Below are 72,089 nucleotides of genomic sequence, written 5' to 3'. Positions count from 1 at the left end.
TTTATAAAAAAAAAATTGTATAAAAAATATTTACTGTCGGATCTGCATGGGTCCATAATCAAAACACAGCTGAAACTCGAGTCCAAAAGTAAAAGCCCTACATTATTTTCTCCTTTCTATTAACCACTAAATAAATATTCCAACGGGTACGTACAGCCCGATGGATCTGATTGGGCTTTAAGGGAACAAAATGTAGATCCAATTAATAGCTGACCAGCTCAGAGAGTAACTAATAATGTTATTGGACTAGACCGGGCCTATCCGGACCTAATGGACCCATTACCCCCCCAACTGCCATACTTGTTGGGTTTCAAACTTTCAAATTGGCTGCTTCTACTCTTCTTATCTTCGGTGAGTACTTAATTTACTTGTGATCATCCAAAGCCATACCAAATATTAAAGGAAATTTGATTCGTAAATAATTAAAAAAATACAATCATTATTATTAAAATTTTATGAAAATATTATAATTAAAAAGATCATTATTATTAAATCCTTCGTTTTGAAATATTATATATTCTATGGCAGTAGTACTTTTCATGACGACTTTTATGGTCGTCTCAGTAGGAAAACATGCATGAGCCATTGAGCATTATATTGTCTAAACCACTTTAACCTTAAGATGGACTGAAAAGTCAACATGGTTTCAGAATATAATAATTACTTTTTCTCTCCATCAGTCACGCATGATGAATACACACACAAACATGAAACACAAACGCATGATCAAACTCCTGCATGGGCCCCTCTTTGCTTAGGCAAAAAAGGAATAATCGTATTAATTCCAGACCCCTTTTTTTCTGTTATTACTTATAATGTAATCAAGACTTAATTAATTATAAATATGTGCTAATTAACGACATGAATTAATTAATCATTCCTTGGTTCAACTTTAATATATAAAATATTAAAATTACATGAGGCCGGAGTCATGAGCGATGGCCCCAACATTCAATGCGGTACTTAGCTAGCTTTTGAATTATAGACAAACAGATGATCATGACGTTAATTATTGAATATCAGTAATCATCAACGTCACGCGCTTTGAATTCTGATCTAATTAGTGCATGCTGGTCATGATTTAAACATTAAATATTGTAGATGATGATCAACACTGCATTAATCCTATTTAGAAGCATTTCTTCAAAGTTACCAAAAAAACAATTATTATTTGCAGTAATAATTGGGATGTTTTATCTATATTAATTGCAGATAATATATATATATATATATACACACATAAATACCTTATATAAAAATAAAAGAAGTCATAATTCTCATGCAAAATAATAAAACTAGAACTTAAAATTGCATGTCAACTACGTCTTAAATATTGCTTATTAATGTTTCTATATACAGTAATATTATTTTAATTTATCTAATTAAGTTTTATCATCTTTATTTACATTAATTAATTTACGTACCAAAAGTAATCTTGTTTAATTGACTTTGGAGGTCTTGTGAGTCAGTTTTCGTACATAAATGAATCAATGATGAGGTCCGGGAGGTTGAGATCAAGATTCCAATCGTGTCACCCGGTTGATTGACTTCATATTTATCCATGCAACACGCTATATAACACGTGGAATAGTACTTGTGCTGGCTTGCTCCCTCCTACGCTCAAATAATTTAGATGCTGACGGGTGTTTTAGCTAACTAGCAAGCTAGGCCTATAGTCATGATGCATTTTCTCCTTTTTTTTATAGTCATTATTAGTTCCTTAAATCAACTAGTTTATCCGATAGTTTACTTGATATTTGTCCGTTTAGATTTGAATCGAACTCGATTCATAAAAAAAATTAGATTGTGAAAGAAAATATTTACTCAATTAATAAATAATATATATCCGATTAAACTCAACTCGACTCGACTCGATTAAGACTCGTTAAGACTAATTTATTTATGCTCGAGTCGACTCGTTAGCTCGACTTGATTAAAGTCCGTTCATATATTAATAAATATATATATATATACATATATATGTATTAACTAATAATATAAACATAACACTTTTATAATTAAATATATAATGTCACCTAACAATTACTTATGTTTATATATAGAATATGTTTCATAACTATATTTTATCATTTGTATAATAATTAGTTGATAAGATTTAATAATTACATCTAGTAGTATGTATGAACCATATATGAAATAGATATATGTTATCATATTATGTGGATGTATTAATAATTTATGTAGACATATAATATATTGTTATTATGGATAATTATCAACTAGCTACATATTAATTATTTATAAATTTTTTAAATCTTATAATTCAATAGATGTTCTACTTGTTAGTTGTATAAACTTAATATTAGATTCTTTTATTTATCTAATTTATTAATTATTAAATCTTATTAATAAATAAATAACTCTAACCGAGTTTTTGGGACAAACTCGAGTTCGAGCTTGAGTTGGGAGTTTAGCTTACCGAGTCGAGCTCGAATTTTTTTAGTCGAGCTAAGCTCAACAAGCCAAATACTGATTCAGTTTGGCTCGATTACAATCCTAGTCATGATGTATTTTCTCCTTTCTTTATAGTTTAATAATGATAGATATAGATTTACCTAATGTTTTTTAATAGGTGAAATTTTCATAATATAAGATTGCAAAAATATCATTTTATTTTAGATCTGCTAGATACTGCCTAAAAAAATATGTCAGATACGTGATCATGATTGTAGATATTTTTTTTTAAGAGAAGAGGACGGTATACATATTTTATTGATAGTCCTCACTTATAGCGAAAAAAAATCGTGGTTACAACGGGACACCTGTGAGCTACATATCATCATAAAATCCAAACCCAGCCATCAAAAGAAACTATAAAAAAAAAACCAACCACTATACTTTTTTGATTAGCAAGCTCCTCTAACATATAAAAAATAGCGTGGTTACGAAGAATCCCAAAAACCAACCAAGAAAACCATAAGTCTAAAGCATAACAAACCGAAGAAAAAAACCAACATCTAACACATCACAAGACTAAGAAACTCTCAAATAAGCTAAACCAATCTTATCAGTTCTAATCAAACCCCTTAAAATTTCTGTTGTAGTGAACTCCGATCTCTAGTAACGTTTTGAGTTCCCTGCTTGGCTAAAAAATCCCCTGGAGCATCACCCTCTCTATAATTTATAAATATGCAAATTGTAGATATCTATTAATTGCAATGAGAAATGCTTGATTGCTACATGGTACCGCTAAGATTTTTTATTTTTTATTTTTATTTAGTAATTATAAGTATATTGATATATTTTTTTATTTTTTTAAAAATATTTAAATATATTAAAAATTATAAATAAAAAAAAATAATTGACGATATAAACAAGCGGAACTACTTTGGCGGTAAAGTAGCGGTTCTCAATTGCAACACTCCAATCGTAAGTAAAAGCTGTATTTAAAACAGTAGTATTTATTATTATTATTATTATTGCTAAAACGGTAGTAGTACTCGCTCCGACGGTTCGTTTGTGGACCATAGATTGAATTTACAAATGATATATTGCAATACAAATTTAAAATGTCACAAATGGATCGGTTTCTTGGTGAAATATATATATATATATATATATATATATATATATATATATGCATGCATGTTACTTGGTTTTAAATTAGGTAAATATCAAGGGTTCGACGTTTATCGCGTGGATCAAGCGAATGATTAATCGTGTATGGTGGCCCAGAAAAGCTGGAGAATTAATCCAAATTCAAAAGAATATGACTTATATCGTGGCGTGCGTTCATGTTATTGTTCTTCACAAAGCTTCAATTATTGCATAGGTAGAAGAGTAGTGATCTTTAATTAATTGACAATATCGATCCTCATCTCATGGGCCACAAAGTCGCAATGCTAGACTTTATGAGTAGAAACTAAGCAGGAAAAGATCGAGAAGAAAATAAGGGTTGGTTTGGTTATACAAAAATAAATTATTTCATCTCATATAATTATTGTAATCTTTCCAAACTTCTATATAAAATATAATAAAAATTTAACTTTTTCAAATTTTATAATAAAAATTATATTATAATAATATTTTATTCAACTTTCAACAAAACATCTAATCTGAACTGTATAACCAAATGAGACAAAAGTCTTAGATCATCAGAGTCATCCTCTATTAATCAAACATGCACGATTAGTTTGTGTTGCCTTTCCGGGAATTGGGACTATATTACACATGTGTGAGTATTGTGGTTGTAACTTTGGTTATGGATAACGGAATTGGGAATATGATCCCAATTCGAAAAGCTCTTTTTGGCGCGCATTTGGTCACCACACCATGCCTGACAGTCTTCGTTTCAATCCTGAAATCAGCCATTTTATCTTCTGAATCGTCAATTTAAGTTATTTTTTTTATTGTAATATTCCGCTACTAGTTTTAGAGATGATCCTTATTTCAATTTAGGACATATTTTTTGCGAGAATCTTATTTTATTACGTGTTTTATTTTTTTGGCAATAATTGAGATTTTGCCTTTTAGGCAAATTTATCTAAATCTCGATTTTCTTTAGTTGTTTGAGCCCGACCTGTAGGTTTTAGAATCAATTTTTCGACTTCTAGAATAAAGCATATTCTTAGAGTTTTCTCTTTGTATTTTGTCTTTTCTCAGTCTCAATCCATAATTTAAATTGATTAACTAGTCGTTAGAATATATAATTCTTATTCTACTAGCCCGTGTTATTGAACCAAAAAACTTGAAGTCATATTAAAAGATATATAGATAAAAGTGAATCCCACATTATTAATTCACAAAGATCAGGGCTTTATACGTACAGTACATGTCCAAATAAACCAAAATTAACAAGTGAGAACTATATACATACATATATATATATATATATATATATATTTAAGGGCAAAACCAAAAAGAAAAGAAAAATCCGTCTTGGCGCAATTTAAAGGGGCCGGAGCCCTTGCACGACTTAATAATTATTATCCATTTGCAATTTGCTTCTAAATTGTTGCACTTAATTAGAAGATTAATTAGTTGGTTTCTGTTCATGACTATGGGGGCCGGGAGCTAGCTAGGGATATTCAGCAAATTATTAATTTGCTTAATTATTAATTTGTGATAAAAAAAAAAAAAAAAGAACATTTTGGATCTTTCAAAACATGCAGTAGTAATAGATAGCACTATATATGGGATTAATTCGTTCAAATTAAGTGTATATCTTATTATTAACGACGAGCTTCCCCATGCAGTAGTACGTACGTAACCGCATACTTTTCTACTTATGACTACCGAACAAGCAAACTAAAGTTTCGTTTGGAAGTTGAGCTCATTTCAACTCATTTCAATTTATCTCAACTCATCATTATAATTTTTTCAAATCTCAACATAAAATATAATAAACAATTCAACTTTTTCAAATCCTAAAATAATAATAATAATAAATAATAATATTCTAATAATATTTTATCATCTCAACTTAACTCACTTCAACATCCAAACTCACCCTTAAACAAACATTCTTTGGTTCAAAAGTTGAAACCGATCGAATAATTAAGGATTCTTCAACCCGACTTTTTATTTTAACAAGCAATATATATTATGAATTTTGCTGTTCATCATTCTCATACAACACATAATATATATTTTTTTAATTTTTTAAGTTTTTAATTTTTATTTTATTATTTTATTATTTTATTATTCCTAAACTAATTGAATTCTTCTACTCATTCATATACCACACATTTGGTAAAAGAAGAGAAGAAAAATAAAAAGTAAGATGATGAATATAATTTTTCATATATTATATACTGTTTGGATTACCTGTAGGCCAGTGAGTGTTGTAGCTATATATAACCATGACTAAAACAAAAAATCGTTTTGGGGACAATCGATTTTTATTTGGGACGATATGAAAATCTTCCCAAAAAATGAGTTGTAGGAACGTTCCTAAAAAATGACAGAAGGCATGTTCGAACGGTATATGTAGGGATGAAAGTTCTCGTCCCGAATAAAATAACCATTCTAACATCAACAAAAAACATTCGAACAAAATAAAATAAACATTTAAACGGATATTATATATGTTCGAACGAGAATTGGGAGCATTAAGTGACAAAATTTAGCGGAACATTAACTTACCATTCGAACAACATACAACAATGTTCAAATATCAAAGTTAATCAATGTTCGAATAGATTAATATATGATCAAATGGAAAATTGGCTGGTTAAGTCAATAAATTTAGTAGGACATTGACTTACCATTCGAACAAATTATTATACTGTTCGAACGAATTCGTTAATTACTGTTCAAACGTAAAATAAATAATTCAAATGGACATTTATTGCAGAAATATCTAGAGGGAATGGAGAAACGTTTGAACGTGATATATTCCATTTGAATGGTTACAGAATTCTTACAATTATTGATGGCAACAAAATACCTTACTTAATTATGGATAAATATTAAATTTATATAAAAATTAGAAATTAAATAATAAGAATAATATAAATCAATAATTAATTTTAAAAAGATAAAAACGATTTAATTCATAATTAAATTAAATTTACAAAACACAAATTAAATATTGTTCATACCAAAAATAAAAAAATATATATAAAAGATATAAACTACTAAGCTCTCAACTCTCTGCATACATTCTCAACTATAGCTAGGCATGTCTCTAGCTATGTCAATCGAATACTGATCATGACCTGAGTCGTAGACATGACGTCAATCTCTGTATGTAAGTCAGAGATACTAGCATTAATCTATGTACGTAAGTCAGACATGCCAATACGGATCTCCGTATGCACTGCATCAATCACCGCGGATGTCTGTCTGTTGATCTCTCTGCATGCACTATATCTGGCATCTCCTCACGAGTAGTTGTGTGTGATGCCTCGACCTGCGTGGATGTCTCATCGACTGATACTCCACGATCTCCTATGTGTGCATTTCTCAGAATATCGACTAGGTCTGGAATAGGACCACGAAGACGAGGTCTCGAGTGTCCTGTGCTTGTGCTGCCGAGAGTCAATGTTGTTAGCAATGATCAAGTTCATGATCTTGAAGAAATCAGATAGATCTACATGTTTGATGATTTTCGTTCCATCATAAGGAAGAGCATCTGGACCAACAACCAACTGTCTCACCTCATGATCAGAGAGGCCATTGAGTTCATCTGTATAAGATCCCTCATCCTCAGCCGTCTCCCAATCACCCGAAGCTGGATACTCTCTGGGCACCACATTCGGATATGCGGTGCACAATCAAATAATACTAATAAAATTAGCGAGTCTGTCCACTAAAAATATAACTGAAGCTCGAGATCGTGTATGCCCCTACATCATCTGGGCTTGCTCCACCGAACTCTTTATAGAACTCACAGACGATGTCAATATTAGAAACAAGATCCCATACTTCGTCCTTCTAGTTGAGGATTGGTGTCCAACCACGATCAATGAAGACTTATGTCAAGGAATGACCCTCCGAAATAAGATTCAGAAAGTCAAAAATTGTCACATGACGCTTTAATAAAATAATCATCTCTCGAACTGTTTTGACATTATAGATCTAAAATTTAAAAAATAAAAATATATATGCAACATTTGTTATACAATATAATACATGAATATTCACAAAATTATATACTAACTAAAACAATGAGAAACAATTTTCTGTTATACCATTCAATTGAATCCCTAACCGTTTGAACGTTATAATTGTTATAGTACCGTTCAAGCATGAAACATATATGTTCGAATGCTAAAATTAAATTCAGTTCGAGTGTATGGTGGACCGATAAACCGTTTGAAGTTTGAGTTTCTACCGTTCGAACGCATACAAACTCATTCGAACAGTATATGGATCGAACTCAGCCATGACTGAGTCAACTAAGTGGCCATGAAAATGAAAGCAATCCACCGATTCCTTTCGTTTTTCCATAAATAACAAGTACACAACACTCATTTAACAACCTACGGTGGATTCCTGGCCACCTATGGTGGCCATCGACAGAAAAAGTAAGTTTTCCTATTACTTTACAAATAATCTAACAAAAGATATATAAATCAACCATTATTCGAAAGGATTGTACCTCTTGAAAGTAATAAGTCATCGACGGTGGCGGCGACGACGGCTTTCGACTAAGTTGCGTTACGTTCAAAATTTTGAATGGTTGTTATGGGGCCGATGACGATGTTCAAAAGCCTCCCCCGATACCTTATATGTACAGATTCGTTTGAACACTGTTATATGTTCAAACGATTTTGAGACTATCTTACTGTGCAAACAATAGTATATACCGTTTGAACTATGTTTATTTCAAATTTAGTAAATTCATTGATTTTTTATATTTAATATATCATATAGTATATATCATTATATATCATATTATATGTATGATGTATCGTATAGTGATTTCATATATAAATACTATAATATGTAGTATTAGTATATGCTAATTATAATATCATATTCAATATATTGATTGTTTAATGAAAAATTCTATAACATCACACCACCATCTCACTTTCATATCACTATATATGATATGACACATTTATCACAATTAAATGATCATTTATTAGATATTTTTTTATCATCCAATGGTAATAAATATGCCACATCTTACATAGTGGGATGAAAGTAGGATAATGGTGTGGTGTATAGCATTACTCTTGCTATTATATTAAACAAACAATATATCGGACGAACTGTATGCATTGGCGCGTGGCCCCTCGAGACGTGCTGCTCGATATTCTGCATGTATTTATCGAAAAAGTAGGTATCACACAATATATTGAGATGAATAAAACATTGAGTTCTATGAGGTTATTGTCGATATAATTGGAATGAGATATTTAGGGGAGCTTGTGGTGCATCTGGCTAAGTGTGATTGGTCGGATTTAAGCAATCCTCGAAGGGGACTGCTCGATGATGAATATTTTTTTAGTATTAATACATTAAAAAATGGTATGAAGATGATGATTTTATTTTGACTTCCCAAACATCTCAAGTATTCTACTTAGATGATCCTGAGTTAGAAAATCAATAACGAGTAGTATAAAAGTTTTTTTCAAGAAATATATATGATGTTATCCCTGAGACGGATGAACAACATGAAGAAGAAGATGATCCATCTGCTCAAGAAGCATACCAAGAGAGTCAACCCGTCTTTAACTTGTTTGTGGATTTTAGCCAGTATGAGATGATTCCTTTACATAGGGAAGATATTGAGGCTGAAATTGTTAATGCGACAGTTAAACAAAATGTTAAGTCAACTGAAATATTTATAAATGATGAGGGCGAATGGTCAAATGAAATTGATAAAGATGATTGACCAGTTTTGTGTTCATATTACACTTTATGACAAATCTTTTAGACAATGAATATATCAATATTTTTGAATTATGTTATCGAAGATGAAGGAAATTCACATATCATCTCTACCTGTTCCTAACTCTCCGTCTGACTCACCATGAGAAATTGACTCTACAGAATAAGGTAAAAATATAATAGTCATTTTGTTTCAATTAAGGTCATTCATACATATTACATTGTTTTTAACCATCATTTACTTCTTTCTACAACGAATATTATATTTTATAGAGCTAACAATATAATCTCATCAAGATCGAGACACTACTAGAGGCGTGACGTTGAAAATTCTTTGTAAAATGGGTAAGATTAGGGTTAACATTCTTGACGAACATACTGGAGGTCAGGACAACCAACAGCTTGACTTGCATCGCATATGGGTGCTCTTACACGAACTTATGCACATTTGGCTACTAGTTTATGACACAAAGTCTCATAATATGTGAAAGAGCTTAGAAAGAAGTGTTGTTTGGTAACGTTTAAATAATTGATTTATATTAATATTATTTAATATGTATGCAAAATTTAGAATATTCTGGATGGTAATATCTTTGTATATATATTTTTTCAATGATGACTTTGAACTAAATTTTAGTCGAAGAAATGAGCGTAAGCTTATGTGCAATGCATTCTGTAAATATAAGGCGATATGTCATGAGCATTATAATAAGCTCAAGAATAAGGAAAATACACGCTAACATCCTTTTTAGGATGCCCAACCTTCCGATTGGGAAAAACTTTGTGACATATTTGATGATTTATCATATAAGGTAAATTAAATGAATTTTTTAACATGTCTTGTTTATAATTCTTTCTTCCTAATATTTACAACTTCTATGCAGGAGCGAAGTTCTATAAACAAAACAAATAGGTCGAAATTAAAAATTTATCATCATGCAGGCTCAAGATCTTTCCATCGTCTCTTTAAGAAATTGATAATGTTATTTTTTTTTTATTGCATATAGTTTTTTATTTAGAGGTATTCTAATGATTTTATATCTCAACAAATGTCTCTTGTAGTAAGAGTCAGCAAGAGTTGGATATCAATTATGATCTGACAAAATTATATGTTGCATCACATATTGATCGTAATGAAGAGTGGACTCATCTCGATGTCCATGAAAATTATGTACATATTATAATTTGTTTTAATTAACCATATTTGAATATTTATGACGATATTAATTCTTTCTCTTGTATGTAGGATAAAATAGTTGTCTTATATACTGAATCTTCATTAAATCAAAATTTCTCAACAAGTGATGTTAAAATTTTTATACAAATTTTGAATCGACGTTCAGGATATTTGAGGGGTTTAGTATGATACCCCATATGATAAGGATAAGGGTAGGTGGTGTATGAGATCTCACATTATTTGGGAATGAGAAGTTCTTGCTCTTTATAAGGTTCACATGGGGCTCCAATTGTATAATTGACTAGTCCTTTTGAAGTAGAAGTCATATGGTTTAGGCCTTTCATTGAGGCATTACAAATGGCATCAGAGCCTATCCCAACCAGAAATGTGGGACTTAAGCCGTGTAATTTGCGATGGATTGGCCCGACGAGGACGTCGAGAATTTAAAGGGGGTAGATTGTGATACCCCATATGATAAGGATAAGGGTAGGTGGTGTATGAGATCTCACATTGGTTGGAAATGAGAAATTCTTGCTCTTTATAACATTCCAATGGGGTTTCAATTGTATCATTAACTAGTCATTTTAAAGTATAGGTCATGTGGTTTAAGCCTTCCATTGAAGCGTTACACATTGCTTGGAAAATAGAAGTTCTTACTTTTTATAAGGTTCCAATGGAACTCCAATTTGTAACACCTCAGTGGAAGGCCCAAATCACATGGCCTATATTCTAAAAGGACTAGTAAATGAGAATTCTTGTGCCATTATGGTATTCTTGGAGGAATTTTTGAACTATATAAAATGTGTTGACAGTGCTGGGTGGTTTGGAATCGTTGTGTCTGGTTGGAGTTTTTGTGGCGGAGTGTATGGAGTTATTATGCTTGGCTGTTTTGAGTTAAAATGTTGTTTGTTAAAGAGGATTAATGGTTGTTGGTGGTGCTGAATATGGAGATTATTTCAGTGTACTGATGAGTTGTTTGGGTGAACTAGAGGAGTGGTTTTACGTACGTTATGGGCTGTCCGGGTTAATAAGTGGTATTTGAGTTGCATTAATTTGCTGAAATATAGGTTGGAATTATGGTTTTTAATTTTTTTAGATTTGGTTCGTGTTGTTGGTCATTCATTAATGCTTAGTGTATATTTTACGAATAAGTGGCAAGACTAATATAGTTCGGACTCAAGAATTTGGCAATACACTACGAGAGTCAGGTAAGAGGGATTCCTATGCTAGGCTTTACAAGAATTGTTTAGACTGAGGTTGACTTTTTAAAAATTTTGCATGTTTTATTTTGAAATGAGAACTTGGGAAAAAAACATCAGTCATTTATTTGCATTACTCATGTAATCTATATGAAAGAGCGAAAATGTTTTTTGGCATGCATTGTATAGACATGAGCTTTATTTTGTCATGTTGTCTCTGAAATGTGAAAAAGAGCAATATTGAAAATCTGAAAAATTGTGCATTTATTAGAAAGATGCTCTGACTTTTGTTTTCAGTATGTGAGAATGATCTAAATATGTTTTGATACTCTGTTTTGTTTTGATATGGCATATGGAAACCTTTGGCACGGTGTACTGATTTTGTAACTGACTCTGTCTCTGCTCTGTTCTTCTCTACTCTGTTTGGATTGGTACTAACTTTTCTGTCTTTAAGTGCACCCACTTTGGCAACAAAGTGGTTTTATGTGGTATTTCTTGTGTGCACACTCAGGCTCCGAGAATAATAAGAGAAAAATTGACTTTTGTCTTTGCCCGGTTTGGCCATTGGGAATAGCACAACTCTACCACGGGGGTTAAACATGGTCTCTGATTTGTGAGATGCTCTGTTTTAATGTGATGATGATACTCAGTTTTGTTATGTCAAAGTACTTTGAGTTTTATGTATTTTAAAACCTTCACTCTGTTAAGTTTGAAAACATGTTTGGTTTTGCATGCTAATTTTAAAAGATATTTTTATTCTGCATACTGTACTCTGTAAATGCTCATGTTTGCACACTGGTATATGTCCTATGCCTACTGAGTTGTTGATAACTCACCCTTTATCTTCATAATATTTTTCAGATGATTTAGACAATACGCTTAGTGATCAGGAATAGAAGTTTGGGCAAGATTGGCTGGTTGTGGGAAGTTGAGTACCTGTGGATACTTTCATTATTAAAGAGTTATCGTATGAATAGTTGGGTTATGATTAATTAAGGAAGACCTTGTGAATTTCTAATTTTTATGTTATGATTAATTAAGGAAGACCTTGTAGAGGAATTTATGTGGTTGAACTTAATGGATAAGTTTATGTGTTGTGTGAGAACAGGTGGTGATGTGAGTTGCATTATAAGAGATGGATTAAATTTTATATTTATGGAGTATTTAGAAATATCACTTGTATTGTGAAGATATGATTGTATGTGATAAAAAGTAACTTTCTGACCCATGCGGGACCGGGGCATTACATTTGGGTCACTGTGTAAAGCTTTCTAGTTCTTCCTCATCATTCAGGTTTGTCTCTAACACCTCTATAGCATTAGAAAAAGCGAATTCTAAGATCGAAGAAATGGAAACAAGGCAATATGAGTAAAAGACTCAATTGAAGAAATAAGCAGACATGGAGATACGCATGAAATAAAAAGACAACAGCAAGAAGAGTTCAGGAGAGAGGTGCAACTCCAAATGCAGATGCTTATGCAACAGTTCCAGTCTCTAAGCAACTGATTTACATTATACGTATAGATTTTTGGATCTATTTCTGTAAGAAAAACGCTAGTAAAACTGTTTTATTTATTTAGCTCGCACTTATTAGACTACTTTTATGAGTATTAAACAAATTGTAATGTATTTTTTTAAATATTATGTATGTCTATTTGGTTTTTTATTATTGGGTAAAATAAAATAGTTACCGTTCAAACGACCAAAAACGGTTCGAACAAGATAAGTAAAACCATTCGAACATTGATACAGAACATTTGAATGTAATCGGAATTAAATGTTCGAACATTACTTGAAAACGTTCGAACGAAATCATCGAATGTGAAATAAATGTTCGAACGTTATCTCATAAGAAATTGTTCAATCCTATCATGGTCCGATCGAATGTCTTACTCATTACGTTCAAATATATTTTACTATTTGACAATCAAATTATTTATTCGAACGTTTCCTCATGCCTATTTGGTCGAACATACTGGTATCAATCGACCACTCACAAAGGATGCGTTCAAACATATATGGCGTTCGAACGTCGAACATAAATATTTCAATGACGAAATTCAATTGTCCCAAAAATAAATATTTCGTTTGAACGCGATCGAATGGTTTTGCTCAAGTTCGTCCCAAAAGATATTTTCTTGGATGAAATTGATATTTTCGTCCTAAAATATCTTTTGGACACTGTTGTTAGAACGACCTTGGGATGATCTTTTTTGGTCCCAAGCAATATTTTGGGACGGAATTGTAGTTAAACCACTTGATCTGTTGTAGTGCATGAAGTTAAGGACCCCAAAACTACATATATATATATATATATATATATATATATGTATGTGTGTGTGTGTATATATGCCTAGCTATAATTTTAGCAATAAAAAGGCATACTAGGTTTCTTCACCATCAATGCCCAAAGTGATTTTAATTTAGCGCAAGCATGAAATTAAATACAAAAGTTTCGCTTTTGGCTTAATTTGCTAGTGTTTTGACAGTACTACTATTGGTTGAAAACTTATAATCAACGATGCCCATAGGCAATTTTGCTTTAGCTAGGCAGAAGATCGATCGATCGATCTTAAAGCTTCCCTAGCTAGCTGGGTGGATAAGTTAACTTTCAGGCACTACAAGCAGAGGGAAGAAGAGGAAGAAATAAGATTATGGGCTTATTAATCTTGCCCACTGCTTTCACTCCAGTTCTTAATAGCTTCCAGCACTGCTTGCTTCACCACTTGAGCATCCAAGCCATGAAGGTGTTCTGGATTATTCTGCAAAATCAAAGAGCATCTCGTTCATCAATTTAATGTTACAAACGAAGGGGTACCTCATAAGATTATCATATATATATATATATATATATATATATATATGTGTGTGTGTGTGTGTACGTGTGTGTGTGGGGTTTTCTAGCAGTCATCTATTTACAAAAATCAGCGAAAAGGAAAATAAGAAAAAGAAAAAACCTATGCCAACCACTCATTGTTATGTCAGTTGTACATATATGCAGAAAACCTGAAATGTGTGGCTCAAATTAACCATTTTTGTCCAATCCACACGTGATGTTCCCTGTTCTTTTTTTTTTACCTTTCCAGACTGAAATAAATTGATTACAAACTACAAAACCTCAGCAGTTATCAGACACATGATACTGATATGTGTATGTCCCTAGCTACAGCTAGGTTGATATGTAGAAAATAAAAAAAGTACGAGTCATGAGTTCATTCTGTTTATATATTATCGACCCACATAGATCAATCACTTGGAAAAACAAATTCTTAATTCCTTACTTCTCCTCCAACTGCCTCAAGCTGGAAAACGTCTGAACAAGAAACCCTAGCATCGTGCACATCAAGACCCAGCTTCTCGAAGGCTTCTAATATCGAAACGAGCAAACCAGGACAATTTTTTCCCGAGAACACATTAATAAGGAAGCCCCTTTCTAGGGTTTCCACTGTAACTTGCTGAAAGTACAATAAAGTAGTTAGCAGAGGTTATTTTTATTAATTTGGAAGAACACTAGAATTCAGGAAAGATGATAGAATTGAATTGAATATGCACCGCAGGCAATGGAGTTTGCGCACTCGAACTTTGTGAAGTTCCAGCATCTTTATTCAGTCTTTTGACTTTTCTCTTCAACTCCTTTATATATTTGGATGCATCTACTATAATTGAAGCTTTGTTCCGCTGCCAAAGAGTAAAATTTCAGTCGAGAACACAAACACATACACACACAAAATGGGGAATAATCATAGATCATAAGGTGGGTTATCGGATCCGATCGCGAGGAGGCCGTGACAACCATATGGGCCGGGGAGAGGTTTTGAGACTTTGAAAAAAGATTAGATATTACAAACCAAAGGAAAACTTCTAGTAAATAGCAATTGGTAAATGCTAATTACAGCACTAGAGTTGGTGGCAGAACGAAGCTGTTGCAACTTGTCATTCAACGCTGCTCTTTTATGCTCCCTAGAACCCATGCTTTCTTCTGCGCGCTGGCCTTTTATATTGATCACCTCTAATATGTTCTGTTTCTCTTCCTTATTGATCTTCTCTGTGCGCCTCTTATGTTTGCTGTGTGCTTTGGGTGCCTTTTAAAGAGGGGATGAGCTCTCAAACCTATACGATTCTTTGTTTGTTTCCTAGCTGCATGAGTACCTGATCCATTTCCCCACCAAAAAAAAAAAAAACAAGAGAAATTATACTTTTCTCGAAGTGATATACGAAATTGACCTCTGTTTCTTCAAAATTTTCTTTTTTAAAAAAGAATCACATAATATTCGGACGATTATTATAGTTGACAAAAAAAAAAAAACATCTGTGACACAAACGTGAAACTCGATTTTATACATGATTAATGAGGAATAATATAAGGAAAATGAGGAAACAAAAACCAAATTATAAATTAAGAGTGGAATAATATAAGGTCATGAAACTCATTTTAAACAAGTCTCTCTCTCTTTAAGGCTCTGTTTGGATAGTGAAGTACTGAGAACATTATTAATTATTTTATCATTAATTTTTATCTATTTTTTATTATTTTTTATTATTATTCACTTCTATTCAATATTTTATTATTAATATTCATAAAATATTTAAAATCACATCATTATTCAAACGCAACAAAATAAAACTTTGAATCTCAAGAATGTTGGGATGATCCGGCCAGATCTCCATCTTCAAAAGATCTAGCCATCGACAACCACTAGTCTAGCTAGTTTATACGGCCTAATGATTGGTCATACAACTTTTTTCCTCTTTCTTGTACATGAGAAAACACGAAATTGCTCTTCCGTTCACATTTTGATCAGTCATGATAAAGTTGACCTTGATGATCTGTACCAATATATAGTGACCGTATGATATATATATATATATATATATATGTGTGTGTGTGTGTGTGTATGAAGAGCCTATATATTTATATATAATAAAATTGAAAATTTCAAGTACACCAATTAAGAATATTCGCTGAAAGATCTTGTAAAAAATACACTAGGTAATTAAGAATATTATATATATGTCACATTATACAATATTAATATTATGTCCCCAGATTAAATTAAAGCCGATCGCGAGAACAGATGCGAATCTAACTTGATATTAATATTGATAATGCTGCATGGGTATAATGTACGTTGAGATATTACTTCTATGACCTATTCTAAAAATGAAAATGCTTGTATGGAATACAATATAGGGGCCGGCCAATATTATTTAGGAGCTCATCGAAAAATTTCAGCATTTTTTGGTTCTTTTTTTCAATATATAGTTGAAAATTACTTGAAGTTGATTGTGTGCACACATTATTTTCCAGCTTTGAGCTTTGGTATACGTTAAATCAAAGCTGTACCCGATCTCCGATAGGGATCGATCTTACATTCTCCTGGAAAGCCAACATTAATTATTACATTCATGTATATAATCAACCCACACAATCATTTTTTAAAATTTCAAGCTAGCTAGCTAGAAGAACTAGCTTCTTCCGGCATAAAATTAAGGCTGATCATTATCATCATGATCATCCCCATATATATTTGCATAATCATCTTATATATATATATATATATATATATATATATATAACTACGTAATATAAATATATGCATGCTTTGGGGGCATTTCAGCGAAACGGTAGGCATGGTAGGTGAGATATATAATATTGAATTTGCAATATTAGAGAGAGGGACAAAACGGTGACGGCGAGAGAGAGAGAGAGAGATAGAGTGCGTGTGCAAGATCAGCCCCGTGAGAAGTGTTTTGGAGGGATTGACAGCTAAACTACCTTTGACGCTTCCTTCGCTGCTTTCGATGCCTCTTCTCTTCTGAACCCCAGAACTCCCATGTCTCCTCACGTGCAGATTCCTTCCCCTTAAAAACGCGTTTATTTAACCCTGCAGCAACAGATATTAATTCCCACCCCCCAACCCTCTTTCTGAACGTCGACCCTCGACACAAGTATCGATTAAGAGAAGGCAGCAATATTGCAACCAACCCTAGCGACGGTTCCAACTGTGCAGTAACATTTTGGCATTTGTTTTATAGATAGGAATGACACTCGGTTCCATTGAAGTTTTGTTTTGATTTTTGAAAGCAAGGCGACAAAGTTGACTGTACTTGGATGTGATATCGATAGATAGTAATATAGCTAGTGAGCTGTACGTACGTGTGGCTTAAAACTATTCAATAGAATATATAAAAATCAATCATGCATCATTTTTCAAAAAAAAAAATATGTGGGAAAAGTGGCAAAATTGAAGATGTTGATCAGTGGCTCTGTGCAGGTTATATATATGTATATATAATATAATATATATATATAGGAGAAAGAAAGATATCTGAATGTGCTACGTACCATGCAACCCGAATATATATATGTTGGTGATAATCATTAGGAGAAGAAATTAAATACAGTCAAAAAAAAAAAAAGGAGAAGAAATTAAATATGCATGCATGGGGATTATATCCAGCATTCCAAAAATAATTTAACCCAGATGGATTCATGATAAAGAGCTAGCTAGCATTTAATATGTCAATTGCATCCCTCAAACATCATCTCCATTGTATAAAAACAAACCACAGTGTACCCACCTATTCACATGTGTACCCATTAATCATCACAACAAAACAATCCACCGGAAACAAACCAGCTCTGAGCTGCTTGTCTGCTGCATGCCCTAGTTTCAATTTTATTCTTCCTAGCTAGGTTATATATATTAGAGTTCCTGGTGCTCTGTTGCCTTTATTCCCTTTATAATTATGCATAAGACAAGGAAATATTAGAAATTCCGTTGTTTGAATATATGTTTCCTACAGAAAGATATTGACGAAGAATTCCATTATTAAACTCAACTTTTATACAACGCACTGAACTATAATTCTATGCTCATTCATAACAGAAGTTGTACTACCTCTGCATCTTAATTAGCTAGCTAGGTTTGTATCGAATTCTTAATGGCGAAAGTGCCGCTAGCTCTCCCTAAATAAGCCACCATACCTTCTCTCCTAGCCTGATATTATTAGGCTTGAAATCAACAAGATCAGTACTAGTACTATATCTCTACATTAATATATTATCCCCTGCCAATCGGCCACTTCCAATCAAAACCATGATCTATACATACACAATGTCATCGACCAGCTTCGTGTGTATGCCAAAATCCATGCCTCGCACTTCATCTTTGCTAATTAACTTTCTAGACTACTAATATAAGGTTTATCTTCCTTCGGTCACCCTTATACAATATGCTTGATTAATTTCACCTTAATTATCATAATTAATCAGTTTAAGGAGTTTCTTCCAAATCCAAGCAATTAGAATCACCCTGTTTTTTAAACTTGATCTATGCAAACATCTCATGTTCTTTACTAGATATGCCAAATGGATTGGCCCTAGTGGTCGGTACAAATATGCCATATATGATGCTGATTGCCGAGAATTTTGCTATCTCGCTCCAGCACTCCACGACTCCACCTTCATTAAATGGCCACCCTCCTCCTTCCATCCTCCCAATTAAGTCACTTTTGCACCATCATATGCTTAAGACCACTAGTACCCTTCCATAATAAAGACCTTATATGGTCTGTTCAACCAGTACCTTTTTATGATCTTATGAAGGATAATCATGGATCGATCGAGGACCAAAACGATTGGACGCCGGCATAAAAAAGATAAGTTACAAGTCCAAGTACGTAGTACTCTTGGAACGAGAGATAATCATTTCCATCAAATCTATAAAATCTGATTGTTTTTTATTCTTTTTTAATCCTCGAGGAATATCCCTCGGTCATGTGTACGCGTTTTACACATCAATGAACTCACTGAATTACCCAAGAAATGTTTAATTTTCCACCTAACTTTTGCATTAACAACCCATTACACACACACACACACACACACACACAAACACACACGCATACACTCCATGTACGTCTATATAATAATTAACTTATATACCAGTTACAATGCATGTACTTATAGATATTACAGCTAATTAATCATTCTTGTGTTGAAATGAATGGACATAGCAAAATTCTATACCGAACCAAGAACTAATTGCTTCCCACTTTTACAAACGAGTGAGATGGCCCCATGTCTGATGCATTATGCGTTTGGATCATGCAGAAGGAGCTATTATTTGAGGAATAATCAGCAACACGTGCTTTACTTTTCCCCTTGACTAGATGTAATGATTAAGTGCCTGGGATGTTTGTAGCAACCTTGATTTAGCTTGTAGCTTTGCAAAAAGAAATTCCTATATATATCTTGCAATCCTCGATGTAGAACTCTATAATTGGACAACAACATTGGTCTAGCTAGGAACCTCGCGTACAGTTAGAACTGAGGGTGACATCTTGGTGCTTAATTATCAGTTTGATCATGTACTGCAGTAAATGTATTAGGTAATTAAACAACCAAATTAGAAAGTTACTGGTATGCAACAAGAAAACCTAAGAACATTTTTTAATATATTAATGATTTATTACTTCACTCGGCACCTTAAGAGGAAATGTTTTTTTGTTTGGTTCTTTTGAAAAAGAAACAGTAGTACTGTCTGCGAGAAAGTGGAGAAATAGTGCAAAAGTATAGCCATGCATAAGCTGTAAGTTAATCAAACTATTTCACTGAAAATACAACTTATTGAGAAAGACAAAGTGTAAGCATGAAGTTGTGATAACGTTCACCTACTTCCTTAATATTTATTAATAATCCTCACCCATTCCTCGATAGAGATTGAGGTTTTCAGCCCCATTTCAAATTAGTTGATCTTGCTTTTAATAAGTAACGTACACAAATCAAGGGATTCTCTATTCATATAAACAATTTCGGGAATGTGAAAAGATATTTATAATTGTGAATTGTATAAGTTTCATGTAATTATTTTTAAAAAAATAAATAAAATATAAAATCTACATCATAAAAAAATTAATTTCTTAATAACAAACTCCATTTTATTTCAAAATAATTTTTATAATTATATATAAAATTACTACGTAACTTTCCTATTATTCTTTCTACGATTTGATTGTTCTCCAGCTGATCACGACTCGAAAGTCTAAACTGATCAGAATGCCATTCATCTGTAAACCGGATACAAGCTAGTTTGTCCACTAATATTAAATATTTAATCGGGAAAATGAAGAATGTCTGTCGCCAGCTAGGGTTAGGGGGAAATATATTATTGTAGAGACTAGAGAGCATGATTAAATGTCCAATCAGACAATACGTACGGATATTAATACAAATAGTGCCAGATTTGGAAATGTGTCTCGTGACAACCTTATATTTAAAATATAAATAAATTCTTTGATATGCTTTTCCTGCATATATGAGATCCAATGCTTCGCAATTAGATAAAGGGGCATTAATATTCCATAGCATGTAAAATGAAGAGTAATTTATTTATATATGCACTAATTAAATAACTTTTATAAACATGTCATCACCAACTTCAGATAGCTAGGTTAGTTTTGAATTCTAAACCTTGACCAGATATCGTCTATAAAAAACGATATCATATTGATGCATGGTTTGAAGTAGTCTAATACATATCTATAATATATTTAGATATAAGCTCAAGAGAAAGTACATGATCTACTTTCTTCTTACGAGTCATACATGTGACTGATGGCGGATCATTTTCACTGATATATATATATATATATATATATATATAAACACTTTTGCCTTAGAGATGAAGATATATATACATTATAGGTCGGGACTAAATATATATAAACACTGAAAGAATAGTAGTGCCGATCAAAGGGGATACGTTCACATATTGTTTTCTCGGTACTGTTGCAGATCAGAATACTAGAAAGACTGTTGCAGAGACGACGTTGGGGGAAAGATCAGAGTAACAAGGGATAGACGACAATACTGTAGTAAAAAGGGTCACAAATTATTTTAAGTACGTCCCCTAAAGTTCCCATCAACTGGCCAAGCTTTTCGAAACAATCACTCGTAGTATATATGCAGACAAGATCAGGCCGCGGCAAGGTGGCAAACCATGCTCGCAAACCGAGCCTTACAATCTCTCTGACAGCTAGATTTTTTTTCCCCCTCAAACGTCTATATGTTCAGTCCACTTATGATCATGAATTGACGCTCAGAATTAATTGCCAATATTAAATTTATGGGATAGGGCAGTACTGCTAGCTAGGACCGTAATATTCTAATCCTAGCTAATTTAAGTGGGAATCACCCACAGTGAAACTTTAATTAAATCCCAGATATATATATATATATGTATAGCTCGTACCATCAAGAAATAGCGCATCTCAGATTTCATTTTTTTTTTATCGCGTTTATGAGTCAGCCCTACCCCACGAACAAAGTGAATCCAACTTTTTGGTATTAGTGGCCAAATTCCTGAGTAATAATAATTATTAAGGTAGGCAGTACTCTTCTGTTATTTGATCAGGACAATATTATTGGAATAGTGGGGTCTCTAGCTAGTCTGTGACAACTGATGTTTAAGTCACTGGGGGTCCAGGCAGACATGCCACTCCTCTGTTGTGACCTGAGACTAGTGACATTTAAGGTTCACGGGCTAAGGTTCAAATTACGAAACACAACAATTGCATCTAAAATTGTGTAAAGAGAAAGGGAGAAAATTTATATATATATATATATATATATATATATATATATGATAGGAAAAACTCATTAATGGAGCAGATTGTACAATGTGCATGGCGCTCTTTGTCCCTTTTCCTCACATGTTGGATAGCCAGCAACATGCAGATCAGACGAAAACAACCTGCAAAGTACTGCATGCAGATAGCACAAGGATATCGAAGTAATCCGGTCCTTTAATCAAAGAGCATTTCGCACAAGACATTTTCGACATGGGGCCGTCGGACAGCTAAGATTTTAACTTTGGACTTGCTAGATGTTCAATTGCCCCACAAAATATATAGGAGCTAGCCTTGAGCTAGATCAGATCCTCTCTCTGTGTTGAAAGGAAGAAAGTGACATCAGCTCTTGATCTGGCCATGCATGATGACCCAATATGTTACCTATGGAAGTTGTCCATCATTCTATCAAACAGTAGTTTACAAAACGATAGGCCAAAACTCCTAGAAAATTGGCAGCAATATTTGGCCGGGTCCTTTCCTCGATCGAGGCCTTTCTTTTCTTTTATATTATTAGTTTTCAGTTTAATTAACATGAATAGTTGTCAAATAAACGAATTATGATCATGAAGACCTTGACCAGAACTGTATATATATATATATATATATATATAAGTGAATGCATTTTTCATGAGGAGTGAATAATTAGCTCTTTGATCACTCTAGAAATTAGAATCTGGTTTCTAGTGGGATCCACTCTGAATAAGTTGAACACCTATTCTATTACATTATTAATATGTCCACATCGATTATATCCTGATCATTCGCATTGAGACACATAAAAAGCCCAAAATTTCATAAATAAATTTTCTATTTGTAAGCCAATACTTATGTGTAGAATATATCCTGATCCATGCCATTAACATGGTCAAACTTTATTTGCAATAAAATTTTATAATTCAATTCCTTTACAAATTAAATCATGTCATGTCAACGTTGTAATTAAAGAGTATTGACACATTAGCATACTTGTAGCAATTAGTTAGTTACTAATTTGTAATTAAGATAGTTTACAATTTTTACTGCACGTGTACGCAACATTTATTTCCTTGTATATATATAAACTCTATACACGTTTTGGCCAGTTCTCAATACACAAAATATAGCAATCTTGATTTCCAGAATATTCTAATTGCGAGCTCTCTCATTCTTGTTTCTTGAATATTGTTGTGTTATCCTACATGGTATCAGATGAAATTTGGTCATTGTTGATGGCTTCCTCTTCTGCGTCACTTGCTATCAATCTCATGGATGATTCTTCAAATCCATATATATTTTCTCCACAATGGAGACAATCCTGGGATTTGTTTCTTAGTTGTTGGATGGAGATAACTATCATTCTTGGAGTCTATATATGAGGAAGGCTCTAAGAGCAAAGAATAAACTGGTTTTTATTTACGGTAATCTCGGTTTGCCTTCAGATCCTTCTAATCCTGCGCACGATGCTTGGCTTTGATGTAATGATATGAGTATTCTAATGGATACTCAATTCAATCTCGAAGAAAATAGCAGCAAGTTGCATTTATATAGATACAACGGCCGCACTTTGGGCTGATCTCAAGAAACATTTTTCACAATAGAATGGGCCACGGATTTTTCAACAACAAAACGATAGTTCATCCTTAGTTCAAGAAGATATGTCTGTAAGTGATTACTATACTCAATTAAAGACTGTGGGATGAATTGATCAACTTTAAAACTTTTTTGAATTGTGGATGTGGACCAATTTGCAATTGTGGAGTGTTGAAAGGAATGATCGAATCTCAGCAACAAAAGGATGTGATGAAATTTTGATATGGGCTTAATGAGACTCATTCTCATGTTAGAGTCCAAATACTCTTAATAGAGCCCATGCCACCTATAAATAGGTTTTTCTTTTTCTTTTTTTTCTTTTGGCAAAAAGAACGTCATCATAGCATTAACCCTTGTAAAGTTCCTAATTTGGAGTTTGCTGCTTTGATTTCTACAAGACAATCATCTAATTGCCAAAAATCTACACCAAGATTGATCCAAATTAATTATCTTCACAAAAATCAAAGCCTATTTGTAGTCATTGTGGAATGACGGAACACACGAAAGAGAAATGCTACAAATTACATGAGTATTCTTCTGGTTACAAGAACACAAAGCCTAGAGTCAATTATGTTGATGGTAATTCATCAGATATAATTTCACAGGATATACAAGTTAGTGAGATGCCTAAACTACCTTTTACTCAAGTCCAATGCCAGCAGTTACTTTCTTTTCTTGAGATACATAATTCTACTAAAAAACCTTTCTCAGCTCATTTAGTAGGTGTAACACCCCATATTCGGAAGGGGTCGGAGGATTACTACCTGTCACTTACAAATATGTTTCCCAAAACATCTAAAAACTCCAAAGATTTTATAAATAGTACACGAACTCATATTTTCCAAATAACTATAATCAAACCTCATAAGTCATCATTACAAAATTATTTAAACCAAGGGGGGTACGCAATCTCCCAATAATCTCAACGTAATAAAACGATACATATTTAAGTCTCAATAGGTCCAAACAACATAAAGTATTTCAAATACTTCAGTTAAATCATTTTACTGACAATGGTACTCTTAGGTACTCGACCTTCTATCCATATTTAGTCAAGCTCCAATTTCTATTCTTGACCCCCAGCTGGGTCATCAATATCATCTGAACAATAATGAAGATAAAGGGTAAGTTATCCACAACTCAGTAAGCATAGAACATATACTAATATGTTAACATGAGCCATTTTTTAGAAAGTTTGGTATGCAGGAGTAAAACATTTCATTTTCATGCGCACATCTCAAAACGTATTATCAGAAAAAAAAAATCAGGGTGACTTTTCAATATTTTCATATTCAAATTCAAATACCATTTTCATATTCAAATACCATTTTCAAATTCAAAACCGTTTTGGCATAACATAATTGTACATTTTCATCTTATCATATCATATCGTATCATGTCATATCCATATACCATGTTTAACTCTTGTGGTAAGGTTGTGCTATCCCTGGTGGCCAAACCAGACAGTATCATATTGTGAAACGTCTCATTTTCAATCTCGGAGCCTCGAGTGTGTACACAGGAAAGAACACATAAATGACCACTTTGTTTCCAAAGTGAGTACACTCATATCATATCATATCATGTTGGTACCAACCATATCACGTGAATCGGTATCATCATATCATAACCATATTTAGAATCAGAATCAAAACAGATAAGTATGCCAAAGGTTTTTCATATCCATATCATATCAAACCATGTGCTGAACATATTCATATCATTTCCATTTGATCAGACACAAACCCAAATCATTTTCATATCATATGTACAAAAATTCACATATATCGTATTTACTCTTTTGCACATTTCAGAAACATGTTAAATATTGCTTATGTCTACATAATTCTTGTCAAAAACATTTATTTTATCTTTCATACATATCTCATGAGTGAATGCAAAACATATACTAAGATTGTTTTTCACATTTTCTTTTTAAAATAACATGCATATTTTTTCGCAAACCAACCTCAGTTCATTTCTTTTTATGCAAATCTAGTATAGGAACCCCGCTTATCTGGACTTCTTAAATTTTTGAAAATTTCCTCAAAAACACTGAACAAATATTAATCTTCACCTATAACATAATCACATAATTTTCATAAATTTCCAATCGAACACGTATTTCAATATTTAAGCCGAAAATGCTAAAATAACTTATTTTAATTCCTAAACAAAACCTAAATTCATGAAATCCTAAAATGTTAACACTTCCCAAATTCCAACTAAATCTCTGACTAAAGTATTAAACTCTAACTTATTTACTATTGAAAATCAAACTATCAAATTTAATACTACATAACATAATTATACCAAAATTATTTAACAAACTAGATTATAATAAAATTACAACATTATCACTTACTTTTGAAAGAAGTTTTACTAAAAATAAATTTAACTTACCAAAATCATTTCTGTAAACATGAAATACTTAGAGTTTACAAATACATATTAAAAGTTTATAATACAATAATGCAACTTGTAACTCAAAGGTAATAATGTAATTTTGTTTATTTATTAGACCGACTATGCAATAGCTTCTGTAATACTTCATCATTTGAAAGCATGATCAAAGGGCATAACGGTAATAACTCCTATTCTATTAGGTTACAAACTTACCCATATATATATATATATATATATATATATACACACAACTCTTTAAGTCAGCAACATGAAAAACAAAAGAAGTGAAGTGCAGCGGCATGGACTTACGACTAAAACCGAGATATGCGTGGAGGGGCGAGGTACGACGGGGCTGGCTGAAGGGATAATGGTGGCGCGGCTGAAGAGCAGGAGTGCGGCAGAGATGCCATCAAGCTAGGCTGAGCACGAGAGAAAGAGAGGGAGAGGTGAGCGAGCCAAAGGGCGAAGAGGAAGGAGTGAGTAAACCGAGAAAGATACTCACCGTGAGGGGTTGCTACTGTCTGAGACTCTGAGGTGGCCTGTGGGTGTCCGCCGCCCTTTTCCGAGCGGGTGTTGACGGCTTGGAGTGGCTGGTGCAGTGCAGTACAGTGGTTCGGTGAGTAGGATCAGTAGGTGCTCTATTTTTAGTGCAGGAAACAGGGGCTTTCTGTGAAGTGGGGGGTGGCTCTTGGTTTCGTGTGGCTGAGCAGCGGCTAACAAAGGTGTTACGGAGCAAGCGTTGGACGTGGGTGAGCCGTGGCAGGTGGCACCGAGGACTTGGGGTGGCTGCAAGTGTGGCTATGTTTCGAGTGTATAAAACAGAGGAGTTTTGTGGCTTGCAACAGAGGCCATGGAGACGTTGGGTGGTGGTGAGGTCTAGACTGAGGTTCACAATGGAGGGTGGATGCTCAGAAGAGCTTGGATAGTTGAGGGCGTGAAGAGAGGGCAGCGGCACTGAATCTAGGGTGGAGAATGCTTAACATATATATAAGCTATAAGTAGAAAACAGATCAAACCTAAAGAAAAGGGAAGTAGGGACGTGCATGAAAATGGAAAAATGGCGTGAACCCGTGCGACGAGGATTCTGGAAATGCTTTCCCAAGTCTGGGCTCCTTAGAAGGGAGTTAGGTATGGGCCAGGGCCTGACAATGGACTGGGTCTTACATCCTCCCCCCTCATAAAAATTTCATTCTCGGAATTTGTTATAAATTGTCAAAACTCCCATCGAAAAGTCGTGGGTACTTATCTCACATTTCTTCCTCCAACTCCCAAGAAGCTTCATTAGTAGCATGATTCTTCCTCAACACTTTAACCAAAGGGATAGTTCGAGTCCATAACAATTGTTCTTTCTTTTCCAAAATCCGAACTGGTTCTTCCGTATAAGTCATATCCTCCTGAATCTAAAGTGGTTCATAGTCAATAATGTGCATCGGGTTGGGTATATACTTCCTCAACATCAAAATATGAAATACATCATGCACTCCTACAAGTGCCGATGGAAGCGCTACTCTATATGCCACCGATTTAACCCGGTCAAGAATCTCAAATGGCCCAATATATCTTGGGCTCAACTTGCCCTTCTTTCCAAGTCTCATAACTCCTTTCATTGGTGCTATTCTAAAAAATACTTTATCTCCAACCTCAAACTCTATCTGGCGACGACGTTTATTTACATAACTCTTTTGTCGGCTCTGAGCTGCTTTCATTCTAGCACAAATGATATCTATCTTTACTGTGATTTGCTGAATAATCTCTGGCCCAAAAGTTTCCTTTCACCCACTTCATCCCAATACAATGGAGATCTACACCTTCTGCCATACAAAACCTCATAGGATGTCATTCCAATGCTAGCCTGGAAACTATTATTATAAGCAAACTCGACCAATGGTAAATGTCGCATCCAAGTTCTCTTAAAATCCATCACACATGCCCTCAACATGTCTTCCAAGATCTAAATAGTTCTTTCTAACTGTCCATTTGTCTATGGGTGACATGCAATACTGAAACTTAACTTAGTACCCATTGCCTCCTATAAGGTTCGCCAGAACTTGGAAGTGAAACGAGGGTTTCTATCTGACACAATGGATATCGGTACCCCATGCAACCTCACTATCTCCCGCACATACAGCTCAGCTATTTTCTCCAGTTTATAAGAAACTTTAATGGGCACAAAAACGAGCAGTTTTCGTTAAGCTATCCACAATCACCCATATAGCATCTTGTCCGCTCAATGTCCTCTGTAGGCCTATCACAAAGTCCATGGAGATATGCTCCCACTTCCACTCTAGAATCTGGAGTGGTTTTAATAATCATACTGGTCTCTGATGCTCCGCCTTCACCTGTTGGCAAGTTTGACACTGTTCCACAAATTTAGCAATTTCTCTTTTCATACCATTCCACCAAAAAGATCCTTTCAAGTCCCGATACATCTTGGAACTCCCCGGGTGAACTATGTATAAAGAACGGTGTGCCTCTTCAAGAAATAACCTTTTCAGTTCTTCATTAGCTGGCATGCACAATCTACCTCTAAATCTTAAAACTTCATCCTCATAAATGCTAAAGTTAGATTTGCCCCCGTTCTCGACTTCTTCCACTAGCTTCACCAACCCTAAATCCACTTTCTAAGCAACTTTGATTCTATCTATCAAGGCTGGTTGAACTATTAAACTGGCCATGAAAGTACTTGTATCACTAGTGATAACCTCAATACCGGCTCTTTCAAGGTCCATTAACAACCTATGTTGAGTGGTAAGGGCTGCAACTACCGGTCCCATTGACTTCCTACTTAAGGCGTCGGCTATAACATTAGCTCTTCCCGGGTGATAATTGATGGTGCAATCATAATCCTTGATCAACTCAAGCCATCTCCTCTGCCTCATATTTAATTCCTTCTGAGTGAAGAAATATTTCAAACTCTAGTGATCCGTATAAATTTTGCACTTTCCCCATATAGATAGTGCCTCCAAATCTTAAATGCAAAAATGACTGCTGCAAGTTCTAGATCATGCGTGGGATAATTCTACTCATTCGCTTTCAATTGGTGTGAGACGTATGCTATAACCTTCCCATGTTGCATTAGTACGCACCCCAATCCAAGCCTTGATGCATCACTATAAACTACAAATCCACCTCTAGCAGTGGGGACTGTTAACACCGGAGTTGTCACTAATCTTCGTTTCAACTCCTAGAAACTTTCTTCACACTTTGCTTTCCATTCAAATTTATTATTTTTTCTTGTGAGTGTTGTAAGAGGAACTGCTATCCTGGAAAAACCATCAATGAATCAACGGTAATAACCTGACAATCCCAAGAAACTTCTAACCTCATGAATATTCTTCAGTGCCGACCAATTAACTACTACTTCCACTTTTCCTGAGTCTACTAAAATGTCATCTTTCGAAACTACATGCCCTAGATATGCGATTGAATCAAGCCAAAATTCACATTTCTTCAATTTAGCAAACAACTTTTTATCTCTAAGTATCCCAAGTATCAACTTCAAATGTTCTTCATGCTCAGTCTTGCTTTTGGAGTATACCAGCATATCATCAATAAAAACAACCACAAACTTATCCAAAAATTCATGGAACACCCTATTTATCAAATCCATGAATACTACTGGGGCATTAGTCAGGCCAAAAGGTATGACCAAAAACTCATAATGGCCATATCAGGTCCTAAAAGTCGTCTTAGCCACGTCTTTTGTCCTAATCTTCAATTTATGGTAACTCGATCGAAGATCAATCTTTGAAAATACCTGGGCACCTCGGAGCTGATCAAACAAATTTTCTATACAGGGTAATGGGTACTTATTCTTTATGGTCACCTGATTAAGTTCCCTGTAATCAATACACATTCTCATCAATCCATCATTCTTCTTCACAAAGAGAACTGGAGCTCCCCAAGCTGATACATTGGGCATGATAAAACCCTTGTCCAACAAATCTTGCAATTGCTCATTGAGTTCCACTAATTCAGACAGCACCATCCAATAAGGTGCTTTCGAAAGGGGTGTTGTGCATGGGGCTAGTTCAATAACAAACTTTACCTCCTGCTCAGGCGAGAGTCCAGGTAAATCTTCTGGGAAAATCTCTGATATTCACTCACAACAAGTATCTGCTCTAACTTTAACTCCTCTTTTGGTGCTTCTACCACGCAGGCTAAGAATCTCTAACAACCATCGCGTAACAATTTTCCAAGTTGAATGGCAGATATGATGGGTGATGCAATCTCACTTTCGAACCTGTGAACCAAAATTCACTTTCTTTTGGGGGTCTAAAAACCACTTCATTTTTAAAACAATCTATACTGGCAGGGTAGCAAGCCAGCCAATCCATACCCAAAATCACATCAAACTCGATCATGTTAAACACTTCTACTAGCATTATTATTCCCTTAATAGATAAAGGACAACCTGGTAGAATCTCATCACAGACTACCAAATTTTCTGTTGGGGTCGCAACCACTAATTTGTACTTAAACTTTTATGTTTCTAAGGTGCAAAATCGAGAATAAGTCATAGAAACAAAAGAATGTGTCGCTCCCGAATCAAATAACACAGTGACATTATTAGCAAATAAAGAAAAAGTACCTGTGATCACAATCAACATCATTCATGAACTAAAATTTCCAAGTCTTAACATCAACCAACAAATTAATATCTTAAAACAAATCAAAGAAGTCATACCAATGATCACATCATTCCTATCCTCAGCCTCTCCAGGTGTCTAAGCAAAAACTCGTGCAGGCGCAGTAGTACGCTGGATTTTGCCTCGCGATGTCCCTTCTGTCTTAGGTGGTGGTGGCCTGTTGCTATCCCATTGCAACGGGCAGTCCTTGAGATAGTGACCCGATTTGCCACAACGATAGCATAGTCCCACTTCCTTCTTGCATACTCCGACATGTACTCGGTTGCAAGTTCTACACTACTATGCTTGTTGGGTGCCTTGAACCAGCCTCTTACTCAAGCTACTACCTTCATTCCTCTTTTTTCACGATCCTTGGTCCGTGCCAGAATGATGCCCCGATGAAATAGTCATCTTCCTCTGATCGTGCATTGTAGCGCTCCTTTGAAGGTTCGTTCAAAAACTGTGGCCTTATCTACCAACTCTAAGAAGTTTCGAATCTGGAAGCCCATTACTCATTCATAACGTTTTTCGTTCAGCTCTTGTTTGAATTTACGTGCCTTCTTTTCCTCATCAGGAATCAGATACGCAGCAAAACGAGATAATTCAATAAATCTAGTTGCATACTGGTGCACCGTCATGGTTCCCTGCACCAAAGAGGCAATTTCCATAGCCTTATCATCTCGGGCCGAGCTTGGGAAAAAGCGCTCAAGAAAAATCTGCTTGAAATGCAGCCAACTGACTATTTATATCCCTCCTGCTTCTCCGATAGTTCTTTCAAAAATTCACCATCTCTTCGCCTCCCCGACCAACTTGAATGTGGCGTATACCACCTTCTGTTTATCTGTGCAGGTTAGCACCTACAATATCTCCTCAATATCTTGAACTCAATCCTCCTCTAGGGTTGGTTCGCCTCTCCCATCAAATGAAGGAGGTGCATCCGATTGAATTGTTCTATGGTACAGCCCTCTTCATTATAGTTGCATTGGCGACCAAAGAGATTCTATTCGAGATCATCTATTAATTGATGAGCTGCTGATTGTAGTACTTCAGAAGCACTCGAGTTTGCTTCCTTTTCGTTCTTGTTTGCGTTCAGATCCGACATCCTTCATTCTCGACGACGAGGTGGCATCCTGACAAAATAACTTGGATCTTTAATATTTGTTTAAAAAATTATAGTGTTCATATAAACATAAATAATTAGTGGTAACAGTAAAAACAAAACATATATATAACACTACAAAGAGAAAAGAAGTACGCGCAACAATGGTAATGATTAATATCCAAAGTCTAAAACCTTACCTCCATCAAATTTATTTAAAAAGTCTCCAGAATCAAACCAAACCACAAACAACATGAATTCAGCTCATAGACCCGTAAAATCCTACATATCAAAATCATTCCTAAAGTCTGCAAATTTTAAGACCTTGAATACCTACAATATTCTACCTTATGGTCCGCTCCACTATCACATCAAATCTAAAAATGATTTCTTAAAGTCTATCTGAACTCCAAAATCTCACACACTATAGTCTGCAGAACCTCAAACTTGTCTCTGAGGATTACTATCTATCACTTACAAACATGTCTCCCAATGCATTTAAAAACTCTAAAGATTTCATAAATAGCACATGAACTCATATTTTCCAAATAACCATAACACAAACTTCATAAGTCATCATTACAAAATAACATAAACCAAGGGGGTCCACAATCTCCCAATAATCTCAACGTAATAAAATAATACATCTTTAAATCTCAATAGGTCCAAACAACATAAAGTATTTCAAACACTCCAGTTAAATCCTTCTACTAACAATGATACTCTTAGGTACTCGACCTTCTATCTATATCTAGTCAAGCTCCAATTTCTATTCCTGACCCACAGCTAGGTCATCAATATCATCTGAAACATAATAAAGATAAGAGGTGAGTTATCCACAACTCAGTAAGCAGAGAACATATGCTAGTATGTAAACATGATCCATTTTTAGAAAATTTGGTATGCAGGAGCAAAATATTTCATTTTCATGCACACATCTCAAAACGTATTATCAGAAAGAAATCAGAGTGACATTTCAATATTTTCATATTCATAAACCATTTTCATATTCAAAACCGCTTTGGCATAACATAACTGCACATGTTCATCTTATCATATCATATCGTATTGTATCATGTCATATCCATATACTATGTTTAACTCCTGTGGTAGGATTGTGCTATTCTCGGTGGCCAAACCGGGTAGTATCATATTATGAAACTTCTCTTTTTTCAATCTCGAAGTCCCGAGTGTGCACATAGGAAATAACACATAAAAGACCACTTTGTTTCCAAAGTGGGTGCACTCATATCATATCATATCATGTTGGTACCAACCATATCACGTGAATCAGTATCATCATATCATAATCATATTCAAAATCAAAATCAAAATAGATAAATATGCAAAATTTTTTCATATCAGTATCATATCAAACTCTGTGCTGAACATATTCATTTCATTTCCATTTGATCATAAACAAACCCAAATCATTTTCATATCATATGTACAAAAATTCACAGATATCATATTTGCTCTTTTGCACATTTCAAAAACATGTCAAATATTGCTTATGTCTACACAATTCATGTCAAAAGCATTTCTTATCTCTTTCATATGTATCTCATGAGTGAATGCAAAACATATACTAAGGTTATTTTTTACCTTTTCATTTTAAAATAACATGCATATTTTTTTACAAATCAATCTCAGTTCATTTCTTTTTATGCAAATCTAATATAAGAACCTTGTTTACCTGGACTTCTTAACTCTTCGAAAATCTCCTCAAAAACATCGAACAAATATTAATCTTCACCTATAACATAATAACATAATTTTCATAAATTTCCAATCGAACACGTATTTCAATATTTAAGCCTAAAATATTAAAATAACTTATTTTAATTCTTCAAAAAACCCTAAATTCACGAAATCCTAAAATGTTAACACTTCCCAAATTCCAACTGAATCTCTGACTAAAGTATTAAACTCTAACTTATTTACTATTGAAAATCAAACTATCAAATTTAATATGACATAACATAATTATACCAAAATTTCCTTTTAAGTTATACATAAAAAATTATTTAACAAACTAGATTATAATAAAATTACAACATTATCACTTACTTTTGAAAGAAACTTTACTTAAAATAAATTTAACTTACCAAAATCATTTATGTAAACATGGAATACTTAGAGTTTACAAGTACATATTAAAAGTCTAAAACACAATAATGCAACTTGTAACTCAAAGGTAATAATGTAATTTTATTTATTTATTAGACCGACTATGCAATAGCTTTTGTAATACTTCATCATTTGAAAACATGATCAAAGGGCATAACGATAATAACTCATATTCTATTAGGTTACATACTTACCCATATATATATATATATATATATATATATATATATACAACTCTTTAAGTCAGCAACATGAAAAACAAAAGAAATGAAGTGTAGCGGCATGGACTTTTGACTAAAACTGAGATATGCGTGGAGGGGCAAGGCGCGACGGGGCTAGTTGGAGGGAGAGTGGTGGCGCGGCCTAAGAGTAGGAGTGCAGCTAAGATGCCGTCGAGCTGGGTTGAGCATGAGAGAAAGAGAGGGAGAGGTGAGCGAGCCAGAGGGCGAAAAGGAAGGAGTGAGTAAACCGAGAGAGATACTCACCGTGAGGGGTTGCTAAGGTCTGAGGTGGCCTATGGGTGTCCGGCGCCCTTTTCCGTGTGGGAGGTGACAGCTTGGAGTGGCTGGTACGATGCGATGCAATGGTTCGGTGGGTAGGATCAGTAGGTGCTCTGTTTTTGGTACGGGAAACAAGGGCTTTCTGTGAGGTGGGGGGTGGCTCTTGGTTTCGTGTGACTGAGCAGCGGCTAACAAAGGTGTTACGGTGCAAGCATTGGACGTGGGTGAGCCGTGGCAGGTGGCACCAAGGAGTTAGGGTGGCTACAAGTGTGGCTCTGTTTCAGGTGTCTGAAATAGAGGAGTTTCGTGGCTTGCAACGGAGGCGTTGGGCGCTGGTGAGGTCTGGACTGAGGTTCACAATGGAGGGTGGATGCTCATAAGAGTTTGGATGGCTGAGGGCATGAAGAGAGGGCAATGGCACTGAATCTAGGGTAGAGAATGCTTAACATATATATAAGCTATAAGTAGGAAACAAATCAAACCTAAAGAAAAGGGAAGGAGGGATGTGCATGAAAATGAAAAAATGTCGTGAACCCGTGTGACGAGGATTTTGGAAACGCTTTCATGTGTCTGTGCTCCTTAGAAGGGAGTCAGGTCTGGGCCAGAACCTGACAGCGGGCTAGGTCTTACAGTAGGTCCACATCTCGGCTAAATCTCCAATCCTTTTTCAATCAATCATGTATCTTTCTCTTTACTCTGAATCTTAATCCTCTTTGTTCTCAGTCAAACAATAGCAATCAAATCTTAATGTTCCATGGATTATCGACACTAAAGCTACTGACCATATGGTTAGCTCAATGTCATTTTTCTCATATTACAATATTGCTAATTACGCCTTTGTCACACTGCCTAATGGACAGAAAGTTTCCATTACACACACATGAGTTGTTAAAATTTATTATTCCTTAATTCTTCATAATATCATGTGTTCCTTTGTTTTTTTTTAATCTTTTGTTAGCCAATTAACTTACTCATTCTTCTAAGTGCTATAATTTTCTTTAACAAATTTTGCTTCATTCAGGACTTGTATGCAAAGAAGACAATTGGTCTGGGTGAAGAAAGAAGTGGTCTTTACTATTTTCTGCACAATAAAGCATCAATTTTTGATGTATATGGTTCCAATATATCTTCTATTTCTAGTTCTTCCTTTGTACCTTCTGCTTGTACCTCTATCAATTTAGATTTATTGCATTATCGTCTGGGTCATCCTTTTTCTCTCAAACAAAGTTTCTTACATACAAATTGTGATGCATGTCATTATGCAAAACAGTCTCGGTTAGCTTTTCCCAAAAGTGAATCTCTCACTTATTGTTGTTTTGAAATAATTCATTGCGATATATGGGGTCCATTTCTCATTCCTACTCTAGATGGTTTTCATTATTTTTTAACTGTCGTTGATAACTTCACAAGGGAAACTTGGGTATATCTAATGAAAACAAAATCTAAAACTCAAACCAAGCTCATGTCCTACATTACTCTTGTAGAAACACAGTTCAGTTGTAGAGTAAAAACTCCAAGGAGTGATAATGGATTAGAGTTTGATATGCTTACCTATTTTTCTACAAAAGGGGTCATTCACCAAAAGAGATGTGTAGCCATTCTTCAACAAATGGAAGTAGAAAGAAAGCATAGGCATTTACTAGAGCTTGCACGAGCCATGCGATTTCAAGCACATTTACCACTTTGTTTCTGGAGGGATTGTGTTTTAAGAGCAACTTACCTACTTCTACTCTCTCTATTAAATCTCCCTATGAGCTTTTATTCTTTCAAAAATCCTCCTACTCTCATTTATAAGTGTTTGATAGTTTATGTTATGCTAGCACTCTTACTGCTCACAAGTCAAAATTCAACTCTAGAGTTAGGAAATGTCTTTTTCTTGGTTATCCTTTTAGGATAAAAGGTACAAAATTTTATGATTTTTACTCTAAATCTGTTTTCTTGTCTCAAGATGTAGTATTCTATGAACATTTTTTTCCTTATAAAAACAACAACACCATTTCTTCATATCCTCAATCTATCTCTTTATATTCTTTTGTTTTGCTCATTTACGCATCAAACGCACCAATTGTTACCTTACCTCCTGTCAATAAGATTTTTTCAAAAGTTTCTAATCACTCTATTAGCCTTGATTAGTCTCAGCCAATTTCAAATAATAATCCACATGTTAGAAGGTCTACTAGAATCAAGCATCCACCATAACATTTGCAGCAATATCATTGTGATTTGATCACTTCTTCTTTGTCTAATACTGATTCTTCCATAGCTATAGCTTCTTTCAAGGTAAGTACTCCTTATTCCTTGTCTAACTATCTCTCTTATAACAAACTTTGTTCCACTCACCGTGCTTTTACTATTGTACTTTCATCTCACTTTGAGCCTAAATACTACCACCAAGACATTAAGTTTGCCGGCCACTGGCAAGAGGCCATGGCAGCTGAGTTAATTGCTCTTGAGAAAAACAATACTTGGGTTTTCAATGACTTGCCTCTTGATAAACACCTCATTGGGTGCAAATGGGTGTAAAAAATTAAATACAAATCAGATGGCACAATCAAAAGATATAACGTTAGGCTTGTAGCTAAATGATACACTCAACAAGAGGACTTGGATTTTATTGATATATTTTCTCATGTGGCTAAATTTACAAGTGTTAGATGTTTACAAGCCATTGCTTCCCCAAAGAACTGGTATTTGTGACACATTTCTACATGAAAATTTGAATGAGGAAGTATATATGACACTACCTCAAGGTTATGGCAGAAAGGGGTGTGCAGGTTATAACAAACTTTGTTCCACTCACCGTGCTTTTACTATTGCACTTTCATCTCACTTTAAGCCTAAATACTACCACTAAGCCATTAAGTTTACCCACAAGCAAGAGGCTATGGCAGCTAAGTTAATTGCTCTTGAGAAAAATAATACTTGAATTTTCACTTACTTGCCTTCTAATAAACACCCCATTGGTTGTAAATGGGTGTACAAGATTATATACAAATCAGATGACATCATTGAAAGATATAGAGCTAGGCTTGTAGCTAAAGAATACAATCAAGAAGAGGGCTTGAATTTTATTGATACATTTTCTTCTATAGCTAAATTTACAAGTGTTAGATATTTATTGGCCATTGCTTCATCACAGAACTAGTATTTACATCAATTAGATTATAAACAAGCTTTTCAGTAGCTTGGGTGTGCAAGTTAACAAAATCACTCTATGGCCTAAAGCAAGCTTCTCGGTAGTGGTATTATAAACTCACTAGTTACCTCTTACAACATGGTTTTACACCATCCAAGTGTGACTATTCTTTATTTACTCGAATTTCTAATCACATATTTCTTGCTCTTTTGATACATGTTGATGATGTGATTGTGGCTAACAATGACCTTAATGATGTCCAAGATATAAAATATGTTCTTCACAATACTTTCCGAATTAAAGATCTTGGAGAGCTTAAATCGTTTCTTGGATTGGAAGTTGCCAAATCTTCTAAATGGATTTCACTCTGTCAAAGACATTATACATTGAAAATACTTACTGATATTGGTTCCCTTGGTTGTAAACCAACTAAAGTACATATGAGTCCTAATCTACGCTTGGTTAAGACTAATTCAAATCAATTGGATGATCCCACAGTATACAGAAGATTGGTGGGAATGTTACTTTATTTGACCATAACAAGACTTAATTTGGCTTATTCTGTGCAAGTTTTAAGCCAATTCATGGACAAGCCTGCCCAAATACAGTTAGATGTTGTACACCATGTGTTATGCTACCTGAAAGATACACTTGGCTAGGGGATATTTCTTTTTCTTCTTCTTCTTCTTGAAAGGCTTCACAGATTCAGATTAGGCCACTTGTCCAGACACTAGAAAATCAATCACTGATTTTTGTGGATTCTTGGGTGATTATCTTGTTTCTTGGAAATCCAAGAAAAAAAATATAGTATCTCGATCATCAGTCGAAACTGAATGTAGAGCTTTGGCTCCACTGCTTTTGAATTAACACGGTTGATTGCTTTATTTCAAGACTTGGCATTTCTCATCAATCTCCAGCATTTTTATTTTGTGACACCAAGGCTGCTCTCCACATAGCAAAAAATCTTCTTTTTAACGAAAGAGCTAAACATATAGAATTATATTGTCATTTGGTACATGAAAAAATACAATCCGATATACTTCAAACTTTACATGTGACCTCTCAACATCAATTAGTTGATGCCTTCACAAAAGCTCTATCTCACACAGTTTGTTTATCTTCTTTCCAAGATGGGTGTGCTTGACATTCATACTCCATCTTGAGGGGGAGTATTGACACATTAGCATAGTTATGTAGCAATTAGTTAGTTACTTTGTAAAGATAGTTTGCAAGTTTTACTACATGTGTACACAACATTTCTTTCCTTGTATATATATAAACTTCGTACAACTTTTGGTTCTTAATACACAGAATACAACAATCTTGATGTCCATAATATTCTTGCGAGCTCTCTCATTTTTGTTTCTTGAATATTGTTATGTTTCAGGTGATTGGATTATCCTGTTATGTTTTCCTACAAAGAGCGCGTCCTCCAAACCGGCTTATAAGTAGAATTACTCTTCATGAAAAATTCCAATAAATATTAGCACTCGATTCAAACTAAGGCATGCTCAATTAACTAGTCCCATGCTACAACCAAAGATCGAAGATATATATATATATATATATATATGTTTTATGTATATTCTATCAATATAATTCATATATATATGAGATCAAAGAGAAGAACATATATATAGCTCATCATAACATAAATGGTTTTAGTTTTAAATAAGATCGAAGAAATGATGTATTTTATTTTTAAAGGAAGAGGGTTAATACCCTGAATTTATTTATATACTCTTACTTATAGCGGAAGAAACTTTTACAAAAAAAAAAACCAAGGAGAATACACAACAAATCAAACTGTAAGGTAATTTAGTAATTAATCTAAACTAGTTACTCATACTACGACGTAGTAAAGTAAGAGTTGTGAAAAACTAGACTAAAAACTATCTAAAACTTGAAATGCAAAGACGTTAAAAGTTTGATGGGCAGGTGTACGTGAAGATGAGGAAAACATGGTGTTGTGTCCAACTTGCACCCTCGAAACCATATCCATTATGCCACTCCATAGTTCAATATACTTCCATGGAGATCAGAGGATTAATTAATGTACTTCAAGGCATGCAGCTTATAAAGTATGTGCGAATTATTTGTAATGATCCTTCTATTATGCCTAACAATATCTCTCATGTTTTTATAGCATCCGTACGTATAGTCATCTTAATTAGTACTCTTGAAATAATTCTGTGTTTTTCACTTGTCATCTGTGATTCTGTAGGGTTTGTGGAGCCAGCTGGTTTATTATTGTGGGCCTGTGGCAGCCCGATTTGTTGACCCGACTCGTCAAGAAACTGTTACGGATTTGAGCGCCCCCGGGAAATTAATAATATAGAATAAAGATAGAGCCACCGCTGGCTCTATAATGTTTTTTTTTATGTTTTTTTTTAATTTTATTTTTATATAGATTTTTTTAACAATTTTAAATATTTAAAAAAAATAAAAAAATTATAATATTATTAAAAAATACTTCCTTAATCATGAAGTAAAAAAAATTATTTTTTTATTTTACTTCGTGATTAAGGAAGTATTTTTAATAATTTTTTTTACTTCATTTTTAAGGAAGTGTTTTTTAATAATATTATAAATTTATTTTATTGTTTTAAAATATTAAAAAGTATTAAAAAATTTTCTATAAAAAATAACTGTAAAAAAAATACATCAAAAAATACATACTAGAGCCAGCTGTAGCTTCAGAGGTGGCTCTAGCAGTACTCAATAATATATGTTTCTTTGGAAGTATTTGACCACATATATAATAGTATCCAACGCATTTGCTTGTTTGTATATCCCTAATTACCTTGCACGGATTACTACTGGGCGGCAAAGCGCATGGATCAGTGATTTCGGCTCACTAAAAAATTAAAATATATATATATATATGTTTACTTGTTTGGACACCTGCAATATGTTAATTATATAAATAATACTTGTAATGCCTATTCCACTCCAAATGGCTTAATCGGCTCATCTTTTGTTCCAAAGTAAGCACCATGGTCTAATGCCAAGAGCCCTATGGGCCGAATTAAGGGCACCTTCTGTCCCTCCCCAAGGGGAGAGAGGCCAGGTTTTGAGTTCCAGGAGAGACATACATGACGTACTGGGTTGGATTAGGGGACCGTCTATGGCCTCTATTGGAGGGATGCGATGTGCCCAAGCTACGATTTATTATTTACAGATTCATTTGTTTTACCAGGCCCATAGTCACTGGGCCCAATTCGATTTTAAACTCTAATTATGGAGAAAATATTTGTTGGGAGTAGCCAGCGGCCATGACCACAGTTACTACCTTGGGTGATGGTTGCAAGTTGCCCATAGAGGTGGCCCACCTTTATGGTGGCCCGATTTAGCCACCCCACAAGTCTTCAAGTCGAGTGCCACATCTGAATGTCCAAAATCAGGCCACCCATTAGTAATTTTGTCAACAGACCAGGCTACTTGATGGTGGCTTGATTTAGCCACCGTGGAGGCAGTCGAGTAGAGGAGGCGCCATGAAGGGCCACTACAAAGGCAACCTTGCCAAGAGCCCCTCGTGGTTCATGCTTCAATGAGTCTGAAGGTGGCTCAGCCAGCACCATGGTCACCAAATGAATGTCCTTATTTAATTTTTTTAATTTCTTAAGATTTTATGTTCTAAATTTTTTATATTATTTTGTAAGAGAAATGATAGTTTCAATCGTGAGTGTGCAAATATTATGCAATCACTTCAAAAAAAGTGAATAAATAGGAAATTCACATAAAAAAAAATTAATTTGTTAATAGTGAACTCCACTCCTTTTCAAAGTGACTGCAATGTGCTTATATATTCTACGACTATATGTAGTATTACTCATTTTGCAACTCGTAAATGAAATGTGCAAAAGAGTAAAAATAAGGCAGTTATTTCGTAATAGAATGAAAACTCACTGAATGCTTTCCAGACTTTGAAAAATTTTCAATGAAGTGCATTACTTCACCAAATGAATCCCCCCTGCCTATTAATAACAAGCAAAATTGTTTTCTTTCCTCTACAAACTGAATACAAAAGAATTGTAATGGCGCATTGAATTCCAATAAAAACCTGGAATCAAATGAAATCAAGTGTGGTTATCAGTAGCCTGCAAATTTTTCCTTCTCTTTTGTATGTAGTAGTATCCAAGCCCTCCCAGAACAAGCAGAATAATCAATCCATCAAACACTCCTACCATGGCCAAGACCCATTTCTTGACCTTAGTCTTACCATGACTACCACTAGTTCCCTTTGGAACCTTAACCATAAAACTCACTCCAGTTCCCCTTTGAACCTGTTTAACTCCCACAACCAGCCCATAAAGATAGCATTCTCGTTGGTTTGTCTCCCCTTTTACAGAGGAATATAATGCAGCTGCACATTTGCAATCTTCCAAGCACAAGTTTGAGCATGTTTCTTTGCTAATATTAACCCTTTTAGGACCATCTTTCAGAACATTGCTAACACCCTCTAATTCAAGAATCTCAGCCTGATTACTGCCGCAAAACTCTCCGGAAATTCCCTCACTGCAGTTAGAACTCATTGTGGTTTCCTTTGTTAAATGCCGGATGCATGAACAAGCATTGGAGAATGTACAAATGCCATAAGGTTTACAAGCCAGAGGAAGATCACAAGTGGTGTTTAGTGCCTGAAAAGCAGTCTCAAATCTTCCTTTGCTAGGGTGATAAAAGAAGAGCCCCAGATTTCCTGTTTCATTTCCCAGCGCTAAAAACCTTAGAGGTTGAGGTTGTTGCGATGGAATCTGCGCGATTTTTTTATATTTATCACTGAATAACCGCAAGCCATTCGAAGCCAATTGGATAAATGTGATATTCCTGTTATTGGAAGGCTTAAATTCCCAGTAGGAATAGTTCCACTTACCAGAATGAAGGTACAAAGAAATCCTGTTGTACTGAATTTCCAAGGAGTAGAATGAAACTGAGTTTCTTGGGAAAGAAGTCAACCGAGTGGCCACATTGAGTCTCTGGCCCCAGAGCATTACGTCTGTGGGAAAATTGAAACTTTGCCATTTTATCTGGTCCACGGTGTCAACCAGAACCAGATTGCCAGAATTCCGTATCTGTAATCTCTGCATCAAGACGAATGAAATTGATGCAAAAAAATCCCATTAGAAAATATGTTGGCCTAAACGATACCAAAATTGAGTTGGGCATATTTGAAGCTTTACCTCCACAGCTTGTCCAGAAGTCCCAGTTCGCCATCCCACTTGCTCTTTTGGACCTTTCAACCTCAAATCTCCATCCCCAGTTAGCTCTAGCACACATATATCCCATGTATAAAACCTCAAGTAGTGACCAGAATTCCAGACCTTCACATCTCCAAGGAAAACCTCCAAGGAGCATGAGTACCTCCCATCAACAGCTTCAACGCTCAATGCAGCTTTAAAGTTGGGTACCGTCTGGTTAGTCTCCAAAAGTAGAGCTCTCCCAATGAATCCCACGCTATATTCCACAGGGACAGCAAGCGTGAGTCGAAAAGGAATGCGAATATCCGATCTGCAATACCCATAAGTGAACAAAAGAATGAGAAAACTGAAGGAATATAGCTTCATGGTTGAATCTGGCAATCTTGTTTTCTCACTTTCGGTCTCTAGCAGTTGGGTTGGACATTGATGATTAAGATCATCCCTTGGTTTTGCAGTAGTCTTTTGGGGGTTGGGTGGGCATGAGTACTATTGCAGCAACTTTACAAACACCCACCCAACTCCCAAAAAGGCTACGAACTTTCATTTTGCTCTGTGATAGACAATACGAAAGCAAAACTAATGAAGTGGGGGCATTATGCTGGGAAGCTAGAGAGTGTTAAATTTTGTAAACTAGTAAGTACTTGCTGCAAAAGTAGCAGATTGTAAAGGACCCAAAAAGATGGAGGTGGTGGTGGTGTACAAGCTGTCCATGTGAGGGACCTTTTAAAGTTTTTTAGGCCTTAAATTTTGAGCTGCTTAGGCTGGGAGTAATATTAATTGAAAAATTTTAGAGATATGTCTCTCACTACTCACATCACTTTTGTGTAGCGTGACTCATATTAATTATGGAAAAATCTTCTTGCAATTGAGTTTGCGTATCAAATTGCGCATCAATACTGAAATAGAATTCATCCATTTAATGAAACGGTACAAATTGAAGATAAAAATAATTTTCATAAGATAGAAAACTTTTTTTTCTCTTAAAATTTTTCTTTTCTTTATTTTTCTTTTTAATAAAAAAAAATTTATATCAATGTTAGTACGTGTTTTAGTACGCCAAACTACTTATTCCTAATATGGCTCATTAATTATTAATACAATGAATTTTTTTATGTGGGGCCAATCCATCTAATTTAGTTGGATCAATTGAGTGCCATTTTCACTAGTGGGGGAAGCCTGAGCCTGGAAGGCATGCTTTTGAGTGGGATTATTATGATACAACTTTCTGTACGTGGTTGTTGCATGCCACGTGTACATGTCTGATTATGCCACTTGGGACAATAACATTTTGCTGACCCTGATCTCACGCTTGGATGACGTGTTTCATTCCATGGCTACGTGATCAAAACAGATTAATTACACACACACACACACATATATATATATATATATATATGTGTATATATATTTTTACTACTTTTTATATGACTATATTTTAAATTGAGGGTGTTTTGTAAAATGATTTTATTTTTATAAATTAATTTATAAAAATATATCTTATTTAAAATAGGATTTTCTAAAGAATAACAAAACCCGAATTAGATTTGTAAATGTTATTTATTACGCCATTTCTCAAAGCATATACACTCTGAAACTGTGTAATAAGTAGGGGTGTAACTAGTCCGGTCCGGTCCGGTTTTGGATAAAATTTAGGACCGAACCGGTATGTACCGGTTTTGTATTTTTCAAAACCGATTACGCACCGGTTACCCTCTTAAACCGGTACTTCCGATTTTACCGGTTTTCGATCCGGTCCGGTTTTCCGGTTTTTTTAAAATGTAAATTTCAAAATTTGTCATTAAAAATTTGTTTATAAAAAAAAAAATTGATTTAAAAAAAAATTGTTTTATACTTTTATTAATATATTAGACTATATAATAGTATTAATATTAAACTATTGATATAGTTATAAGTTATATATTAGTATTAGTTATAAATTTTTAGTGATTTAGTATTAACATTTTATGTAATAATTTATAAATTATAATAAGAAATTATTTCATATATGAATATATATGTTATATATAAAATTTCACATAAAAATTTATAATTATACATTATATATAAAACTTATATATATTAATATTTAATATATATAAAATATTTTGTATAAAACTTATATATAAAAATATTATCTTTTATTTTTTTTAATCAACCTGTCCGGTCCGGTCCGAAAAATTCCAGAACCGAACCGGCCGGTTTTTACGTTTTAAAAACCGGTTCAAACTGGTAAAACCGGTCCAGTTCGGTCCGGTCCGGTCCGATTTTTTGATTTTTCGGTTTGAATTTATACCCCTAGTAATAAGAAGAAAATAAATCATATTACAAAAAAAAAAAACCTTTACTTAAAAATTTTCAGAAAAGGGTGCAAAATTTATACTGCAAAGGAAAAATAATATGGAAAGGGATGTTGAGATGGATACAAAGAAATTAGATTAAGATTTTCTATAACTCAAAAAATTAAATGGAATTTGTGAGTCTAATTAAATCACAGTATCAATACAGCTGAATTACGAATATCTTGTTTATTATTTTGCATAAAATTTAAAAAAGCAAATGTATGAAAAGAATGAAAATATTAATTTGTAATTTTATTTACAATTATTTTTCATTTCTATATATAAAATAGAGTCCTTTTATAAAATAAAAATTTATGTCGATAGTACAAATCAGGGATGGTTGATGCATAATTCTGATCAGGGGCAAATCAAGAACAAAGGTGGTGTTTTGAATGAAGGTAAGGCCGAGAATCATGGAAATGTTTTGGAAGTTGTTGAGATAGGGATGGAAGTTGAGGAGGTAGAGGGCGAAACAGGTGGGTTGGTTTCGAACGGGGATAGGGAGATGATTATGGAGAGCATCTCAAAGGAAAGATTGGCAAACTTTCAAAGCAACGACTTTTTAAATAGGAAAGTGGAGGTTAGTGGGCAAGCAGTCAGAAGTGGGTTATTGGGTTGTGATGGGTCGGAAGAAAGGAAAGGGTCTACTAAGGGCCAGGTGCATTCTGATGGGCCTACAGATCTCCTTAGCTAGTCGAAAGAGGCATTAGAAGCAATTTTGAAGGAGGGGGAGGTAAGGTTGGTCAACTCACTGCCGGCATCACTTGAAAAACAAAAGTAGCAACAAGGAGGTGGTAGGTGGAAGCGTCGGGCTCGTGAAAAATGTGTGTTCTCTTCTCTTACAAAGGTATTATCTGGTACGAAGAAGGATTCATATGGTAGTGGGGAGGTGGTTCGTTCCACCAAGAGTAACAAGAAGTGTTGCACTAAGGTACTACAGAGGCAGAATGTTTTGTCCTTGGATTTGGCGGAAGCCGCTGGACAACTCCGCCAAGCATTATGAAAATGTTAAGTTGGAATTGTCAGAGGGGCTTAGAAACTCCTGACAGTTCAAAGCCTTTGCTGTTTAGTGAAAGATAAAGTGTCCGATGTGATCTTCTTAATGGAGACTAAGTTGTCCTATTTTCATGCTCAAGCAGTTGCAAGAATGTTTAGATTTGAACGTTGCATTGCGGTGGAAGCATGGGGAGAAGTGGAGGTTTGATGCTTGTATGGAAACACAAAGATCAAATTGAGTTAGTAAATTATTCTCAAAAGCATATTAATGTGATGGTTAAGGATGAGGAGTGTAGTCAAAGTTGGTTGTTAACTTGTTTTTATGGCCAACCTAATGCTAATTTAAGAAGACAGGCATGGAGCTTATTGGGTTCTTTCAAGCCTAATGATAGGAGATGGTGTGTGATTGGTGATTTTAATGAAGTATTGACAAATGATGAAAAGGTGGATGGCAGACCAAGGAGTGAGAAGCTGATGGGTATGTTTAGGAGAGTATTGGAAGAAGTTAATCTTTTTGGTTTGGGATGGAAATGGGACAAATATACATGGAGTAACCACCATGAGGATGATTCTTATACTAAGGAGAGGTTGGATAAAGTTGTGGCAAACCCATCTTGGAGAGCAATTTCTATTGAGTATCCACCATGAGGATGATTCTTATACTAAGGAGAGGTTGGATAAAGTTGTGGCAAACCCATCTTGGAGAGCAATATGTACTGAGTATACAGTGGCAACACTAACTGCCTTATGTTCACATCATAGGCCCGTTTTGCCGAATTGTTTGCATGAGAGAAGAATTGTTAAAAGAAGTCAGTTTCACTTTAAATATGAGGCAAACTGAATAAAGGAGGAGGGTTGTAGCTCTTTAGTTGGAACTAAATGGCAATAAGGGGTTGCTCGATAGAATTGGATTGATAGGGTGCAAAGGAAATTGGACGGTTGCAGGAGGGGTTTGCAGAAATATTATTAAATAGAGGATAGCTGCAATTAGAGAAAAGACAAAGTTGTTGGGCCTTTCGCAAAATAACAAGGCACCAAAGAATTTGGTAGAACAGAAGAGGTTGCAGGCTGAGCATTTTTTTGTTGGATCAATAGGGTATCAAATGGAAGCAAAGAGCCAAAAGACATTAGTTAGAAGTTGGGGACAGGAATACAAAATTTTATCATGCCTGTGTGAATTAAAGAAGGAAAAAAAACACTATTAAAAAGGTTGTGGATGCTGAGGGTCAGGTTCTGGTGGAGAAGGGAGACATTGCAGCTGGTTTTTGAAATCATTTTTCAGAAGTTTACAAATCAACGAATCCATCCGTAAGATGTATACAGCAGTGCCTTCAAGGGGTGGAAGAGAGGATCTCAGATGATATGAGCGGGTCTGGACAAAGCTTTTACTAGTGAGGATGTGGTTGTTGCTTTAAAGCAGATGTCTCATTTTAAATCACCTGGGCCAAATGACTTTGGAGCTAGGTTTTATCAAGATCACTGGGAGACAATGGAATGGGAGGTTGTCCAAGCAGTTTTGGAGTTCTTGCAAAATGGGAAAATGCAAAGGGATCTTAATCAAACTTATATAGCATTGATTCTCAAGGTGAACTCTCCTAATTCAGTTCAGTGCATGAATTTCGTCCAATAAGTTTATGCAATGTCTTTTACAAACTGATTTCTAAAGTTATGGCCAATCGAATGAAATGTGTTTTGTCTAAGATTATTTCTTGGAACCAAAGTGTCTTTATTCCAAGTAGGCTTATTACAAACAACATTATGGTAGCATATGAATTACTCCGTGCAAAATAGGCAGATAGAAAGAGATGGTAGTATAGACATTAAGCTTGACATTTCCAAGGCTTATGATAGGGTAGAATGGAGTTATCTTGAGACTATGATGTTAAAGTTGGAATTTTGTTTGAATTGGACAAGATTGGTGATGAAATGTGTGAGATCAGTGAGTTATTCAGTTATTGTGAATAGGGTGCCAGGTGAGACTATCTTACCTACACGAGGGTTGAGACAAGGTGATATTTTGTCACCGTATTTGTTCTCGATTTGTGCTGAGGGTCTTAGTTCATTGTTACAAAAAGTTAAATCTAGAGGGATTATTAAAGGGGTAGCAGTGGCAAAGGAAGGTACAAGGATAAATCATTTAGTTTTTGCTGATGATTGTGTGGTATTATGTAGAGCAAAATATGAGGAGTGGTGCTGTGTGAATAATTTGTTGGTTCAATATGAGTATGCCTCAGGTCAGACCATAAACAAATAGAAAACCAGTATTTTGTTTAACTCTAATACAAAGGCTGCTATCAAGAGTTTTATTTTACAGCAAGCAGATGGGGTGATGTGCAACAATTATAACAAGTATTTGGGACTTCCTATTGCTGTGGGAAGGTCTAAGTACAATTCTTTTAGAGAACTAAAGGAAAAAATCTATAAGATGATTAATAGTTGGAAGACTGGGCTTTTATCTACAGCAGAAAAAGAAATCCTCATTAAAAGTGTGTTGCAGGCTAGACCTGCTTACACAATGAGTGTTTTTAAATTACCTGGAAATCTGTTAAAGGAAATTGAAGTAATGTTGGCATGGTTTTGGCAGAACCACAACAGACTTGAGAAAGGCATACATTGGAAAAGTTGGGGAAAGCTTGGGGTGGTGAAAGGCAAGGAAGGTCTAGGTTTCAGAGATCTCAATAGTCTCAATAGTGCTTTGCTTGCTAAGCAAGTATGAAGGTTTTTAAAAGAACCTTCTTCATTGGTGGCTTGTGTTTTTAAGGTTAAGTATTTTCATAATGGGAGTTGTTGGACACTAAACTGGGATCTTGTCCCTCTTTCATCTGGAAAAGCCTTTGTTCAAGCTTGGATCTGGTTAAAAGTGGACTTGTGTGGCAAGTGGGGAATGGTTAGTGCATGAGTACTTGGAAGGACAAGTGGCTGCCTAGGACATCAACTTATCAGGTTCCAACACCAGTTAATACTTTTGACTCTGAAGCCAGAGGTGATGTGCTCATTAACGATGAGAATAGGAGTTGGAAAAAAAGAGTAATTGAATATGTCTTTAATGAAGATGATGCAAAAGTGATATGTGCTATTCCAATCAGTAGAAAGGGAGCTAGTGACAGGTTTATATGGAAGGGTTCAGCTAAGGGTTTGTACACTGTTAAGAGTGCCTATTATGAAGATCTTATGCAGAAAAGTCAGAAGCTATAGGAGTCATCAAGTTGTGGGAGGGTTGAAGATCAGTGTAAGAAGACATAGTAGATGGGGGTTTTAAGGAAGACAAAACAGTTGATATAGAAAGCTTTGAATAATATTTTACCTACAAAAGGTAATTTGTTTAAAAAGCAGGTGATTGATAGTGGTTTGTGTCCAATATGCAAATTGGAGGAAGAGTATGTGTTGCATGTTCTTTGGACCTATTCTGCATCAGTTGATGTTTGGGATGGAGATGAAAGTCTAGTTAAAAAGCGGCAAAGATTTTATGCAGATTTTGAAATGCTATGGGCTGAATTATATATAAGGCTAGAATTGGATTAGTTGGAGTTGGTTTCTGTTATTTTTCATAGAATATGGACAAGAATGAATGGTTTTTTTTTTTTAAACAATTTTAAAAGTCCGGCAGTGATATTAGAATTGGCTCAAGATGAGCTGTTTTCTTATAAGCAAGTGCATCAAAAGGGTTCTAGTCCAGCAGTGACAAGTCAGATAAAAACAAGAGGACAGAGATGGAAACCAGCTTTTTGGCCTAATGTGACAGTTAATTTTGATGTTACTTTTGATAAGGAAAAGGAAATGCTAGGTTTGGGAGTTGTTATTAGAGATAGTGGAGGGGATCTATAAGCTGCTCTTTATGCTCCTAAAGATTGTGTTAACTCAGTTTTTGTTGTTAAAAGCTATGCTTTGTTAAGAGCTATGGAACTGTATATTGACTTGGGTTTTCATCAGTTTCACTTTAGAGGTGATGCCAAGGTTGTTATTGAAGTTGTTCAGTCCAATTCAGATGATAATTATTAGTTGGGATAAGTTACAGATGATATAAAGCAAATGATGTCAAGATTTTCTTTGTTGAGACTCTCTTTTATTCATAGGTCTGGTAACAAGGCTGCTCATAAGGCAACTAAGTTGGCTGTTAATATTGAATGTGAGAGGGTGTGGTTAGAGGAGGGTCCAGCAGAGATTTTGTCTTTTGTTTTGAAAGACAAGTTATGTATTGTTTAATGTTTTAATGAGATGAGGTTTTCCTTTAAAAAAAATGTTATATAAAGTAATAAGATTATATTGAATAATATGAAATGACTTGTAAAATAATTTGTAAATGAATTTTATATCTGTGATTATTCTAAAAAAGAAAATTACCATTTTACACGTAACAATAAAGCCTAATAAGGCAGTAAGAGCACTAGCATTGGCTTGGACAAAGTTGAAGGTTGGCCAAAATTTAGATAAGTTGTACTAAAAAGATCTCACATTGGATTGGGCATCTTTAAAATAATTTAGATTTCTACTACAGTGATTAGCCAAATTTGAAGAACCAAATTGACTCACCAAAAGTTAAAATAATAATTTCTCACTCCATTGAAAATATGATTAGTGAATATTTAGATAGAATATTAGATATTTGGTTAGTGAATAAGAAATTTAGATAGAAATTTAGATAAATTTAATCTCAATTTTGGTTATTAGTATTAAATGATCATTGAAAATATGATTTTTTTAATATTAATTTAATTGGAATATAATTATTATTAATATTAAATTGATAGAATTATAAAATGTGATAAAAATAAATTAAATAAATAAATTATTAATTTAATAATTTTTTATTATTTTATAGAAAATAAATGACTAATCCAATATGGGGATTGAATTTAAATAGAATAGATAAATATAAAAAAATATAATATTGATTAAATTTTAAAGATCTATTTGGTCAAACCAATACTATTGCTCTAAGCACGCGATCCTGATCCTCATAGTCGGTTTGTGTGCTAAAAACGGTGTCGCATCGCAGAGAATGCTTCTCCGTCGAGCCTCCACCCTGTCATGGAGGTACCATCGTATCTATCGTCCATGGAGGTATGGTTCCAGCCATCGTATCTATCGTCTATCGTCCATGGAGGTATGGTTCTCATCGCTGGGAAACAACTTGAATTGGGGAAACAGCGGAGTGAAGTGTTCTCGCGGAATCGCGAGTGGCATTTCTGCGGCTCCTCGTTATGACCCCGTAAGTTTTCTTCTTTTTAACCAGAAACGAAAGAGGAAGTCAATTTCAAATGAACTTGTATGATGTTTCTCGTAAACTAGGTTGGTTTAATTCTATACTGTAACCTCAACAAAGGAGCTCAAGGAATTGAATATACTGTTTAGTTGAATCTGCAAACGATGGAAGATAGGAAACATTTGTAGGTCTTGAAAGCAGCTTATGAATTTAGGCTCAACAGTAATGTATTAATTATTATTTTTTATTGTTATTGATCGCTTAGATTCTGTCACACTTGAAAATTTAACACGAATTGACTGCCTTGGTGTTGTATAACATAATGGAATTGGTAAACCTAATTCTGTTGTTCATTTGTTGTTCTTTTTTTAAGCTGTAGTTATCCATAGGCATGATAGTTGTTCAATCACTCATCTACATAGGATACAGATTTTAAATGGAAGCGGTTTGGGTCACTTTGGGAAGAAGCAAAAGCCTGCTCATGGCGGAAGACTTAAACATGGACGAGGCAATTCAAAATATGGAGGCGGTACGAGTTATTCCCATGGTTTTCCTAAGGCCAAGCCATATGATATATGCCTATGTGGAAACAGGAGATCTGCTACCATATCCACAGGCTCTTTGAATGAAATGGGGCACACTGAAATGGAAGGGGCAAAACAAAGAGTACTGAGGCCTGGGATGGTTCTACTAAAACGGTACATCACCCATAAAGAACAGGTTGTTCTTACTGCCATGCCTTAAATTGGGTATTAGTGTTTTTGAATGTTTCAAATACTTGTCAAACAAATCGGGTCTACACATAAATACAATGTAGCTAAAGTTAATGTTCTTTGTTGCTATAAGCTGGCATGTCAATTAGCTAGCATGTGTGCCTTCTGCGTTTCTTTTAAGAAAGCTCGCTGGGTATTCCAAAATCCTGTAAGCTTGAGTAGTTGTACACTGTACCACTCTTACTGTTTCAGGTTGAAATTGTAAAGAAATGTCGCTATCTTGGTATTGGCCCAGGGGGATTCTACCAGCCGGGTTACCAAGATGGAGCAAAACTTCGTCTGCAGATGATGTGTCTTGGTATGAAGTGGGATCCCATGTCAAGAAAATATGATGACACTCGGCCTGTTGATGGTAGTGAGCCACCTTGCATTCCACGCGAATTTAGCCTGTTGGTTAAGAGAGCAATTCAAGATGCACATGCCCTTGTTAAGAAAGAATACCATGTTAGCAATGTGGAAGACATACTCCCTCTAACATCTCCTGATATATGCATCGTCAACTTTTATACTACCAGTGGGAGACTTGGGCTCCACCAGGTCAGTGCTGCACCACCATGTTAGACTGTCCCATTATCTAAAAAATACTTGCGGTTTACTTACTGATGTCAGTAGCTTGAAAGATGTGGTTGTACAATCTAGCATTTTCTGCTAGACATCAACAAGTTGTATGATATATAAGCATAAAAAGTTCAAGGAGATAAGCATCTATATATACTTCTACACATCCACTTTTTGTTAGGAACGATAAGAGAAAAAAAAAAGTACCATGATGAGCTTTATACTTCTTGTTGTAAATTGTTTGAAGAAGTTATATGTACTCATTTTGAATATAATACATATCTATTTATATTAGGATCGTGATGAAAGCAGAGAGAGTCTCTGTAAGGGATTGCCTGTTGTCTCCTTATCCTTGGGCGATTCCGCAGAATTCCTGTATGGAGATCAGAGGAATGTGGACAATGCAGAGAGAATTTTTCTGGAATCAGGAGATGTTTTGTTTTTTGGTGGTAAATCTAGACACATATTTCATGGTGTGTCGTCCATCATACCAAAGTCGGCTCCAAAGGCCTTGCTGGAAGAAACTCGTCTTCGTCCTGGCCGTCTCAACCTTACCTTCAGACAGTTTTGAGAAACCTTTCACTATACTACAGGTCAGCCTTTTGCTTGATTTGCATCCTAACTTTGTAAGATATTTCAGCAGCACAGCCCGGCTAAATTTGTCTTATACGCTTGATTAAGATTTGGACCTACTGAAGTGATTATGTTTTGTTAGGCTTGTCGTTTGTGTATTTATTCGTGTTCGAATGGAACCATCTGCTTTCACTTTCCAAATTATGAACTTTATTTAGGATAAGATACAATGATTGTATAGAGCTGCACTATGCACATTCACGAGACAATGATGACTGCATCCAGGACAGGGAGATTAATCGCGAAAAGTAATGATAATTTGATCTCCAGCTCCTCTATTGCCATGGAAAATTTTCTCAAACTTAAGATCCCGACTGTGGATATCTGTATTAATTACTAACAAATTTATAAAATGGGAAATGCAAAATGCAAAATATTGCACATCCCAGTAGGATTGACTTAAAGTAACTCGTGGGAATCCATATAACTTGATACCCCTTGAAAGAAAATAATATTGGAACTAGGGCTGTAAAAATAAACCAGAAAATTGGACCGAATCGGCCCAAACTGGTTGGTTCGGTTTGGTTTTAGACCGGTTCAGTTCGGGACCGGTTTCTCCATTTTAAAAACCAGTCATAACCAGTCTGGTCTCGGTTTTATATTTTTAGGACCGGACCGGTCCTCATATTTATATATTTTTAATTAATTTTTTATATTATATATAATTTTTATAAATTATAATTATATATAAAATAATGTTGTATTATAATTTATAATATAAAATTTTAATCTTAAACATGAATATTTATTTGATCATATGTTTTAAATATAAAATATATATTAATTACATTTTATGGCTTAATAAATTCTCAACATATTCCTTTTGATAAATATATTAGTAATACTAATATACATTAGTATATTAATTACTATATTATCACTAACATATAATAATAGTACTATACCAATATTATTACTATATACTAATAGTATTAGTGTATTACTAATATTTATATATATTAATATATATATATAAGTATAAGAGATTAGAGCTTTAATATATATTAAAAATTGAAAAATAGGACTAGAATCGATAAAACCGAAAGTATCGGTTTAGGAGGGCAATCGGTGCAATATCGATTCTTGAAAATGTAAAATCGGTATATACTAATTTGGTTTTAAAATTTATTTAAAAGTAAATCAAACCGAATGGATTATACCCCTAACTGAAATAAACTAAATATCTTTTACATGTGTGGCCAGTGGGGTTATTGATCATGACCGAGATGGTGGGCGGTAACCAGAGGAATGAGGATGGACCCAATAGATAAAAACGAAGGTTGTGTTTGGATGTTGAAGTGAGTTGAGTTGAGATGATAAAATATTGTTAGAATATTATTTTTTAATATTATTATTATTTTAGAATTTGAAAAAGTTAAATTATTTATTATATTTTGTGTTGGGATTTGAAAAAATTGTAATGATGAGTTGAGAGTGGTTTGAGTTCCAAACGCACCCGAAGTCTTCATGATACGTCAGAAATTTTCCGGATTATATTTTGACATTTTACTCTGTTTTGTTCAAAAAGTTTATAAACCCGCGATACAACTCATAATTTGTTGATTTTCCATCAATTAAGGGCCACTCGTGTCATTATTTTTTGTATCTTAAACTGTTTTAGACCAAATTATTTTAATTACACATAAGTGGATACCAATATGATATATTATAATGAAGAGAATATTTATTATTCTATTTCTAGATTCTGTTGTCATTTTTGCTCATGTCCTATTTCATTTGTCTATGTTGCGTTAATCTCTTGATGCTTCGGTTGGTGCCTCAACTGTTTGATTGGTTTCGTGTGAGCCTCTTGCCTCCATTAAAAAATTATGTGGTTTAATTTATGATGAATTCTCTGATACGTTCGACATTGTCTGGCTCAATCACTTGGGTGTGTTTCTAGTAGCCCGTTATTTATGGTATCACCTTATCTCAACATATTTATATTGTTGCCATGTCAGAAAACAGGATAAGCCATCAAAACAAGTGAAGTGCACCGTGGGAGGGATATCATTTGGGTTACGAAGATAAGGTACTATATAAATATAAAATGAGTCGTCATATCATAGGTAGCTAGAACACATTTGCTGGCCACTGGTTGTTAATTGCCATTAAATGTTTGGTGTAAGGATGATTATGCCCAATTCAGATGTTCATACGCTCGGGTAAAGTGGGAGTCTGTTTTATCCATTTATGAGTAGTTTGAATATTAATCTTTATCATATTTTCCAATATTCAATAAGTTACATGTACACATCTCCTTAAAATTCCTTGGGAAAAGAAAGTCTCAAGTTATTTTGGTAAAGAAGGTGCTTCTGTTACAGATGATTTCTAGTTGTATGAGGAAAAATTGTGAATTTTTAATTGTTTATAAACTGATTGTGGAGTTTTCTCAATGCTGTATTTTTTTATTATATATTTTAATAAACTATGTATAGAGAAAAGAAAGACGAAACGGTAAAGACAGCTATGTTTGGTTGTTAACGTGGTCTCAATCTATCTCCGACTAATTATTAATAGAATTAATTACTTTTTCAACTTCTCATAAAAAAGTTAAACATATCTCAACTTATTTCATATATTTAAATATATATCTCAGTCTATTTACATTCAAATACATCTTAATGAGACCTAAAAAATATTACTATTCACATATCAATTCAGATCATTTAAGATCACTTTAGCATCTAAATGCAGCCGAATTGTTTAATATTTATTAACACAATCTTCAAGTTTTATTAAACTTAAATAAGCAAATTTATTGTCTTTTACTCATTGATATGACTTAACATAATAAAACTCCTTAAAATAGCATATGTTATAGGTTTCTTCGCATAATTGATGTCTTCAAGTAGATGCTAGTGGGAGGGGGAAAAAACCTTTAAAATCTGCTACAAAATCAAGAGGGAGAAGAACGTGGAATCCTCCTTGGCAAGTAAAAACAGTGACGTCTGATTAACTCACGATGTAGAAGGTCGTTTATTGTTTTGTTGCTTATTTTATTTTATGGTAGATGTCAATTTGATCTGAGTCCTTATATAAATATATCTATGATTATCTTATGGAATATAGATTGTTTCGTTGCATTATTGCAGTGGTCACCCTTAATCATATTCCATCTTATTTGTTTATAGTTTTTTGAACAATTTATCGCTAGAATTTAACCAGCACAAACAAACTTTGCGTGCCCCCTTAAAACTATCTCAGCTTGAAACCCCACCTTGAAGTGATACACAAAAAAAGGTTAGGTACATTAGATCCCATTGCCTTGTTTTCATTTAGGAAAATGCTACTTGCCCCGCTGGGAGCTCCCGCTGGGCCTGTAACATTTTTTTATTTAGTTTATTTAAATTTTTTTTTATATAGATATTTTTAATAATTTAAAATATTTTAAAAAATAAAATAAAAATTATAATATTATTAAAAAATATTTTCTTAATCATAAAGTAAAATAAAAAATTAAAAAAATATGTCCATGCTACAATATGTCCATTACAATATTTTTCTTTTTTAAAAATATTTAAAATGGACATACTACAGTCTCATTGGAGGCTCCGGTTGGGCTTAACATGTACTTTTCTATGTGTATTTTTTTAATTTATTTTTTATATTGATTTTTTTACACTTTTAAATATTTTTAAAAAATAAAATAAATTTAAAATATCATTAAAAAACACTTCCTTAATCAGAAAGTTAAAAAAATCATTAAAAAATACTTTCTTAATCACGAAGTAGAATAAATATTATTTTTTATTCTATTTTATGATTAAGAAAGTATTTTTTAATAATATTATAATTTTTATTTTATTTTTTAAAATATTTTAAATTATTAAAAATATCTATATAAAAAAAATTTAAATAAACTAAATAAAAAAATGCTACAGGCCCAGCGGGAGCTCTCAGCGGGGCAAGTAGCATTTTCCTTTCATTTACCCAATATTAAAAACTAAAATATTATTCTTATCAGTCATTATTCACTATCTACATCCCACACTTTATAAAAAAAAAAAAAATTATTATTCTAATCCGTCACCATTCATATATGCTTATAATTTTATCATTAATTCATCTCAAGACTCGACCATGTTCATCAAGTATATCACCATCCTAATCATATTTTCCACATTTTAGCTTTCTTTTTTCCACGTTTAAATTATCCTTTCCTAAAAAATAGCCAATTATACACTTCATAAGACCACGAATAAAACATTGCCTTTCACACCTTTTATTGAGGGAGTATTTTAAAATTTCAGCCTCAATAATTGATATCCCTACAGCTTGGCATTTGCATCAATTAATTTATATGAAAAAAGCTAAAAAAGTTGGCCGATTAAAATATATTAGTATACCATTACTCTAAAGAAAGCTATGTCCCTATCAGGATAATATTAATATATATTGATCATATCCCCCGTCAGGCGATATTATGCTTAGTACTGTGCCTGCAATGTATTTGCTCTCACAAGGATCAGCTGCATTAACGTAGCTAATTAAGAATTTCTCTTAAGATAAGAGTTAGTCTACGTACCATCCTCGAATCAAAATAAATAAATAAATATAAATCTTATTTCAATGCAGGTTATTACATCTTGGCTCAATAATATGATAAGTGTTACATACATAAAAAAAATTATATAAAAATAAATCTATAAATTGATGTAGTTTTATAAAATTCATGAGATCTATTTTACAATAAAAATAATTTTACAATCGAACGTATCATATTAAACTACATCAATTTATGAATTTACTTTTATATAATTATTTTATGTCTAAAGTATTTTTCTAATAATATTGCTCTAAAACCTCGTGACTCATGTGATGTTATGGGAAGAGGTGATTACTGATCTATTCACACACTTGGATTGTTCCCTTTGGCATTTTTCTGTGATGGCAACAAGCTGGCAGATGTATTGTATGATCACTCTATATATATTAGATAAATCTGGGTGAAGAAAAAAAAAGCTGATCTCCTCTATTTATATAACTTTCCGGCTTCGCTTAAATTTAGCCTCGCCACAGCCCCTGCAAAACCAAAACACGTTAGAGAAGAAACGTTTTTACTTTTAGAGTACATGCATATCTATATATAGAAGATATATAGAAAAACGTAGCAGTGAAGAGAAAACCCACCAAAACCGAAAATGCAGGGAGTTATGGCGCGGAGAGCCGTATCATCCGCAGCAAGAAATTCTGCGATAGCGCAACGCTGCTTTTCTCGTTCACAGGTAGCTCAGAAGGAGGCCCCTCTCCAAAAGGATGACGTCTCGGTTCCGAAAATGCCCCCCTTCGATTACTCTCCTCCGCCGTACAACGGTCCCTCCGCCGGCGAGATCTTGGCGAAGCGGAAGGACTATCTCAGCCCTTCATTGTTCCACTTATACAAGAAACCCGTGAGTCCGCGCCGCACCTCATCTTATCTTGATCTTAAAAAGGACAAAAATCATATGCTCGATTGCCGTTCTTTCGGGAATTGATTTCTACATACATGTTATGTATAATATATACACACACATATACACTTGCATAAAATTACATGATATGATTTGTCAAAGTGGGGCCATGAGAATGGAATTGATTTTTTTTTTTTTTTTTTTTTCTGTTTTTTTGGGGTGGCTGTGATCATAGTTGAACGTCGTAGATGGGAAGATGCAGTACCTGTTCGACGACGAAGGGAGGAGATACGTGGACGCTTTCGGCGGGATTGCAACGGTGTGCTGCGGGCACTGCCACCCGGATGTGGTGGACGCCATCATCAAACAAACCAAGCGCTTGCAGCACTCCACCGTCCTCTACCTCAACTCAGCCATTGCCGATTTCGCGGAGGCCCTCGCCTCCAAGTTGCCTGGCGACCTCAAGGTGCCTAAATTTTCACTCAAAGTACATAAATAGTATATATGTAAGCATTGATCGAAACCACCGACTTGAATTAGTTGAAACGGAAAGAAATTAAGAAAATAGGCTGCAGCTACGGCGCATGATTCATATAAATATATATATATATATAATTAGATATTTTATCTTTGATCTATCTGTAAAATGTTTGATAGTATCATGCATGTATATATAGGTTTTAAACTTAAATTTATAATATATATGTTTCTTAAGAAGAATCAGAACAAAAAAAAAAAAAAAGTGTTTGATTTTCTTGAAGAACTTTGGAACTATCTTTGTTGGTAGGTGGTGTTCTTTACGAATTCTGGGACGGAAGCGAACGAGTTGGCTATAATGATGGCCAGGTTGTACACAGGGTGCCAAGATATAATATCTTTGAGAAATGGGTATCATGGGAACGCAACGGGGACGATGGGGGCCACCGGACAGAGCATTTGGAAATTTAATGTCGTGCAGGTAAAAATTCCTGAATGAATCTATCTTCCTATATATATGCATCTTGTTTTGCTGGGTCTACGCTGGGCTCTGTGATCAGACTGTCTCAATGGTACTTTTGTGCTTTAGCCTTCTTATGATTAATATTGTTTGTAACATCAAGAAAATGTCAAAAAAAAAAAAAAAAAAAATTACACTTTACTCCCTCAAGGTGTAAAAGATTTTTTTAAGTATATGTATTCTATACTATCAAAATTAATACATCGAATCCTCAAAAAAAAAACTGCTTTTAATTCAGTTATATAGCGTTGAGATAATGACAAAATAGGTGATATATTGATAGTCGACAAATCTAATGAATGGTACATTGTTTTAGTATTTTGAAGATACATTTAATTAGTAATTAACTTTGCATCTCAAATTATCAAAGATTTTTCACTTTACACATCAAACCATCAAAACAGACACATGCATTACATCTTCAGACTATCGAAAATTGATATTTTTCTTCTAATTACTAGCTAGCAAAATGCAGAAAATACTATATTTCCTTTCGGGAATGTCCAACCAAAAAATAAAAATCAATCGGCGTTCATTTTCATATGAGTCATCATCGACCACTTTGTTACTCAATCAGTACCCATGACCACCGTGATTAATTCTACTAGAAAGGACAGAGAATTTTGGAAGGGGGAGGATGGTCTTGAGTTATTATATAGTTCAATTGTTAGCTAGGTAGATTGTGAAGATCAGGTCACATCGTGTGGAATAAGTAGGCATATTAGTGGCGTTAATAACAATGGTATGGTAGCTAAAACTTAATTAATTTAATTAATTGGACAATCACAGCTATTAAACCAAGCATTATAACGATGGTGAAATTGTCGAGTACTTGATCATTGTTGTACCATTCCAACAACGTGCTTGAGCTTAACTTAAATCAATGCTGAATTATGCTCTTACAATTCAACTAATTAGACATGCAATTTAATTATAAGCCTTTAGTTCTTTGAATGTGGTACTAAGAATCAATGTCCGTCCAAGTTCTTGTATGAACTATCTCAAGTTATTATCCGAATTTAATGGTCTCAACTAAGAGAGAGATAGATATATATATATATATATATATATTTATATGAAGTCATCCTTATATTTATACCGACAAAAATAAATTATTAGAACTTACTTCATATTTTCTCTCTCAATTGAGGTAGTCCTTGAGTAGGGGGTGAAAAAAAAAACCATTGAACCGGTGAACCGGTTCAAACCCAATCCGGTACCAGGTTCGGTCCGGTCTAGTACCATTTCCATTTTTCTCAAAACCAATTGGAATCGGTCCAGTTCTGATTTTCTTTTTTCTAACACCGGACCTAACCGGTTCATATATATATTTTTTAATTTTTTATATTGTATAAAATATTTTTTATATTATATATAATTTTGAATTATATGATAAACTACTAATTAATATAATATTAAATTTTAAAATTCTATATAAATAACTATATATTATTACTATAGTCTATTGTATTAGTAGCTATATTAATACTATATCACTATATTATATATTATAATATATTATCACTATATTATTATATACTATATAATATACTGGAAAAGTCGGACCAGAACAGGAAGTACCGGTTTAAGCGTGTAACCGGTGCAGTATTGGTTATTCAAATCTGAAAATCGGTATACATCAGTTTGGTTCTAAAATATGTCAAAAACCGATCCAATTTAATTTCAAGTTTTGGTATTAAGAAGATGCAATTTAATTTAACCATCCGACGCACATATCAGAGCTTAACCATCAGAAATATATCTCTTTGGGCAACAGAGTGGAGTTCATCATGCCTTGAATCCAGATCCGTATAGAGGTGTTTTTGGCTCGGATGGTGAGAAGTACGCAAAAGACGTCCAAGATCTTATCGACTTTGGAACTTCTGGCAATGTTGCTGCCTTTATATCTGAAACAATTCAGGCACGTCATCTACCTCGAATTGTTCTCTCTCGTATGCACTTTATACATAATCCTCCTTAACCTTGTTTGTGTGTACAACAGGGTGTGGGGGGAATTGTAGAATTGGCCCCTGGATACTTGCCGGCTGTTTATGGCAGTATTAAGAACGCAGGAGGCATCAGTATTGCCGATGAGGTTCAATCTGGGTTCGCTAGAACAGGGAGTCACTTTTGGGGCTTTGAGTCCCAAGGTGTCGTGCCTGACATAGTGACAATGGCAAAGGTTCATTTTCTCTTCTTTCTTTTGCTCTCTTAACTTATTATTTATCTGGGTTCTGGAGATGTCCATAAAAATTATCGGGCATAGTAACATTATAGAAGTCAGCTTGCCATGTTAGGAAATTTTTGGGGTTTGATACCTTCTATCTGGTACAGATGCTCATCTTTTGTTCATAAGACCTGCTTATTATGTTGAAGTACTGCTAGTATTTGTTAAAGCTAAAGGAAGCAAATTCTCGTGCTCTTGAAAGGCCACCAGACTAGACGTAACAGAGGAATCCTTGCATGTGATGAGCTGTACAGAATCATTCATTTATTGTTATTCTGTTATTTCAATCACTTATACTATAAATAGTAACTGTACATAACAACAAAATATATAGAAATACACCAAGAAGAATTCTTCACGTTCTCTGCATTCTGCTACTTTGCCGTCCTCTGCATTAGCTCAAGGCAGCAACTGCCTCTCTTATTGTTGTGATTGTATCATTCTTAATATGGTACCAGAGCAATGACAGAAAACACTGAATCATCCAAGCACTCCAAAAATGAGAATAACCCTCATCATCCCGCTAGCCCTTATTACATTCAACCGGGAGAAGGCGCATCATCTCCTTTGGTTCCTGACTTACTCACCACCGAGAACTACGTCACCTGGGCAAGAACCATGCGTCGAGCTCTCAACATCAAAAATAAGCTTGGATTCATTGATGGTACAATCACCAAACCCACACTTATTTCTGATCCTCTTTTTTCACCATGGGAGCGCTGCAATGACATGCTCATAGCATGGATTCAGCACTCGGTTAGCTCAGAACATTGTTCGAGCATTGCGCATGCAGACACTGCAGAGAGTGTTTGGTGCGATCTTCGAGAGCGATTCTCTATCCAAAACGCTCCTCGAATCTTCCAAATTACCAAATCAATTTCTTCATCAACACAGGCAAATGATTCTGTCAGTCAATATTACAACAAACTCAAAGTTTTTTGGGATGAACTGGAGATTTACGAGCCTATGCCTACCTGCAACTGTGGAGCCATCAAAACCATGCTGGGATATAACCATCGCAACAAGGTGATGCAATTTCTTGTTGGACTTGATGATTCTTATGACTCAGTCCGTGCTCAAATCTTACTCCATGAACCACTCCCAGCTCTCAACCGAGTTCTCTCTCTCGTTCAACAAGAAGAACGACGACGCCAACTTCATTCAGTACCTTCACCACTAGCCATGGTGGCCAAGGGACCCGATCCTCGCAACACCAATCGTCGAGATCGCCTTTTTTGCACACACTGCAACGTACCAGGCCACTCTCTGGAACGTTGCTTCAAAGCAAATCCGAACTTACCCGTATGCACACACTGTCGCATACCTGGTCACACCAAGGACAAATGCTACAGATTGCATGGATTCCCTCCCGGCCACAAGTCTAGTTCCAAAATTAAATCCTCAGCTAATCAATCTTCCATTGCGCAGGAGGAAATTCTCAATGGTCCACCTATTACTCGAGAGCAGTATAACCATCTCCTTGCCTTACTTCATCATCCTTGTGGTGATGCTCCCATCTCTACTCCCAACACGCCTGCTGCAAATACCGCCCATACCACTTCACCTCCTGTCTCTGGTAATTTTCATTCCACTGTCATGCACACACACAACTCACCTACATCTTGGATTATTGACACGGGTGCCACAGATCATATGATCTGTAGCCCCGAATTCTTCACTCATAACATTGCTTCTATCTCCCGCATCATCAAGCTTCCCAATGGCTCTACCACTACTGCTACACAAATTGGTGATGTGCAACTATCACCTCACTTAATCCTTCGCCGTGTTCTATATGTACCTGATTTTTCTTTCCATTTAATTTCTGCCAAATCCTTAACACATCACTCTAATTGTTGTCTGTTATTTTTCTCAAATTCTTGCTATATTCAGGACCTTTCATTATGGATGACGATTGGAGTGGGGACGGTGCATGATGGCTTATATCACCTACAACTGTCCAGACCAAAACCAGAAACTCTGCAACGTCATTTTCATTCATTATTTTCTTCCATTTCAGTCAATCACACTACTACTTTCAAGTTGGATAAATTTGCATTATGGCATTATAGACTTGGACATAGCTCCATGGTTCAATATATATTGCATGATGATCATTCCTGTTCTAATTCTTCGGATCAATCCAAATTCATTTGTGATATATGCCCTCTTGCAAAACAACACAGGTTACCATTTCCATATGCTGAATCCAAAGCCACCAAAGCGTTTGATGTTATTTCAATGGACATTTGGGGACCTAACCAGACACCTTCATACAATGGTGCTAAATACTTTCTCACTATTGTAGACCAATTCACAAGGTGCACCTGGCTTTATCTACTGCAAACAAAATCTGAAGCCCGGACCTCCATTTTAAATTTTTTCTTTCTCATCAAAACTCAGTTCAGCACCAAAATCAAAACCATTCGGTCCGATAATGGTATTGAATTTCAAATACCTGCTTTCTATAATTCCAAAGGAGTTGTCCATCAAACCACTTGCATCGCTACACCTCAACAAAATGCACTTGCCGAGCGCAAACACCAGCATATACTTAACGTAGCTCGAGCTCTCAAATTTCAGTCTGGATTATCTCTTCCATATTGGTCTGATTTTGTCACTACTGCAGTATATTTAATCAATCGGACACCTACCCCCACACTCAACTACAAATCCCCCTTTGAACTCCTTTATCAAACCAAGCCTTCCTACTCCCACTTGAAAATCTTCGGCTGCCTCTGTTTTGCCTCCACGCTTTCACATGCTCGACGCAAATTTGAACCCCGAGCTCGAAAATGCGTTTTTCTTGGCTATCCATACGGAGTCAAAGGCTACAAACTACTGGACATCACCACTCAGCAAATATTTATCTCCCGAGATGTCACTTTCCATGAAGAAATATTTCCCTTCAAACAACCAAACACACCTACACCTGACTTATCCACCATCATCCAGCCACCATCTCTCTCACCTCCAATTTTCGACCATCACTTACACACTCAACATATTGACACCTCTCATGATGCAACACCATCACCTCATCCCGATCCCACCACCCATACAGATACCTCAAACTCACCATCCACTTATGACTCTACTAATCAGCCAACACCTTTGCCCGCCCACAATTTAAATGATCATACCACCACCACGACACCTACCTCAAACCATAATGAACCCACCCAAGTCCTTCGAAAATCTACAAGACAAAGAAAGGCCCCTGCCTTCCTCCGTGAGTACCATTGTCAACAAGTCTCTGCCACTGGCCCTCACCAATCAGCATCCACAATGACAGCTTCTGGATCCTCCTCTCCCTCAGGTATACATATCTCTTTTCCCATTTCCACTGTTTTATCTTATGCATCCTTATCTCCTCAATTTCGGGCATTCACCACGTCAGTTTCCATTCACACTGAACCAACATCATATACTCAAGCCATTCAACAGCCAATCTGGCGCGAGGCCATGGATCAAGAACTTGCTGCACTCGAGCTTAATAGGACTTGGACCATCGTGGATTTACCTCCCGGCAAGAGACCAATTGCATGCAAATGGATTTACAAGTTAAAATTCAAAGCTGATGGTTCGGTTGAAAGAGCTAAGGCTCGGTTGGTTGCTAAAGGATTTACTCAACGCGAAGGTATCGACTTTCACGACACTTTTTCACCAGTTGCTAAAATTGTTTCCATTCGTTGTCTCTTAGCCATTGCTGCCATCAAAGGATGGGAACTACAACAACTCGATGTCAATAATGCCTTCCTGTATGGCGAGCTAGATGAGGAAATTTACATGAAGCCACCACCCGGTCATTTTGCAGCCAAAACTCATCAAGTTTGCAGATTACAAAAAAGCTTATACGGACTTCGACAGGCCTCCCGCCAATGGAATACCAAGCTGGTTTCATCTCTAGCTGAGTTCGGTTTTATCCAATCCAAGGCTGATTATAGCCTTTTCACCAAACACACTCCAACCTCATTCATCGCACTACTCGTGTATGTCGATGATATTATCCTCATGAGCTCAGACAACAGTGCTTGCAATGCTGTTAAACAGTTCTTGGAGACCAAATTCCGCATCAAAACTCTCGGTGCATTGAGGTATTTCCTTGGCATGGAAATAGGTCGAACGCATGCTGGAATCCAAATATGCCAGCGCAAGTACGCATTAGATATTATTGCTGAAACTGGCCTTTTAGCAGCCAAGCCATCTCCATTACCAATGGAACCGAACATCAAACTTAGAAGGGATGAAGGTGACATATTTCATGACCCAGCACTTTATAGAAAATTGGTTGGAAAATTACTTTATTTGACTCACACGCGACCTGACTTGAGTTATAGCGTAAATTTGTTAAGTCAGTTTATGGACAACCCGAGAGTGCCACATTATAATGCCGTTATTAAAATTCTCAAGTACATCAAGGGAACTCCAGGGCAAGGTATTTTTTTTTCTGCAAATTCAGCCATGGAACTAGTCGCTTATTCAGACGCCAATTGGGCAAATTGCCCCGACACTCGGCGATCCACCACAGGATTTTGTGTCTTCATCGGCCATTCTCTGGTTTCATGGAAATCAAAAAAACAGAACACCATTTCACGATCGTTCGCTGAATCCGAATACAGAGGTATGGCGGCTGTCGTTTGTGAGCTTACTTGGATTCGCTACCTCCTTACAGATTTACGCATCACCATTGAAGCACCTGCTACTCTGCACTGTGACAACCTCGCTGCCATGCATATTGCAGCAAACCCAGTATTCCACGAGCGCACAAAGCACATTGAACTAGACTGCCATCTAGTTCGTGACAAAATTGCAGCGGGACAAGTCAAAACTGTGCATGTTTTTTCCTCTGCCCAGTTAGCAGACTTGCTAACCAAGCCCTTGCACTCACCAATTTTTACTCGACTGCTGCTCAAGATGGGAGTCATCAATGTGTACTCTCCATCTTGCGGGGGGGTGTTAAAGCTAAAGGAAGCAAATTCTCGTGCTCTTGAAAGGCCACCAGACTAGACGTAACAGAGGAATCCTTGCATGTGATGAGCTGTACAGAATCATTCATTTATTGTTATTCTGTTATTTCAATCACTTATACTATAAATAGTAACTGTACATAACAACAAAATATATAGAAATACACCAAGAAGAATTCTTCACGTTCTCTGCATTCTGCTACTTTGCCGTCCTCTGCATTAGCTCAAGGCAGCAACTGCCTCTCTTATTGTTGTGATTGTATCATTCTTAATAGTATTGGATTAATGACTTGCAGTGATCAAATCCTTCACCTATTATTTGGTCAAACAGCATATGGGGTGGGTTATAATAATCCTTACTAGACATGAAAGGATTTTTTATTTTTTATAACCAAACCATATATAGATATTACTATTGGAATAAGATTGGGTGGGGTGCCCCCAACAAGAAACTCGTTCAATTATTGCAGAAATGCAAATAAAAAGAGGGGAAAATGGAGGCAAATGAATACTCCGGTCCCCATTTTCCTTGGTAAATAAAGTACTAAGGAAAGGGCCACCATGCAAGTGGTTGATTCGGCAGTCCCGAAAGTTATGAACTGCTCTGAGTTGCTCGTTGAGTTCCTCTTCAAAAAGGGGTGTATTTCTACAGATTGTTCTGAAAATCTCACTACGTAGATTGACGATCGCCCACTTCAACTTCAATGAAGACATTTATATCTCCTCAAGCTGGTACACAATTCTTCAAAAACAATTTATCGTTTATCTCTAAAGATCTTCTTCTCTGGTATCTGCAGAGCATTGGAAATGGCATTCCCCTCGGGGCGGTGGTAACCACTCCTAAGATTGCAGTAGTCTTGACTCGCCGAAGTTACTTCAACACCTTTGGTGGGAATCCAGTATGTACTGCTGCAGGACTCGCAGTTTTGAGAGTGATCGAGAAAGAAAATCTTCAGGAGAATGCACTTCTTGTGGGGTCTTACTTGAAAGACAGACTAATGGCAATGAAGAATAAATATGAAAGTAAACCGTCATCCTTAAGCTTTTGCGTCTAGGAATTTATAAGAATCCAGTCGATAATCTTTTCTGTTCTGCCATATTGCTTGCTGCAGTTATCGGAGATGTGAGGGGAAGAGGACTTATGCTTGGAATTGAACTTGTCACTGATCGTCAAGAGAAAACTCCTGCAAAAGCTGAAACTCTGCATGTAATGGACCAGATGAAAGGTCCGTATTTCTTTCGTCTGATATAACCTTAATTCTTACCTCTAGCTTTTAATGGGAATCTAATTTTGCCATTGCAGAATTGGGAGTATTGATCGGAAAAGGGGGATTCTACGGAAATGTGTTTAGAATCACACCTCCTCTCTGCTTCACCAAGGAAGATGCAGGTTGGTAGTCTTTCCTTCTTAATTAGTGATCACTTGTATTTTCCAAACTATTTTGTGCATTTGATATCATTTCCACAAGTCCTCTAGCTAAAATATACAATCTCTATCTTTTGGTTGCAGATTTCCTTGTAGATTCAATGGACTACGTAATGTCGAGGATGTGAAGCGATCTAAATGCAGACAAAAGTTGTCTGCTCGTCTAGAATTGATGAATTGTGGTATCATTTCAGCTACTGTGAATGAAAAATTATCATCATATATATATATATAGAGACCATGCAGGTTTCTGCTTGAATAAGTAGCTATATATATGATCTTTAAAAACGATGAGTCAACAACTCGTTGTCTCTCGATAATTCTCTAATGTCTTCAGTTTGGTGGTCTTATATATAAATATATATAATTCTTGCATAAAGATGTGACTTTATATATATGGTACACTCTTCCTTTGCACACTACATAGATATATATATATATATAAATATATGATCGCCATGCACATATTGGGTATGTACTACTCGTGCTGCATGCATGAAGCAGGAAGTTATTAAAAAGTACTTCGTGTATTAATTCATGATCTTAAACCAGCACTTAACGCAGACAACAAAACACCATCGATCATGTCACATGTGGAAGGAAAGTAACAGTTGGTCAATACATTCTATACATATTGCATGCAAGCCTATATATAATATAAGTTCTGCCATCCACGGTCAATATATATAACGTATGTTGCAATTGGAGAACGAAACAAGAAATACAAAAAAATTACATCATGAACCAAACATGATTGTAATCTGTAAGGTTCTAGCTCAGGCATGATCACTTGAAGCATAAGGCAGTATCCCAAGCTAGCATGATCATGACTTGCTATATATCATCTCATCAAGCATATCACAGAAGAAAACCCCAAAGAGTAGCAAGCAGTATTCATTTTTATTTGGGGAAAAATCAATCACAAATAAATAATAATTTAATTAAGCAACATATATATATATATATATATATATATAAGAAAGAAACAGCTGCCACAGGAGCTTAATTGTTTACAAGCCATGTCCTTATTTTTCCTTCGGTTCATCATGATGTGTGTACGTATGTCCTTGGAATTGAAAATCTGGATGAGTAAAAGATCAAGGATAAGATCTACTAGTCACAGTCTCTCACTTTTTTTTTTTTGGAATAATTTAAATCTCATTAATTAACCAAAATAATGAGTCTAATTTGTACACGATGCACATGATCATGAGCTAGCTCTCCTGCAAAATGCTACAATATTGCATCACAAACTACACATCAAAAACCCACTACACCCAAGGAAACTCAATGCTAGCTAGGAAAACCAAAGGCTGACACTATATAACAACGACAATAATGCATTGACATTCGAACAGCGTCACATTTATTTGACAGCAGCAACAGTCGCACATGACAGAATTATTGACAGTACTGGTACTTTTATACTTTCCATGTTTTGATTTACAGCAATTCAAACCCTAATTTGATATTATAGAGAAATGATACTTGTAATTATCTCCGCACCATATATCAATATGTAATTTGTTATTTTATTATTCTATTTAAGCACACATATTTACATATCAATATGTGTGTGTCTAAATAGAAGAGCAAAAATGATAAATCATATGTTCGTGTGTGGTGTAGAGAATGATAAGTAGAATTTTTCTTCAATATATATAGATTTTTCCTTGTTTTATATATATATATATATATATATATATATATATATCCGATTAATTTTTGAAACTTTAAATTAGGATCCGATTAATATTTAAGTGACAAGTGATGATGAAGTAGTAGTTGTTCATTTAAGATAAATTGTAGTCAACTGATCTAGTACTAAAATCTATTGAACCGACCAGTTAGGGTAATTGCCGAGAACTATATATGAGTGATTATTTCCTTCTTTTTTTTTAGCTGAAAATCTGTAACCCCATGCTTGCATATGGATGTAACCACGGTTTTTCTCCGCCATAAGTGAGGGCTATCAATAAAATTGGGGTACCGTCGTCTTCTTTAAAAAAAAAAAAAAGTGATTATTTCCTAGTTAATGCCTAAAAATGGACTAATTGTGATCATGTCCCAGTACTAGTTTTCAAAATTACCAAAGTACATACTACTCAACTCATTTAATTAACGACTGAATTAAGGTCCAAAACAAGCATTGCCAAATTGGATTACATGCGGCCATTGCATGATTGTCATCCCGGCCTCCTTTTCATACTTTCCTTCAATAAGAAGAGTATATAATAAAAGTAAATTGGAGATCTAATGACTTGGAGATGATGAGATCGATCCCATTAATTAGTTTCACTACTACCCTTTGAGATCAATAATGAAAATGGTTTTGGTGCAGCCATTAATGTAGTAGCTAGCTTACACCTTATAAGCTTGATTTGATCTAGAAGATTATATCAAATCTATCAAACAATAACAAGTTTTCGTACTCGATCGTTTTGTATCACAGATCATTGTATATATTTGATGAGGATTGATCTCAATACCCAGCTTCATGGTCATCAATATTCATGCATGTAGCACTGATGCACATAACACAATTAAACCAGAGGGCAAATCCTCCAAAATCACACCAAGAGAACTCAAAGAGAGAGAAGTAGAACTACATTCTGCATTATTATGCACACAGATCAATCACAAGGTGAATATCATGTCTCTGGGATGGATTAATATTCCACATTTATTTGCAAATCGTAGCCCTTAAAATGAACTCATGACTCAAAGCACAAGAGGCAAAACAGGAAAAAAGATAAAGCCAAACTTACGAGATAGATAGCCACCACCACATGATGAGCATGAAGGCTTGAACTTTGTAGGACTACTACCGATCCTGTCGAGCCACCATTGATGACATGGGAGAGTACCTGATGCCTGCAGCAGAAACAGCCGTCGGGTGACTGAAAATGAAACGAGAAAACCGGATTGTTGACATCAAAACCGGAAGGAAATCGATCAACATGACTGCAAATTCCTCGAATATATATATGCTCTTTCTTAGAGCGACACTCGTCAATATCCAAACTGCATCCGTAAGTCCAATCGCCATTTTTTCACTTCTCTTCCGACATTTCAACAGCTAAAAATGTATGAGATCAGCTTAGTTACAAAACAGTTTCAAAAAAAATAAATTTATAAAACATACATACATATAATATATATATATATATATATATATATATATCGTTGATTATCAGTACTTAATGTGCATTAATATTAATATTAATGTTAATTTATCAAACGCATGGGTAATATTGTAATTGTTTTAATTACGTCAGGCTTTAATGGCTAGGAATCCAAAATTAGGGATGAGGACATTATGGGCTCATCCTTGGTAGGTGTGGCTAATTGGCAGTGCACGTACAACGAAATTTGAAGACTTTAGTTCGAAGATGTCGACACTGTGGTACCATTGAATTTTTAGATCAACCTATATTGGACCATGCTAGAGTCATCGCGTGATGCCGTGGAGCTCGCTGGCTTTAGCGTGTGTATTTTAATATATATATATATATATATATATAAATATCTTAAGTTATTTTTTATATAAATTTTTTTGATACTTTTAAATATTTTAAAAAAATAAAATAA

The 72,089-nt window shown here is 34.9% G+C and overlaps 4 protein-coding genes across 6 annotated transcripts; 2 read left to right on the top strand and 2 right to left on the bottom strand.

Annotated features, from left to right (window-relative positions):
- Positions 1-14,197: 14,197 nt before the first annotated feature.
- On the bottom strand, positions 14,198-15,764 carry LOC108988380 (transcription factor SCREAM2-like). The gene is made up of 4 exons (XM_035688845.1): positions 15,576-15,764; positions 15,235-15,360; positions 14,964-15,137; positions 14,198-14,444 (listed from the first exon to the last, which is right to left on the bottom strand). Exons 1-4 carry the CDS (start codon positions 15,651-15,653, stop codon positions 14,346-14,348), a joined length of 477 nt encoding a protein of 158 aa, XP_035544738.1. The 5' UTR covers positions 15,654-15,764; the 3' UTR covers positions 14,198-14,345.
- Positions 15,765-41,759: 25,995 nt separating this feature from the next.
- Positions 41,760-43,654, bottom strand: LOC108985279 (G-type lectin S-receptor-like serine/threonine-protein kinase SD2-5). Of its 2 annotated transcripts, XM_018957511.2 has the most exons (3): positions 43,379-43,654; positions 42,966-43,293; positions 41,760-42,866 (listed from the first exon to the last, which is right to left on the bottom strand). In XM_018957511.2, the coding sequence occupies exons 1-3, from the start codon at positions 43,405-43,407 to the stop codon at positions 41,865-41,867; spliced, it is 1,359 nt and encodes a 452-aa protein (XP_018813056.1). In that variant the 5' UTR covers positions 43,408-43,654; the 3' UTR covers positions 41,760-41,864. The 2 variants fall into 2 exon arrangements, with proteins under 2 accessions (XP_018813056.1, XP_018813055.1); XM_018957510.2 differs by having other exon boundaries at positions 42,966-43,654.
- Positions 43,655-51,264: 7,610 nt separating this feature from the next.
- On the top strand, positions 51,265-53,626 carry LOC108985284 (alpha-ketoglutarate-dependent dioxygenase AlkB-like). 2 transcript variants are annotated; one of them, XM_018957518.2, is made up of 4 exons: positions 51,265-51,527; positions 51,951-52,241; positions 52,487-52,831; positions 53,148-53,626. In XM_018957518.2, exons 1-4 carry the CDS (start codon positions 51,318-51,320, stop codon positions 53,421-53,423), a joined length of 1,122 nt encoding a protein of 373 aa, XP_018813063.1. In that variant the 5' UTR covers positions 51,265-51,317; the 3' UTR covers positions 53,424-53,626. The 2 variants fall into 2 exon arrangements, with proteins under 2 accessions (XP_018813063.1, XP_018813064.1); XM_018957519.2 differs by having other exon boundaries at positions 51,266-51,527; positions 51,944-52,241.
- Positions 53,627-58,466: 4,840 nt separating this feature from the next.
- Positions 58,467-68,888, top strand: LOC108985282 (alanine--glyoxylate aminotransferase 2 homolog 3, mitochondrial-like). The gene is made up of 9 exons (XM_035688656.1): positions 58,467-58,878; positions 59,114-59,344; positions 59,666-59,836; positions 61,653-61,796; positions 61,878-62,057; positions 67,870-68,095; positions 68,185-68,298; positions 68,376-68,462; positions 68,583-68,888. Exons 1-9 carry the CDS (start codon positions 58,630-58,632, stop codon positions 68,624-68,626), a joined length of 1,446 nt encoding a protein of 481 aa, XP_035544549.1. The 5' UTR covers positions 58,467-58,629; the 3' UTR covers positions 68,627-68,888.
- The last annotated feature ends 3,201 nt before the right edge of the window (positions 68,889-72,089 follow it).

Source organism: Juglans regia, chromosome 3, assembly GCF_001411555.2.
Source record: "Juglans regia cultivar Chandler chromosome 3, Walnut 2.0, whole genome shotgun sequence".
In the NCBI taxonomy this organism is placed as follows: domain Eukaryota; kingdom Viridiplantae; phylum Streptophyta; class Magnoliopsida; order Fagales; family Juglandaceae; genus Juglans; species Juglans regia.
Note: the sequence above shows the minus strand (reverse complement) of the source record. Positions and strands in the feature narration are given on the sequence as shown.

Coding starts and splice junctions, on each gene's coding strand:
- LOC108988380 (XM_035688845.1), bottom strand. CDS start 15,653: ATGGGTTCTAGGGAGCATAAAAGAGCAGCGTTGAATGACAAGTTGCAA. Junction 15,361..15,575: donor CTGCCACCAACTCTAGTGCT/GTAATTAGCATT, acceptor ACTCTTTGGCAG/CGGAACAAAGCTTCAATTAT. Junction 15,138..15,234: donor CGCAAACTCCATTGCCTGCG/GTGCATATTCAA, acceptor TTGTACTTTCAG/CAAGTTACAGTGGAAACCCT.
- LOC108985279 (XM_018957510.2), bottom strand. CDS start 43,349: ATGAAGCTATATTCCTTCAGTTTTCTCATTCTTTTGTTCACTTATGGG. Junction 42,867..42,965: donor CTTCTGGACAAGCTGTGGAG/GTAAAGCTTCAA, acceptor GTCTTGATGCAG/AGATTACAGATACGGAATTC.
- LOC108985282 (XM_035688656.1), top strand. CDS start 58,630: ATGCAGGGAGTTATGGCGCGGAGAGCCGTATCATCCGCAGCAAGAAAT. Junction 59,837..61,652: donor GGAAATTTAATGTCGTGCAG/GTAAAAATTCCT, acceptor TTTGGGCAACAG/AGTGGAGTTCATCATGCCTT. Junction 62,058..67,869: donor ACATAGTGACAATGGCAAAG/GTTCATTTTCTC, acceptor TGGTATCTGCAG/AGCATTGGAAATGGCATTCC.
- LOC108985284 (XM_018957518.2), top strand. CDS start 51,318: ATGCTTCTCCGTCGAGCCTCCACCCTGTCATGGAGGTACCATCGTATC. Junction 51,528..51,950: donor CGGCTCCTCGTTATGACCCC/GTAAGTTTTCTT, acceptor CATAGGATACAG/ATTTTAAATGGAAGCGGTTT. Junction 52,242..52,486: donor ACATCACCCATAAAGAACAG/GTTGTTCTTACT, acceptor TTACTGTTTCAG/GTTGAAATTGTAAAGAAATG.